Raw genomic sequence first — 72,089 nt, 5'->3', positions numbered from 1 at the left:
TTCAGGAACGACATCATCTCTATAGAATTTTTCTGTCCCACGTCTAACTCCCGATCCAGTCGGCCGCATGCCTAACTCGGGGTTGTCTTCCTGCCCGCTCCAAATCCTCAGATGCGGCCCCTTAGTATCTTTACAACGCAGGCTCCGTGCTGGGGTGAACAAAGGGGACTGACAAAGCATGTGTACTAAAATGCTATATTTCTTACATTTGCAAATAATACACATTGGGCCGGCTACCTACAAAGCATCAACGAGATCATTAATCGCAAGAAAAACGCGTTTGCATCTTCTCGGAGGAAAAATATTGCAATGTCAGCCACCGCCATTATTGAGAAATTCACGTGCAGTAATGTTGATACTTGCGATACTTGCTGGTGCACGCGTTTTCGTCAGGTGTTATGAACTTATGAATACACGTAAGCATTCTGTAGCATTATGCGCAGTGTTTCGTCATAACTGTCTTTTCAACACTTGCAATGACTACAACCAAATGTTGCACCAATAAGTGATAGTCCCATCACGTGGATGGGATTAATATACCCCGTAAGCTCTGCTTGCCAGCTTGATATGACACACATCAGTAATAGCAAAAGCAGTTGGTTCTTGTTCTATAATTGTTCGACGGATCGAACACTCGCCAATGAACGCGGCCATCTCCTACAACCTCATTTTGCTCCTTACATCTTTCCCTCTTTCCATAGTACGACCTCTCCAGATCTGAGCTCGTTTCACCACTCGTCCCATGAATGTGGGTGGCGCCGACAGGGGGCACCTGCGTAATTGTTGACTGCGTCGTCCTGCCCGAGCCCCACAGGCCACACACGCTCGTCGCCCGGTCATACCTATAAATTAATTTATGCCCGAGACCACCTGCGTGGTACCCCAACCTGGTCGGAGCGGAGGTTGCAACACGCACACTGCAAACATGCCCGCGGGCTTGAAAAACACGCAAGTGCATGCCGTGTTAAGGCCGCTGTCTACACGGGCGCTGCGTCATCCGGAGATGGGTAGACACGCCACACACAGCTCGCGGTGTTCAAGACCAAATGCGAAGAGAGCGCGATGACTCACACAGCTGCCGCGTTGCTGATATGTAACCCCACATACGTGTTCAGGGTGCACGGTCTGTTCATCCATCGCCAGTTATGGGCGCTGCATACATATGCCGATAGCTGTGTACACTCAAACTCGACACGGTTTTACGAATCCAACTATTTTATCAGTACGGCATGTACCATTCTCGTAAGGCATATACCACTTCACATATCTGCTCCTCTACACAACATCATCACAAGTTACTTATAACACACACACACACACACACACACACACACACACACACACACACACACACACACACACACACACACACACACACACACACACACACACACACACACACACACACACACACACACACACACACACACACACACGCGCGCGCGCGCGCGCGCGCGCACAGACCCCCCCGCACACACACAGGCACGCACGCACGCACTCGCTCGCGCGCGACAACATACTACACAGGGAATGGACGATAACACACGAGGCCAAATTCGGGAATGTCCAAATAAAATCCCAGTCCAAGTCTAAGTCCGGGGAGGCCGTTCGATGCTCACGAAGTTATACCGTTCCGCAGCAATGGCCGCCCACCCCAGTGCCCAGTTTCACGCAGTGCTCCCACCACTCCGCGTAGAAGGTGATGAGCACGTAGCGCGCGTTTTTGACCACCTGGTCGAAGTTGGACGGGTTGGCGATGACCTCCAAGTCCGCAATTTCTATTTCGGTCAGCATGAACACTGTGTCTGGTTCAAACTTTGGCTCCTTGGGCTCGTCCTCATCTTCCTTTTCCCTCTTCTTGCTCGACGAGGAGTCATCACCATCAGTCTCGACCTTCACAGACTCATCTCCCCGATCACCGTCGCCACTGCTGGTCCCCGTAGCCTTGGTCTCGTTCTTGGCATCTCCGTCGACGTCTCACGTTAGTGTGGGGTCATTTGGCTCAGGCACAAGCGTGAACTTGCGTACGTTCAGAGTTTGTTCTTTCTGCCTGGCATCTCCATCGGGTACCTGGTCTATGTCGTCGCATGAAACCTGCCCTGCAACCACAAGAGCAAAAACCAAAACCACTCTTCCAGCTTTCGAATTGAACGCCTAGACTTTTTCGACGCTTCACTCCACAGACACATGTTTGTCCAGCCAAATGTTAGTCTCGGTAAGCTGCTGCAGGCGCTCCACATATGCAGCGGAGAAACCACTGCTCTCCTGTGCGAGGTGGTCGCCCGTATCATGCTGCAGTTGTTGCTTCCTGAGCCATTCTCGCAACTCCCACTCATAGCACACCAGCCATTTCGAGTGGGCCAGACCACCATCCACCTTGACTGCAGGTAACAAACACTCCAGCAGCTCCCGCTCCTTCCGACCAAAAACCTCTTTCAGGCTCTGAATTTCTTTAGCATGCCTGGCTTTGAGCGTCTATAGCTCCGTACTCACCTCCTTGGCTTGGGCTTTGATTTTGCATTCGTAAGTCCCCATGGCCTCTACCAACTCGCAGTTCTTGACATGCTGGTCGCTGTTCTTGGTCCGCTGGTTGGTCCAGCTCGCGACGCAGCTCCTCCACAGCAGCCTCACGTGTGTAGGCAAACCGCTGTTCGCCTCCTCAGCTTCCACGTTCTTTCATGATATTTCGCTCCCCTCCCGGATGTGAGTCTAGAGTCTCTCGACGGGCGCGGACAGTCGGGCACGTAACTCCTCGGCCGGGTGGGCCTTCGGCTCGTAGCGCTGCTCCAGAACGTCCAGGTCGCGCCGGAGCTCCACCCGCTCCGCCTCCTGCACCTTTCTAAGTTCTTACACTTTGTCTTCGGAGGTAGCCAGTTCGTAGCCAGTTTTCGGGCCTCCTGGTCGAGCTGCTGCCGCAGTTGCACGCACACAGCCTCCAGGGTCTCGGCCTGCCCCTGAGCCAGGCGAGCCTCCGCCGCTCACGCTGCGGGGTCTCCCGGTGGGAGTATACTCCAGCTCCTCCTCTTGCGAGCGCACCAGTTCACGCACCGAGGCCCAGGCCCGCTGTAGCTCCACCTCCAACTCCTTTGGCTCATCATCAAGCCTCTGCTAGGCCTTGAACCTCTCCTCCTCTTGCTACAGTCCTTGCTCAGCTGCTCGTCCAAATCCTGCCTCAACTTCTTCACCTTGATGGCGTTCGAGAGGGTGCGCTGGCGCTCAGCCTACAGATCGCGATCCCACTCGGCCAGCTGCCTCCTAATGTGGGCCTCTTGCTCAGGGAGAGTAGGAGTGTGCCCAAAAGCACCTAACCTGCTATGTCCAGGTCGGTCGGCACTAGGCATCCAACGTCGTGCCGGGGAGAACTGCCACCGCCCCAGCGTAGGCAGTCAATCGGGCCTCCGAAGCGTCCATGCGCTGGGATATTAGCTCCAGGAGGCGCTGAGCACCAGCGTTCTGCTGCTGGGAAAGATCGAGCCCCTGCGAGTGCTTAGGCCTATAGCGGCACCGGCCTCCGCGCGTTCGGCCCCATCGGCTAGTGGTGAACGAACGCAGAACGTCTGCCCAGTCTGGAGCCTGGTTCTGGGAGCGGATGTGGGGCATCATTCCACTGCTGCCACCAAAATGTAGCGGTGTATAGGAAGACACTAAGGATACAGACACAGGCATACCACAGACTCCATTGTCCTTCTCTTTTTTCCTCTCTTCTCATATGCACTCGCTTGCCCCATGCTTCTATTCCGCGCTTAGCACGTGACTATATATATATATATATATATATATATATATATTGTCACGCCTAAGTTTCGAAATTCGCGAAAAGAAGGAAAAAGAAGTGGAAGAAAAAGAACCGTGGTGAGCCTTGATGGACTCTCGGTTTCCCCAACTCAGAATAAACGCCTTGTTACGTACTCAGTACGTAACTTTACATTCCACGCGTTACGTACTGTTACGTACTCAGTACGTAACAGTTTAACGGAGATGCTGCTGAGTTCATCCCGGTTTTATCATCTAGAAATCCGTGCGACGATTTTGACGCCGTAGTTGAACATACTTGTTATGGGGGTGTTAGGGGCCGAGCCCGAAGACGCCTATGCCCGGGTCACCAACGTGCCCTGAGAAGGGGGCGGGATGAGGCGCCACGAAAAGGAGACCGTACACATTGCTAGCGGGAGACAAACTGGCCCTCCTCGCTGTACGCGGGGAGAGCGTTTATTAACTCTTTCCCTTCCCGCTTCTTCCCCTACGCAGACCGGTTCGGCTACCGTAGAGAAGACGCTCTGGCGGGGACACATGGGAGGGATCGTCACACTACTATAATCACCTACTCAAAGAAAAGTGCCTTGGTTCCCCGCTGCATCGTTTCAGTGACGAGGCCACACCTTGCTGTGGACAGCATAGGTCGGCAAAACCACGTGTGCTCACTCAGGCAAACTCAGCAAATTTGGTCCATCTGCGGGCTTACTCTCAGACTCACAAGGCCCGGATTCACTCACACTCATGAACTCAAACTCATGCAAGCTGGCGACTCACTTGGGCTCACTCAGACTCATGAACTCAAACTCACGCATGATGACGACTCACTCGGGTTCCCTCAGACTCATAGCTAATCTGGGCTCACTCATTTTAACTCAGGACTTATCTGCACTCACTCACTTCGACTCACGACTCATCTGAGCTCAGACTCATCATGGACTCACTCTTCTCAACGAACGACTCATCTGAACTCACTCATCTCTACTCACTGATTTTTGACTCACGACTTATCTGCGCTCACTGATTTTAACTCACGACTCATCTGAACTCAGACTTATCTGGACTCACTCATTTCAACTCACGACCCATTTGAGCTCACTCATTTCGACCCATTGGGACTCACTCATCATGGACTCATTCATTTCCACTCTCGGCAAGCAACGAGTGACGGTCCTAAAGCTTGTATAGGTAGGCGAAAGGAAGTGCAGAAAAAAATGCGGGAAATAAATCGAAAAAAAAAAGTGTAACATTACATGACTAGCCTGTTTTCTTCAGTAATGAACAAGTTGAAAGATTACAGGAAAAGGAAAAAATATGGTTGGGATTATCTCTTTTAATCTGCTTATAGTACGAAAACACGGTCTCTTTAGCTATAGCACGGGCCAAATTTTGGAAATGGCTATTGCCGATTTGGTGGCTGCCGTCTTGTCGGGCACAGTCAATAATGGTTGGATACCAATTGTAAAGGTGAAACTTCGAAGGTGGCCTGGGCCAAATTCTGGAAATGGTCATGTCCAACTTTATAGCTACCCATAGGGTCGAGGATAGTCAATGCAATTAGGAACTGATCGCTTTTGATGTAAATAAGCCAGAATCAACATTTGAGGGTTGATAAGCCGTGTGTGACCCGAACCAAAATTTGGAGGTCACCATCGTGTTCGCCGTAAACGAATTATGTTGTATGTTCATTTTGGTCCGAAATCGGCCGAGGTCAACCTACCGGGGTGAGTGGACCAAGTTTGAGGGTGGACACGGTTAAATTTGGAGGTCACCATCTTGTTCGCCATGGGCATATTAAATTGGGCAGAGTTTTGCCTAAATCAGTTGAGGTCAAATTTCGGCGGTAGGTGGGCAAAATTTAAGGCGGCTCTGGAAGTCACCATTGTGGTTGCCGTAGGCGAACTATGTTGGACAGGTTTTGAACCAAATCGACCGAAGTAAAATTTCAGCTATACCAGAATGTGTTTAAATTACCCTCTTACGTAGCCACGTATTTGTGACCTCCTCAAACAGCCTACACAATAAGAGCAACGGCACACAAAAAGAAATATCGGACAAGATTCTTGGTCTGTGGTGTGAGCCTATGACTTCTTTCGCAATAAGAAAGAACGTTAAAAATTGTGGTTACACAATGGTCTCTTCGAACTTCATTAGCCTGATATTAGTAGCTGTGCATGGCTAGCCTGGCTCGTTCGCATCGCTGTGCACCAATGAGCAGCTAACCCGTGAAATCATTTGCAAGATATTCCAAAATAAGTAAACAACAAACGAAGAACTATATAGCCACCGCAATACAACACGCCAACGAGAACAAATGTTCAACCTTCATTAATCACCACAGTCAAAATATTTGCGTAACAAAAAACAACGCAATTTCTCTACATCATCAGCTCACCAAGAAGCTTATTCATTAGTATAATTACACAGGCAATTCGAGTCCGCTAGGATCTAATTAGCGACTTGTGCTCATTACTCACTCGATCACTTCAGATCATGCTTCTTCAACCTCTGAGCAAGAATTCATTTGATTTCATAGGAACTTTCTAGGTCGGACTCAGCACGACTCAGATCATATAATCTGAATGCAAGTCCGGACTCACTCACGACTCAGATCATGATCTAAATGTGAGTCCGGACTCACGACTCAGATCATGATCTGAGTGTTAGTCCAGACTTACTCACGGCTCATATCATGATCTGAGTGTGAGTCCAAACTCACGGCTCAGATCACGATCTGAGTGTGAGTCCGGGCTCACTCACGACTCAGATCATGATCTGAATGTGAGTCCGGCCTCACTCACGACTCAGATTCTGAGTGTAAGCCTGAGTGAGGCCGAGTGAGTCCGCCGACCTATGGTGGACAGTGAACTATACAGAAGATCTAGCCGTGTTGCTCGCCCATTTTGAGGAATGTTTGTCGATTTTTGTGGCTACACTACAGGTAGCGTGCTTATGAAGAGAAGGCACATCCCAGTGCAGAGTCTCGAGTTAAAGCTATGGTTAATCCGTCTCTGTCCATAACCGAGCGCCGAATATTAATTGATCTATATACTTTCCAATCAAGTATCCGTTTTCGATTTTTCCCGGGATCAGCCGCCAGCGATTCGAATTTCTCGTGTTCTCGTGTTTATCGTGCGACTGATATTCGATGCTCTCTGCAGACATTGCAGTTAGCTTGTGAGCGTTGCCGCTGATGCCGATATTTTTCCACCTTCTAAACCCCGCTCTGAGTAAAAAAAAAAAAAAAAAAAAAAAAAAAAAAAAAAAAAAAAAAAAAAAAAAAAAAAAAAAAAAAGAGGACGCTATAATCTATCAGTGCAGTATAAATTCAAATTCTTGTTAGTATCCCTTGAACATACAACAAAATCTCAGGACGCTCATCCCCTTTACAGCTTTTGCAGTTCGTTCCCACTGGTAGCCGAAACTAAGAAATCCCGTCGCGCGGTGCCGACACACCTGGGACTGACAAAAATGTGATAGCAAGGGCAGGTTTCGGTCCATACAGCGATGGGCAGGTCCTCCGGGAGCATAATCGCGTCTTCTCACGGGCAGAGCTTTTCTACAGAGACAGGGAATGGGCAGCTCGAGTAGAAGTGGCCTTGTACAGTGCACACACGGGCTGCGTGCTTCTCAGCGGGCGGCCATCCACGCAATCACCTGTTTCCTCCCTTCGTCCCGTCCACACGGTGACGTGTTGTGACGCACTGCACGCCCGCTGCGGACCGAGTGAACGATGGAACGAAAAGCGGCAACAAGATTGCCATGGAGCCAAGGAGCAGGGTGAGTGGCGAAGTCGCTCCTCGTTTCCTCGTTAGGCAAGGCTGACAGCTCGAGTCACGACCACGGCGCCTGGTGGTTCATTCGGGAGAGAGGAGAGAGGAGGGAGGGTGGGAACGCTATCCCCGGACCCCCCTCCCCTTCCCCCTCATCAGTGGAGGAGCAGCGCTCCGAGGAGCCAGAGCTTAGCCCGTTCGCAATCGGAAGACAGCACTCCCATGACGACGAGCAGAGCGCATGCCAACCTCTCTAGTACCTCCCTTTCCCATTCCTCTTACTTTCCACCCCCTGCGTTCCGACGTGTCAGCGTGCGCTAGAACTCTTGAAGGATGAGCTTTCGCCGATTATGACGCCTCTATATACAGTCTCACCCTTCTTCTGCCGCTGCCCTCACTCGCTGCCAGTCTCGTGTTGCCGTAAGCTGACTGGACTCCTCAGCATTCCACTGGTAGCTGTGTTTTACGTTCGTGCTTGTATGAGACTATGAGGGATGTATGACAATGACGTGATGGTTGGTATGGCGTTTTGACGCGAACGATTAAAGCCTTACTGGTATTCTCATCAGTTGCTCTGCTCGTAGCACGCAGTCTAGAGAAGAAAATGGTTTCAGTTAATGCTTCCTCAAAACGCCATTCCATTCTCTTCGGGTATCTGCTATTCCGCAACGTGTTCCCAGGCTATACAACGCTAGACCTAGTCAACATCCTCAGGTTATGCGTAGTTTGCGCTTCTTCCATGGCATCTGCATGCTTCCTTCCGGACCAACGCCCCATGTATCTTTGCTGGCCGCAGTTAAGGCAATTTTTTTTTTCCTGTCTTTTTCATGCACTTTGCACCGAAACTACTCTTTCCGAACGTCGTCGCCCCAGCCGGACCTCTGTTCTTATACGCACGCACCCAATGTCTGATGCACGTATACATGATGGACGAAAGGATGCCCGTGCATCTCGTGCTATCGCGGGGATGTTTATTCACGTGCACCACATTAATGATGCATGGTTAGGAGACGGGCGTGTATAAGTAATAAGTACGGGCAAGCTTGACGCACGCGCAATGTTCTCCGAACGCTGGGAGCATTCGCACGATGGCAAGAAAAAAAAGAAAAAGAACCAAAACGAAAACACTGCTGCGGGGTCATCACTCTACGAACTGGGGCCCGTAATCACTCGCAAATTGTTCTCATGGCGCTGCCATGAGGGAACGGGTGCATGCGCGCTCTCATCGCCTCATCTCATACCACAACAGACAGCTTGTTTCTTGCTTTTCGTCGAACGTTGCGTGGTCTCCTCTTTCAATTTGCTTTGTTTGTTCAACCCTTCATTTCTCTTCCATGACGACGGTAAAATGCGCCTTGCCCCCCTCACTAACCCTTGTCATTGCTCTTGCCCTACTCCATCCTGCAGCGCTTGCCCATCGTATACACCCCGTCCTCTCCTCGTTACAAGCGCAGTGAAGCTTTCATTTCATGTGGCCCGAAGTGCGTCATTTACGGCTCTCTGTCGTTTTCGCAACAAGAATATATACATACTATATACCTCCTGTCCACCGCCATGCGTTTCACGCGATCTGTGCCTGCAATTTTTGCGTGTTAGTTTAGTTAGCAATGTGCTCTCGGCAGTCCATTATAGGACAAACCATCTCTCCTTACAGTACCACTTCCCTCCCTCTTTATTGACACTAAAAGACGTCAACAGTGGCCGTTGTGTGCTGCTGCGCTACAGAGAAAAGAAGGCGACGGAACACTTTTATCTTTTTTTTTTCCTGCCTCTATTCTCGTTATATGTCCATCTAGCGTGAAAATAATAATAAAATAAGAAAATGAGACGAGACACAGCGTCGCCAGAGTGGTCATTTTCTTCGTTCGTCTCCACCCCGCAGTTGCCTGGGGCTTGTTTGCCGAAGTACCTCGGATGTAGGCAGAACAGGGAATGAGGAGGTAAAAGGCAGGGGTGAGAGGATTAGAAACACAGCGACTGAGTTTACGACGTGCTCACGGTGCAGGTCGAAGGCGCCCCCTCGCGCCGTGATTATAGGCGTTGAGCTGATCAGTTCGACACGGTGGTGGTCTTTCTTGTCACACCATACATGCCACCGTATTCGGTTATGAATATATTTTTTTTTCGCCTCTAAGCCATCTCTCCTGCTTAATTTTGTTGATCTTGGCATATATTGCTATATCTTTCTTGCCTCCTTTTTCTTTTTTTTTTTTTTTTCATAATTGCTACCGTTCTTCGCCTCCCCTCCTTTCAGCTCCTCGTTTGCTCCTATGAAGTGTCAACCCCATGACACGCCATTTATGAACATGCTGAGTATTCCGTGCGCTTTTCAGCGTTTGTGTCACGCTTCATGATCTTCTCAAGATGCTTCGCTATTTAGCTTTTTGTAATTCAACGGAGCTTCTGGGAAGACAGGCGAGGGGCCAAGTATAAATAAAGAGATACTAATAAAAAAAGACCCGAATGAGCCTCGTTTTGAGAGAGTCGAGCAACGAGAGATGTCTGAGCCTTCAGTGAGGCGGCGATGGAGCACAGAGAGAGGGGAAACGTGCATGAGGCGCTGCTCCTCCGTGAGGGAGGACCACCGTGGCTGCGTATTTTCCGGACGCGCACGAACTGATTGGCCGCACGCTGCTGCAACTCGTAAAATAACTCGGACCCGCCACGGCTACACCTCCCCCCTCCCCCCACCCGTCTGTCCGGGAACACACACACGCACCACCGTTTTTTTTTTTATTATTATTATTATATTCATCACGGGCTTGCACTTTGGTTTGGCCTTCGAGACTGCTGTATTTACTATTTTTATTTTGTGATGTTCGATGCCCTTCGGAGACCTCCGCCGAAGACTATTCGAGTTGGCGCCCAGGTTCCTCCTTGTTCGGCGAGCACGTGTGCCTACGTATCTGCATGTATTTGTGTGTAAGATGTCGCTATAAGATCCTGAAACGCCTTTTTTTTTTCTTTATTTTTTTTTTTTTTTTGCTCCCTCAAAAGGTAACTCGCACACGCATGGTGCAAGTATTCAGGAACCGAACGTTCCTTCGGTATTGTCGGAAGTTCATTCCGTCATGTGCGCCTTTCATCATACTGTGATGGTATTTTGGTTGTTTTTGGATTCATTGTATATCCAAACCAACAGTCACGTTCACGGCAGGTTACTACACTGCATGGATCTCGCTCACCACTAACAGATATGAATACACATTCCGTAATATACCCTGTGTTTGGCGCATGATAGCCGTAGTTGCTTATGCGCCCTAAAACCACATGTAACTACCATTCCGAAAATCCGTAATATGCCAAATAGCCTATACACCACGTGGTGTGGTGATGGAAGGGCCTGCATCGTACCATAACCACCAGAAACCTAACCGAAAGGCAGAGGGAGACCAAACTGTCAAACCCCGTACAACCAGCGTGCAGATCAGCTACAGAGCACCATAGTCATGGCAAAATGAACTCGGTAGATGGCACGGCTTCCTGGACTGAGGAGGATGCCCGTGCACTTCGGGCGAATATTTCACGCCTGCTCTGACTAAACGTTTACCTCTCACTCCATACGTTATCATGTTCCTTTCTTTTTCTAAGGATTTCGTTAATTTTGTGGCGCGACTGTTGACCTTCGTGACGGCTGTGCACGCCATTCTGTGTCATTTACTTATTGTCCACAGACGCGGCTACTGCGCGCCCTGGCGATGTTTGGGTTTGGGTTTATGGGTCCATGGGGTTTAACGTCCACCCAAGCTTTGTGATACCGTATAGCAGAGGGCTGCAGATAATTTCGACCACCGGGGTTTCTTTCAAGTGCACACATCGCACAGCTACGGGCTCCTTGTCATCGATGAACATGCAGTTTTAATGTATATGTGCAAGCTTTAGTTGCCTCATTAGTGGCGTTGGCAGGAAGTGTGAGCACGAGTGATACCAGAAATATCACGTGACTTGGTATTATCGAAATTGTGATGCCACTGTTCTTTTGTGCAGCGTGCACATGCATAGTGTCGTCATGACATTTCGCTTCCCAGTTAGCAATCAATTTCAAGTCAAGTTTTGGGCTAGTTTAGGACCGATATTCGAGCCAGTGACATAGCTTATGTAGTACCTCCAATTGTGACGTCACCTTTCATCGTACAATGGACTTTCTTATCTACACTGTGATGCAACCGTTCGCCGTAAAGCGTTCCTAGTGACGTCATACGATCTCGCGCTGGACGTAGCATACGTCTCTCTTCGTCACATTGCAGGCTAACTCGCGACAGGAATTCCAATCGGAGACATATGCACGTTTAATGCTGCAAAGAAGCGCTGCCCAATATTGACATTGTTTTGGCGGTGGCCGGCCCTACATAGGACCAATGCATTGTCAATACTCTTCAAAACTGCGCCGATTATTTTTTTTTCTGCCTTAGTATACCTTTCCTTTAATTTTGTTTAATACCCGCGACGCAACCATTAATCGCACAACGTCCTGGTAGTGTCATTCGATTTCGCGTTCATACAACATATGCTGTTTACAGCCATGCTTAGAGAGTGTATACAAAGGAATGGAACGGGAGCAGTTAGGCATCAGGGTAGATGGAGAATATCTCAGTAACCTGCGATTCGCTGAAGACATTGCTTTGTTGAGTAACTCAGGGCATGAACTGCAAATAAGGGTAAATGATCTAGGCAGGAGAATTAAGCAGAAAGGTAAGCCGAAAGATACAGAAGACTAAGGTAATGCTGAACATCCTGGCAAAGGAACAGCATGCAGTTTAAAATAGATGTAGCGAAGCGTTGGATGTGGTAGGCGAATATGTCTACTTAGGACAGGTGGTGACCTCAGATCCGGACCACGAAATGGAAATAATTAGGAGAATAAGATTGGGATGGGGCGCATTTGGAAGGTACTCAAACATTATATGACTAGCAGTTTACTGGTATCACTCAAGAGGAAAGTGTATAACAGTTGCATCGTGCCAGTAATGATATACATGGGCCTGAAACATGGAGGTTAACGAAAAGGGTTCTACTTAACTTGAGGACAACGCAGAGGGCTATGGAACGAAAAATGGTAGGTGTAACGTTAAGAGATAGGAGACGTGCAGAGTGGGTCAGAGACACAACTCATGTACTGACATTCTAGTAGAAACTAAGAACAATAAATGGGCATGGGCAGGAAATGTAGTTCGAAGAGAGGATAACCGATGGTCTCTAGGGTCTAAGACCATCTCTCGAAGAGAGAGATGGTCTCTAAGAGAATGGTTTTTAAGGGAAGGTAACCACCGTGCAGGAGACGGCTGAAAATTAGGTGGATGGATGAGAATGAGATTAGGAAATTCGCAGGGGTCAAGTGGATGCTGCTAGCACAGGGCCGGGTTAATTGGAGGAAAATGGGAGAGGATTTCACCGTGCAATGGGTATAGTCTGGCTGATGAGGATGATGATGATGATATCATACAGCTCCCAGACAAATTGGAGGCAAGCTCATGACAGGGATTCCGCAAGCTCACGACAGGGATTCCAAACGAAGATATGTGTTCAGGGCGTTCCAATGTGCGGAGTGCATGCATCCGTACTCGGCGTATAAAGTGACCAAAGCAATTATGGGAAGACATGCGCATGCACCTAATGTATATGTATGCGATTCTAAAATGGTCAAAACATTGTTAACAGTGCATGTGTCCGCACTCGGTACATTAAGTGGTCAAAGTTTTGTTCAGAGCGCACGTATCCACTCTTGGTGTGTAAAAAACAATCACAGTCAACTTTCGGTGTTTAAAAATGGTCAAGACAACATTCGGAATGTTTATATCCACTCTGTGTATAAAATGGCCAAGGCTATGTTCGGAGTGCATATGCGCCCGCAACCGGTGTATTACGCATGTGACCAAGGCAATGCTCAAATTGTGTATATCCGCACTTGGTGCATAAAATAGTGCGTATACGCAATGTTCGGAGTGTATGTATCAACACATGGCGTGCAAGAGATTTAAGATCATTCATTAAAATTATCGTTAAACACTGAATTAAGGGTTTAAATTACAATACTGAGTACTTTCATGGAGATTCCGAAACATTAATTAAGTTAAATATCAAAAACTGCTCCAGAAGCTAATGACAATGTATTGCAATTGCTTTCATAAAATATTCTCGTTAATTTTTAATTACTTTTTAATTTGCTGCATCGAAGGAACAGCTGAAGTTGAAAGCTGGCATTGAAATGTTCGCCCTGTTTTGAAGATCCAATGTCCTTCGCCCTGCTGAAAGCCGTTCTACACATCTATTTAAGGACAATCCTGTCTTGTGCATTTTCAGTTCAGCTACTGGTGGCGTTAGCCTTGCATTATTTCTTTTGGCAACATATTCACCCGACAGCGGAACTTAAATATCAGTTGTAAGAGGTTCGGCACCAATATTTGACCTCATGCATAAGCTGTACCTGCAAGAAACTACCGCAACTGTCATTATGATGAAACAAGTTTTTTGCTTTAGATGTACCAAAATAATCATATAAACCGCTTATCGGAATGCGCGCTCGTATGAAGCGACAAAAGATAGTTCTCCTTTTTATGTTCCAAGCTGGTGTAAAGCGTCGAGCACATTGCTCCTCGTCAGAGCGTGCACCTTCTCTGCACTGTTGGCCAATTGGCTTTCGAGTGTTTCTTTTTCTACGAGCCCGGGGATCACATCTTCGAATGCAAAAAGCGATTTGGTGCCTTCTTAAAATAAAGGTAACTTCGACTTATTAAATGATTAACAACCATAATTATTACCTTCATTCCCTAATTAGTATGTGAAGAAACTCATTATATTATTAATTGCCCCCACCAGTGATATTGTTCACAACAATGCAAATCACCAAGAAAAGAAACTGAAGTGCTATACTGTGTTACGCTAATTTAACTGCAGCCATATATGCTATCTACGTTATAGATTTGGAGTGTATAAAGGTTATAAAAGTGTATAAAAGTTTACAAAGGTTGTTTGGGCAATGTTCGAAGTGTGCATGCCACAGGACGTCTAAGGAGGCACAGACTGCGACAGGAGGTACCCAAATTTTAGGGGAGCCTAAGGAAGATTTAGAATAAAGGGAGCCTATCGCTTACAGGGACAGGGGCCGGAGAAGCGGGCCACGAGTGCGCACGCCCAGAATGAAAAGCTCACTCTTCGCCCGGTCAGTGCAGCATTTTGTGCGTGCGCACTCGCGACCCACTATTGCCCTGTCATCCTCACTCATAAGGTCCCCCTATTCTAAAGCTCGCTATAAGCTCGACAACTCCCGTTCCTCGGTTCCCTTATTGCAGATCCTCGTTCGTGTAGCTATAAGTGAATCCCTAATCCCTTATCTGTGTGTCTGTTATCGCTCTCGTATATTAATTATCATACAGGCAACCACATACCACATTACGCGAAATACCAGTTGACGTAGACATAACTCCCAAGTCTTATGAACGGGCCTGCATGGCCTATAAGAGCAGCGAATACCCCTGTCACATTGCACTTTTCCAAGGTCTTTAGTGCAAAGTGTTTTGCTCTAAATGACCAAAACCATAAAGAGCAACGGCGCAGCTGAACGCCAACTACAAAGGTGCTAGATGACGATTATTCAGGCAAACTCCGTGAACGCCATCTGTCGACCGGCAAAAATCACATCAAATATATAAAGCACTTCAACGAAAGCGTGGCAATACGAAATAAGCAGTGAATTAGCGAGCAACACTGGCAAGCCAAAAATGCGCGCACAACAAGACGGCAGCAAAGAACACCGCACAAAGAACAAAGCGAGCAAAGCAAAGCATGTATATGTCGATGCGGCTACTAAGCATTCGAAGTCTTCTCTCAACACTCCAAACTTTTAAAGTCCACTGCAGAAAAATTAACCCTAAACAGAAATAAATTGGCCTAACTATAATGTTAAAGATGATATTCGCATCAACGTTCTTTTTTATTTTTTGAGCTCACTCGCTTGCGGTCATCCTTGGGCTGCTTCTTTAGGCAGCTTGAAGGCCGCTGGCGACCGCTTTTCCCATCCCATGGGCCTTTTTCCCAAAAATCACGAGTCCGTGCAGCTGCGCGTCAACAGCCTTTGGAGCAAAGAACCTTGATTCCCAAGGCCTTAAAGTGCCCGTGTGACAAGGGTATAAGTCGAGATCCAAGGGTCCTGAATCCAAGGGTCCCAGGTATCTTTAAGGATCCGAATGTCATGGTTCCGAGGATCCTGCAGCAAGGGTCCAATGGTCCAACATTGGTCTCAGGATCCTGCAAGGGTCCGAGGGTAATGCAATTGTTCCAGGATCCTGCAAGGGCCCAAGGGTCATCAATGGTACCAGGATCCTGCAATGGCACAAGGATTCTGCAATGCCAAGCTTAAGTTGGCAGCGTCTGACAACTTTGCCATGTAATGTGGTAGCATGACGTCACACAACCTGACGACCGGCCAGTGCACATCCATGCCTAAGATTTTTGCTCTGACAGAGCGAATCGACGCTGGACTTTCTGGAGAATGGGGCCTTTGACAACGTTCTCTCGCTAGGTGTTTACGCGATGCGTGTGGTCGCGAATAAATTCATCGAGAGCGGTCTTACAACCCATTTGCCTGCTTTTAATATACCAATTAGTGGAGCGTATGCATATCTCCTTCATACGACAACATTTGTTGTCAAACTTTCTCGACAACTTGTATTCTTATAGCGCACAAGCAACACACTCTTAATCTGTTCCACATAAGTTCCGGTCATAAGTGGAAATTTGAAAAATGTTCCACTTATAAGCGGAACTTTTTAAAAGTTCCACTTATAACTGGAACCTATATGGAACCAGATTAAAGTGTACAAATTATTCAGGATGCACACAGTACAATGAGAATAATGTTCAAATTGGCAAAAAAAAAAAAATAAGAGCAAGATCTGTAACTCATGCCATACTGCGACAACAAGGAAGCCGACATGGTGTATACATGCAGCACAGAAGTTCGAGAGTCGAGACCGCCGTGGTCGAGACTGCATAGATGCACCGAGGTTCGCAGAACACGTATGCTCCATCACGTTGGGAGACGAGCAACGTGTTACTGTATTACTCCCGCATCTCGTACGAGTGCAGAAGGAAAGGGCTGCTCGCTGACATCATAGAAATGGCGTCACGCCGTTGACAAAGCGGAGTTTCAACTTCGACAAACAGATCGATCTTTAACGGTGACACAAATACGTATACGCGTAGACGTGCTGTGGTGTGGAGGGAACGAACACGTTTACTTTCGCATTCAAGCACGTGTTGCGAGGAAGCACAAGTTCAGGAAAAAACAAAACAAAAGTTGGTTCGTCTGCAGACCCATACATTAAATATTAGTTTTAATCTCTGTTCAGTTAGGTACTCGATTCCAAGCAGTAAAAGGAGGCATTAACTTATCGTGTGCGTTGACTTAACCGAACGTAAACAACGAAGCTTGCGCTTATATAGTACAGGTATACATCCGCTTTTGGCAAGCTGGTATAAAATGAAGATACAAAGGGCATTGAGCTCGCGACCGCTCGAACCTGAAGCGGCAGCGGTATAAAAGCGGAGTTTAATTAGCAATATGAGCAAACTGTCTCTTGTTTTTTCTTCCTCTCTTCTTATACCGTTTTCGGGCCTTCTGCGAGGGCATTCAGACTTTTGACAAGAGCCATTTGGTTATAGCGCTGTCGCTATTGCGGCCGGCGCCTCTTTGGTTGTGCACGGCATATTCGAGAGCCGTGTGGCGGGCCATTCTGCCGGTCCACCGCGAATACGTTATCGTGACTTACTCTTTGCCTACGTCGTTTCGAAGATTAACACGAAACGGCACTAGTGTGTACGCGAGCCTAACGCCTGCGTGCATGACGCAACCCGTTTCGAGGACACATGGCTACCGGAAGCCGTATATATCCAGCGTGCGCAGGAACGCGCCGCTGATGTCGTCGCTTTCTTTCCTATATCTAAAGAGGCAGGAAGCCGTTTAGTTAAGAAGCAATCCGGTGGAACGGTCTTGCAGGCGACCGGCCGTCGCCTTCCCAATTACGGTGGGAATGTATTAGCCGTGCTTATAATCAGGCGATATGCATGCGCAAGACGCTGCTACGCCAGCAGGTACCGGAGCCACACCGATAAGCCCTTGTGTATATAGGAAAGGGGGGGGGGCATCAAGTACACCTGAGGCATCTGAGTCCTATAACTTGCCGAAGATAACTCTATAGACAGAAGATAACTTTATACAAACAGGTCGCCGCTTTGTCGGATCGCCGTTTTGGCGCATGGTTCTGGAGCGCGGGTAGCGGGAGCGGAAGGACATTTTGATTTCGGAGTAAAAAATATTGCCGATGTCATCTGAGCATGATACGCAGCTGGTGCTCGTGTTACTCCGCAGGATTAAATTAGCCCGTGTTTCTATAATCAGATTACTCGATGACGTGAAAACTAGCTGCCAGCTGAACGGCTCAATTCATTCACCCGATATAGGCGCACATGAAGATAAGCACTTCTAGTTCGCCTGCCTTCCAACATAGAGTAAATCGATCCAGTACAAACACCAATATCTCAATGACCGTACCTTGGATTCTCAGCTCTGAACATGGCCAAAAAACGTCGCTGCAGTCCGATTTTTGTTTTCTCGGTGCGCAGAAGCATTTCAGACATGAACTGGCCAGATAGGACCGGGAGTAATCTTGAGAGCTTTTCGCATAGTCAGCAAAAAATAATAATAATAAAAATACAACTCAGCCGGTGAATAGTAGCCGGTTTCTCACGAACCATTCCTAGACAAAGTCATTCCTAAGAAGCTGTCTTTCTGATGCATGCCTCAGCCAAGCTGAGGCTTTCTAGCTGCCTTCCCAGAGAGGCCTCTTTTGTCCGCGGGCGCTGGACGACTCGGATACACTGATAGCGACACCCGGCCTGTCGCGTGGAAGTGGCAACAGTCACACATCACCCGGGAGTAGCCAGGACTCTCACTCCACTGGCACAAACGACGATGAGGACAGCGAGGCGGATGCGTAGATGTACCGACCACATCATATAGCGTCCCCCCCCCCCCCCACGAAAGAGCGCCTCGGTATCTCAGCGAAACTGTGTATATGTATACTTTAACAGGAGAAGGTCCTTAAACACCTCGCGTTCCGTGACGGCGTTCGCAGGTCAGGGTCGCAAACTTTTTTCTTCGATGGACGATGCAACGAGTCGTGTTGTTTTTACACGTCCATAAACACACTGAGACCCGTAAGTTCTTGCACAAAGTAAACAAAGTAACTCTGGAAAAAAGAAGAAAAAACGGAAAAGAAAGGAAAGGTAAACGACTCAAGGGCAGAGCCGCTCGGGCGGGGATAAAAAACGCGTTCCTCGGAGTTTTTAGCGCCGTCGGTCCACGAGATGAGATAAACGGCACAAAGCGTGGAGGAGATACGCAAGCGAGAGAACAAAAGAAGAAAAAAAAAAGAAAACAGAGAACAAAGAGAGAGGCAATAATTGTGGTGAGCACAGGGCCCCGCTGTGCTCGTATCTCGCAGGGTGCGTTCTCGAGTCGTTGTTCTCCGTCAAGAGAGCATGGCCGCTCGAGCTCGCCAGCGAGCAGAGCAAAAAAGATTGGCGTCTCCCCGCGCTTGTTATGTCGCTCGCCAGACAGTGCGAGGAACGATTGAAACCGACGATAAGTGGGGAACTCGCCGGGAGAGCGACAAGGAACGCACCGGCAAGCCGGATCGCCACCGATGCATCCGCAAGACGTTTCACAAGCAAATAAAGCAAGCTGCAGAGAGGCTCCTCCTCGTGCTGCCGTTCCTCCGAGAACTCGCGGAACACTGAACGAGCCTGCGTCTCTCTGCCGTTCTCTGTCCTTTCTCTCAACTATTACTTATTTTTTATTACTATCTCATCGCCGTGCGTGACGCTGACCCTCAAAAGCGTGGACGAGGAGAGAGAGGCAAACAAAACAAGTCTCCTGTCTCCTTGTCCCTGTATCTGCTCCACTGTTACTCACTGAAGTTTCTGACCGAGAGTGTGCCGCACAAAAGGTGGAAAACGTGAAGTCTCGTAAAACGGCTGAAGCCTCCAACGACAGTTTATTTATTTATTTGCTCTTTTTTCAGTACTCATTTTCGGCAAGGCACGAGCACGCCGCACTTCGCACGCTGGAAGAACTGAGCCAGCCGTCGAACTGAGAATGAAACGGGCCAGCCGGGTGGCAAAAGGTGGTGGAGGAGGTGAAGGAAGGGAAGAGGGAATGGAGGCTATCCGTGTCTTCGGAAAGACACAGACGGAACATGAGATTACCGAGAGAGATAGACAAGGCACGGAGGAGAAAAGGAAAAAAAAAAAACAATGAAAGACGGACGGGAAGGGGCGAAGGGCAGGTAAAGAAAGAGGGCTAGCCACCGCAAGAAGCGGAGACCACAGATTAACAACGAGAGGATAGGTTATAATTCGCTGCCCCCTGCCTTCCATCGCCGCCACCTCCGACGACCTACACCGACTTCTTCCGGAGCTGAAACACGGCGGAGGATGACGCGTGAGCGAACGATGAGACGCTTCTTTACCTTCTCCTCCTCATCATCTAGCTCCCTTTGAGGCTGAAGAATGGGCAAGAGGGTTAGGAGGGAGCTAGAGAGGGGGGAACGACACGCCGCGTCGGAGCCTGCCCCCCGGAGCGCCGGTCCCGGCCAGGTATATACACATGAACACGCGCGCGGAGGCCAGACGTCTTGGCAGCACGAGACACAAGTGCAAACAGGCTTGAAAAATGAGCGGCCGGCCTGGCGCCTGGATGACGCCGTGAAGACGGCGGCGGGCGAGGGGGTCGCGCCGTAGCTGCCGCGAGCTCACTGCGGTCGGGCTCCCGTAAATACAATATGGACATGGACCACGCTGGTGCTTCTGCTTGCTGCCGGTCCTAGCTGCTGCACCGGAATAGCCACCGTGGTGCGCGCATTGCAGCGCCGTTTAGTATGCCTGAAAGGAAAGGAGGTCAGCGCATACGGAGTGGCGATATAGACTTGGTGGTGAAAATGTTAGATTCACACGTTCGGAGATAGATTGATGCGGACCGGGGTCCCTAGTTCGTTTGAGGGTTTCAACCTCCTGCCGCGTGCTCCTTGATTATTGAAAAAGCATTTGAACTTGGTTACAGCCAGGGCTCAAAGTCTAGGGGGTCTCGGGGAGTATATGAGAACCCCCATCAGCATGAGGGGTCTGAGAACCCTCCGCAGTCGGATACTGTATAAGGACTGCATGGATACTAAGCAGGCTGCCATCTTTTATTCTCATCAGTGCTGGTCAGGATTCTCCTCTATTGTTTCGGCAATTTTACAGTTATTCTAAAATCCTAGAATCAGAAAAATAATTCCTGCCCTTTGTATAAAACGATGTGCGAAGCAGGCCACCCGCCGATTTCTCTCTCTCTTTCTATTTTCCTTTCCACCTGTGCTCGAATCACTAGAGACTCCCCTCCGATGGAGTCAGTGTTCACGCACTGCATGGTTACAACTAACCACATACTGCCCAGTGCCCAGTAACTATAGCCCAATTGGCCCAAGAGCATTTACAAGCATTAAGTTACGTCCGCTTACGACGTAACTTAAGGCGGATCTGCGAGCATAAGAGTCCCTTTCCCTTCTATCCCTCATCTGACACATCCGAATTTCTAAGACCAGCCATGCACGAGGCACATCGAGTTGCCCTCCGCGTACAGGACCTCCCGTGTAAGTCATGATCGTATATCATTGCACGCGTTAGCACCCCCCCCCTCTCTCTCTCTCTCTCTTCTCTCTCTCCCAAGCACTGAACTGCTTCTCAAATGGACGCAATGGCTGTATATGAAATGTTGTCCAATAACATCGTCCCCCCCTCTCTCTCTCTCTCTTCTCTCTCTCCCAAGCACTGAACTGCTTCTCAAATGGACGCAATGGCTGTATATGAAATGTTGTCCAATAACATCGTATCAGTCATTCCGTGCAGGAGGAATCACACGGTAAATTTTCATAATAGCAATTCTTTTTGTCTATGCACACTTCAACCTTTTGAACTGGTTGTTAATACGGATATATGGCGATTGCACTGGGGACGAAATGAACAAAAAATTCGGTGGGGTCCAGGTGCCAGGAACTCCTCTGCTCAGTAGAAAGGCTGATGAAATCGCAAAGTCACACAATATGGCCGAGCGCCGGTTGTAAGCTGGGTGTGTTATGCGCCATGATGCCAACTGACTTGGCCTAGATTGAAGAAGCAGTAACTGGCTCTGCAGCAGCAGTGCATGGGGAATCAATATCATGAGATATATATAGTTTCTGCGACGGATCATAAATAACAGCCGTAAACACTTCCGAGGAATAGCAGTGGTTAAGCATAAAAAAAAAAAAATGTTATACAAGATGGTGGTTTTCACGAACCGCTCTTTGAATCAGTTCAATTGTTTGGACGCTATTTTAGTCAGGGGGACTAAATCGCTTCGCAGAGCAGGTCGACTTCGACACTGTGGGATTCGGTTCGCCACATAACTCACCACTGTAGGTTTTTCATGCCGGATCTCCTTCAACGACGCATTCTCGTTCCGTGCCCAAACTTTTATACCATTTCGTCAGTTTTCGGGTGCGCTCGTGCGGATGCTTCGACATTTCTGGTTTCCACGAGTCTAGTCTGGTTGGAACAAAGAACGAAGCGAGCGGGAGGTCAATTTTTGGAGACTAGTGCGGGAGAGAAGAATCGAGGGGTCAGTCGGGATCAAGGAATCTCTCATCTCGTGCCGTTCGGGTAGCACGCCCTCGACGCCACTGCACGGGCACCGAACAGTCGTTAACCTACAACTGCCACCTCGTAGTTGAAGCCTGTCTCACCAACGTGTCACGATGTATACACGACGCCGCCGCCACCACCGTGCGCTCTTTACCACTGCAGCCTATCCATTCGGGCCGGCGACTTGGGTTGCGACTGCGACTGCCGTCGATTTCGGACAGACTGTGCTGAAGGCATGGCGCGCGCGCTTTTGTTCCTCGTCGCAGGGCGCGAGCGACCTGTTTGACCGGCGTCGGCTCAAAGAGCGAGCGGCCTGTCATTGTACGGGTCAGCGAGCTTTCCGGTGCGCACCGCTGCCGCTAGGATTTATGCCAAACGTCGTTCATCCGAAGCGCCGCTTTCCATTCCACTGCATATTCACTTAGTACGACAAGGAGCATGTGTAGTAATATATAAAAAGCAGCCTTCGCAATGCGAAGGCTCGTATGCTGCGTGTTTGTTTACTTTCGCTTTCCTTAACTGTTTTCCTTCACAGCCCGTGAGCTTAACAACCTCTGTCACAGCCCTTAGACTATCCATTTTCTAGTGTTCAGTAAAATTTTTAAGGTACTTAAGGTAATATATAGGCGCTTTTTCAGCCCCAATATAGTAGGTGAAGGAGTTCAGAAAAGTCTCGTGTCCTTTAAGGACACCAAAAACTGTGATGTAGATGGTCTGCAAATTCTACGAATTAAGCGTGTATTTAAATATCGTAACCAGTGGCACGCATTACAAACAACGCATTGACTTCTGCTGTGTTACCTTCGGAACTCCAAGTTGCGAAAAACACTTTAGTGTTCGGAGGTGGGAAAAGTGACACGTTAACTCACTACCAGCCAATATCTATTCTGCCTGCCTTTTCCAAGTGGATAGAAAAATTTATCCATAAACCCGCGAAGCATGATAAGTGATATGTGCAAACAGCTTACATGAATACTACAGCCTTTTTTTTTTTTTTTTCCCGATTGCTGGCGTTGTCCGTGACTAATTCCATTACCTTATCACTTCTGAATCAGCTACTTTGCAAATCTCCTCAAGCAATTCACAAACCACAATATGACTATTCTTGCCATTTTTTTTACCGTCAATGGAAAAACGGTTCGCGTTACAGCCAAAACAGATTCATGACTGCCATGTAGGCCACGATATTAGTTCGCTACATCATTTTTGCCTTGCGTACAGTCAGGTCGCGTTCCTTTACCCCCGTTTCCAGCATCAGGATACATAAGGACGGTGTATTCTACAGAACGAAAAAAAAAATAACATTTCAATGCCTTCACGAATATACGGAGTGTTCTGCCCAAACGGCACCATATTCACAGCTTCATTGAAGTCATAGACGCCGATATATAGCCGTCCTAACGGAAACATGGCTAAACGAAGAGATAGAAGACTGCAAAGTGCTCCTCCCTTCAGACCTCCACTTCACCATTTACCGCAAGAATCGCATGCTAACCGAAAAGGTGAGGGAGTCCTATTGGCCATTCCTAATACTTTCACTTCCTCACACATCCGCCATGAAAATAATTTGGAAATTATCTGGGTATGCCTGCACAACGCCTCTGAGAAGCTAGTTAGTGTTTGGTGTATTCTATATACCTCCAGACACACATCAATCGTTCCCCGACTCCTTACGCCAAGAACTAACGAGTATAAGGAATGAGTATCCAAAAGCACCTATGTTTTTGTTTGGTGATTTTATTTACCCGCATGTTAACTGGTCTTCTCTCTCCATTCAAAGCTCATAACCGGCAAATGATCAGAAACATTTCTTAGACCTAACCCTTGACTTTAACCTTCAACAAATGATAACAAGTGGCCACCAGAGGAGACAACATTCTAGGCAGTGTGCTCACAACTCGCCCTGATGATGTAAAAACTATAACTATCCTTCCTGGCTTGAGCGACCACAACCTTATTCACACCTGCACGCCACATCCATTCAAAAAGAAATCGCCATCCAGAAAACTAATAAAAGACTATAAAAGGGCTGATTTTGAAGCTATTATTAACAATGATCTTGCAAAATTTTTGAAGAACTTTCGTTGCTCTTACCTAAACCGCACAGCGAATTTCAATTGGAATCTGTACAAACGTACCTTACTGGATTTAGAGAATAAGCATGTTCCAACAATACTTATAAAATCAGATTCTAGCAATCAATGGTTCAACAAACGCTTGAAGTCTCTCCTCGGTAAAAAGAAATGCCTGTATACTAGCAGCAAAGTTGCACAACAGTCACTCAAGATGGGAGAAATATCGCCTGTGTGCCCAACAGTACGCTACAGAACTTACAAACGCCAACGATAAGTTTTATTCGCAAGATTTATTATCCATCCTTCGATCTCACCCGAACAAATTTTGGCGCATGTTGGTTGTCTAGAAAATCAGAAACTCGCAATATACAACTCCTGGATTCTGACTGCGAAACAATCAAAAGCGACGAATTCGCAACTGCTCTCAACAATTACTTTACATCAGTTTTCTCTGCCACTAAGGTTACAGCTAATGAACAAATTTCGGAAGTCTCACCCCAACAAGTGTCTAAATTGAAATTAATCCTGAAGGTAACTCTAAGATTATTGCTTCACTATCAACCTCTGCGGTTGAACTAATTACACGTTACTAAAATTACCATTTTGTGTTCTAGCCAGATATTACATCTAATATTTACGAAATCCTTAGACACCGGTGTTGTCTCAGATAATTGGAAAAAAGCTCAAATTACAAACATATTTAAGGCAGGTGACCGTACGTGACCTATACCAACTATCGTCCAATCTCTCTCACTAGCATACCATAGAAATTACTTGAGCATATTATTTATTCCAATATAATGACCTACCTAGAATCAATTAACTTTCTGTCCGAACCAACATGACTTTCGGATGCAGCTATCAGGCGAGAGACCCAGCTCGCTGAATTCATCCATGACATATCACAGCACTTAGAAAGCCACGCCCAAATTGGCGCAGTCTTCCTAAACTTCTCAAAAGCGTTCGATCGTGCTCCTCATAACTATCTTCTTTTAAAATTGTCATCGCTCGGAGTTTCGCAGAATCTCCTGACCTGGCTAGAACATTACCTTCACGAACGCAAACAGTTCACCTATATAGAGAGTTTTAGTTTACCGTGATCCGCCACCGCGCGTTCCAGTGCGCATGCCCAGACCCCCTTGACGCCGATAGATGGCGCCACATACTGGATCTCGGCAGATAGACCTGCCGCGTCGGGACCAATCAGCTTGCATGCGCCCCGCCCACGCGCGGTAGAGGATCACGGTGGCGGGTCGCAGATCACGGTAAGCTAAATCTCTCGAATACGGCACCTCAGCTCGTAGCAACGTAAAATCCGGCGTACTGCAAGGAGCAGACTTGTCACCTCTTTTATTCCTCATTTACATCAATCACCTGCCAATTAACACAAAATCCATGCTACCTTTATTTTGCAGATGATTGCGTTATTTACAGCCCAATCCTCAGCGCTAACGACTGCACCACTCTGCAACAGGAGTTAACATCTGCCGCAACGTCGTGCGACAAATGGCACATGTCTCTTAATCTAAGTAAATGCCAATAAGATTTTCGCGCAAACGCACCGTCATTGACTGCACTTATAATACAAAATCAGTGGCCATTGCAACGTCATCTTACAACTACCTGGGAGTGCAATTACCTCATCGCTATCATGGACAACAGACATTCAATCCATCTGTTCAAAGGCATCACGCGCACTTGGTTTCCTTCGACGCAATCTAAAGTCTGCATCAGCCGAAGTACACAAGTTGGCATATACAACATTCGTACGCCCGAAGCTATAGAGTACGCGTCACCTGCCTGGCATCCTCCGCAAGTATACCACCTCAGACATCGAAGCCATTCAAAACCGCCCCCCCCCCCCCTTTTTCATCACATCACAATAATTAAAAAATACCAGCGTCACTTTACTAAAACGATCTCTCGACCTGCCGACACTTGCATCCCGCCGCGTAATCTCACGCCTATGCATTTTCCACTCTTTCTTCTATCGTTCGCCAAGACATCCTTTGCTGAAACCGCTCTCAAGAACATCATGCCATCAAACCACAGCCACCCCATCGCACGCATTATCACCCGCACCTCCGCCATGAGCAGTTAGTTTTTTTCCTGACGCCATAGTGCTTTGGAATGGCCTTCCTGATAACATAATCACATGCACTAACCGCAATTTATTCCGTGACAATCTGGCTAATCACTTTCCGTAACCTTGCGACATATTTTTCATCCCTACGCACTGCCATAATCCGAGGCATGTTAGAACCCTATTGGGATCTGAAGCTTAAATACTATACATGTTTTCTATTTTATTTTGCTGAAAACCTGCTTTTGCACAACTCTTCACTTTTGTTCTTAGGTTCCATATTATTGTGTTTCTTTTGTAGCTTGTGCACTTTCGTTTTGTTCCCCCACTACCACAAGCCTATATAGGTACTCCCCTCTCCATTGCATTACTCTTTACATTTTGTTCTAAGGTTGCGTATTATTGTGTTCCTTCTGTAACCTGTTCATTCTCGTTCTATTCCGCCACTACCCACAAACCTATATGTACGAACCCCCCCCCCCCCCCTCCCCCTTTATGTAATGCCTTCGGGCCTTTAAGGGACAGATAAATGAAATAAAATGAAATATATTAGCATTTTCAACAAAACCACCGCGGAATACGGCACCGGCAATTGAGGCACTTATTAAATTTTGCACGATGTTTAAGAATTCAAGCAGATGTAAGTTGTAAAAAAAGCATGCCACTTTGTTTTTTTTTTCTTTGCTTTTTTTTTTTTCAACTAGATTTTAAGCAAATGACGTAATCAAAGAATAAAAGTTAGGCTGCTCCTCTCAACATCAAAGGTGTGCGGAGAAGCTAAAAAGTGATGTCGCGGACGGTAATATTTCCCCTGCCTTCATCGACAAACTGTGGTGCGTCATCAGATGCCGACAAACAAGATCTCGGGGGTTTTGTTTTCGGTGGCGTCGTTTTTCTTCCTTGGACGCAATTACGCTGGAAATGGACCGTTACTGCACATGACGTCATCACGAGCCCCCACCTCGAGCTGTGCCCTGCGGAGAAGCCTTAAAGCCATTGAGGGTTTATTTAGCGGTTGCATCATTATTTCAAAAGCTAGCCCCAAAAATAGTTTGCAAGCTTTGTCCACACGGTGCACATACGAGACCCATTAGGGCTCGCCGAATTATGAAACATCTACAGTTGCCCTTTAAGCTTAATGCTGCCCCGAAAAAAAAATGGACGCTTACAGTTCAGCGTCCTTAAATAGAACACTGTCGGGAAACTGGTAATCATTCTTTTCCTCAACAACCGCCAAGCAGCTTGCTGATATCGCCGTATCTGAGTTGTTGAGTACTTCTTCGTGAGAGATAGCCAGTCTAATAAAGAGCTTACTTTGAAGCATTTTTCTGTCCACCACCGCGCGACACTATATTATTGTGAAATTTGAGGCTATAAGGCTGGATTGTGGCCTTAAAGTGTGTCTAGATCATAAGAAATAGTTCGCTGATTATACATTGAAACTCTTGTACCGATTATTCTGTGTCTTGTAGCGGAATTATATCGGACATCTCGAAATTAATTTCAATGGGCTCGGAGTTTCATGCTCTATACACGCGCGTTATAGTGTGTCCTCAGATAAATGAAGGTTCGGCCTTTTGGCTTTTGGTGTTTGAAGTCCCTAAGCAACTCAGGCTATGAGAGGCCGTAGTTGAGGGCTTCGGAAATTTCGACCAATGCTGCCGCCACGGTCGGCATTCGATACCGCACCCTTAAACACAGAAGTCGAGTGCCAAACACCTGCATCACCACGGCGAGGCTCAAGATGGTTGAAGTAAATAGGTATATTGTATTTGAAGGAAACCATTGAATTCTTGCTACAGGATCGAGACATTTACGTTTATTGACAGATGATAAATTCGATTTAACAATAATATATAATCAAAACGGTGAAGACCTTCTTTTAATACGGCAGGCGTGAGAATGTTTTTATTTATATTTATGTCCCACTGACCACACCAGTGAGAAGCCTAGTTAAGGTCACACCGTAAAGGATCACAGTAACCAGGATCGACACTAGTTCGGTATAGAACACAGTCATCGGTGGAGAGCGACATTGAAGAGCTTGTAATAGAGTCATTCCACGCCTTAAGTACATTTTGCGCTCGAGTCGTGGCGCAGTTGGTTAAAGCTCTCGGCTGGGGATCCAAGGGATGGTGGTTCCATTTGCGGTAGAGTCATGATTTTATTTGCTCATACTGTCGGCGTTTGTTCGTCCAGTCACACTATAGCTGTCAATAAATGACGTCATCTTGACGGCATTTGTATATTATATATATTGCACTCAATGTATACTGTGTACACACTTACACGTACATGCTTATACAGTGTGTGTGTGTGTGTGTGTGTGTGCGTGCGTGTGTGCGTGTGTGTGTGTGTGTGTGTGTGTGTGTGTGTGTGTGTGTGTGTGTGTGTGTGTGTGTGTGTGTGTGTGTGTGTGTGTGTGTGTGTGTGTGTGTGTGTGTGTGTGTGTGTGTGTGTGTGTGTGTGTGTGTGTGTGTGTGTGTGTGTGTGTGTGTGTGTGTGTGTGTGTGTGTGTGTGTGTGTGTGTGTGTGTGTGTGTGTGTGTGTGTGTGTGTGTGTGTGTGTGTGTGTGTGTGTGTGTGTGTGTGTGTGTGTGTGTGTGTGTGTGTGTGTGTGTGTGTGTGTGTGTGTGTGTGTGTGTGTGTGTGTGTGTGTGTGTGTGTGTGTGTGTGTGTGTGTGTGTGTGTGTGTGTGTGTGTGTGTGTGTGTGTGTGTGTGTGTGTGTGTGTGTGTGTGTGTGTGTGTGTGTGTGTGTGTGTGTGTGTGTGTGTGTGTGTGTGTGTGTGTGTGTGTGTGTGTGTGTGTGTGTGTGTGTGTGTGTGTGTGTGTGTGTGTGTGTGTGTGTGTGTGTGTGTGTGTGTGTGTGTGTGTGTGTGTGTGTGTGTGTGTGTGTGTGTGTGTGTGTGTGTGTGTGTGTGTGTGTGTGTGTGTGTGTGTGTGTGTGTGTGTGTGTGTGTGTGTGTGTGTGTGTGTGTGTGTGTGTGTGTGTGTGTCAGATTCACTATACGCTCACTCGCGGGAAGCGCTGCCTCGACGCCCGCTTCTCATGCTTCCACTATAGACTATATACTACTAAATTGTAGAGTTGCTAAAGCCCATATAGTGACTCCCGCTTTCTGCTGTGACGCGCGCGATCACGTGAGCGGCATCGTAACGCCATCTATACTCTGTCTACTTCTCTGATTGCACCCGCTACTGTAAGTCGCGTACATTTGTAGCGCCTGAAATAAAATCAATTTACCAGTCGAAAAAAATACCTACAGAAAATTTTATGTTGTCAAATTTAAATTTCAGTTCGGTTTTTGACCGTGAACCGGTTGTGACAACAGAAATGTTTTTAGTAACATTAGACTTTTCTGTAGTTATTACAGGACGGTAATGCAGAACTGCAGAGCACGGAAAAGTACTAGGGAAAGGGTGCAAAACTACAAAAGTGTACTACAGAACTAAAGAAATATTTTACCTATACGACAGAACAAGAACATTTTTGTCGCATCTGACACCGTTCTGCTGTTAATTTTTTTCTTTCTTGGCTTGTAGTACAAAGTAAAATCGAAAACGAAAATGTTAGTAATAGGCGGCTATGCGAAAATGTCCTGAAGTACAGGCTATCGTGACAATAAAAAGTTACACTTTGATAAAGCGGAGAGTGACATCACGCACACACTGTCCATGCAAACTCTCGAAAGTAAATACTAAAAAAAAAAAAAGAAGGAAAAGGTTGTTATGGATTAAAGATTCGATAAGGTCACATTAAGGATTTCCTGATGCTTGCCCCTCTGCTATATTTCCCAAGAACGAGAATGAATAATTGTTAAGAATCTTCGTGATTTTCTATATGCTTACGTTTTGTTCTCCTCGATTTATTTGAATTCGCGTGAATACCTAACGTAATTTTTGTTTCCTTGCAAGACCATAATTAAACAAAGTTTGTAGATGTTATGTCTTGCGCCTTAGTTCTGGCGTTGTGTGGTCAGATCACGTTTAAAGAGCAGTGACGAAAAAAGCCCTACTGTGTACATTGCGCTGCAAAGGAATCGAGAGCTTTCGTCCGCTCGCATTCTGTTTAAATTGTAGATATGTAAATGTGTAAAAACGAGCAGATTTGAGCGATGGCCTAACGAGTGTCATGGAGGCAGCAAGTTTACTCGTGCTACAAAACAAACCACGATGATTGATGGAAAAGTGAAAAGTTCACGATGTTAAAGCGTATCCGAACGGTGGCATCGTTTTCTTCAAAGGACAAGATCAACATAAACAGGGGTGATGAACTTGTGTGTTGAGAGAAGATGAGAGATTCTTGAGTTCTTCACGTCTGTTTGATCTCCGAATTAGTAAGCGAGAAAACAATTGCTTGGAATTACTTCAGCCACGCAGATAATGAAGAAGGGAAAATTACGAAAGTGTGCTGTACATGTCATTCAGTAAACGATGGCAGCGCGGTGCATGCTTTCAGTAATATACATGCAGTGCCGTGTCCAAAAGCTAATTTTGAATTAGGTAGGTGTCCATGCGGTGAAGTCAACTGCAAGGTTCTTCAGCTCATCCCAACTGCATATAAGCGCGAGCAACAGCGTACCCGGCATGTCTAGAAAGGTGACTGGTCGGAGCACACCAGATGGGAAGGAGCGATAAAAGACGCATGGTCCAGCGGTTCGGCAGGCCTTTCCTGTGCTGCCAATCATACAAAATCATTGCCACAGATCTAAGGTGGCCTACATTGTCTCGTTTCAGAATTTGTCAATGTTAAAAACGACAAAGTTCCCAAGTGACTCTTGCATTCCCTTACCTCGCCATAAAAGATTACGTCATACGCAGCGCCTGAAGGAATGCGGGGATACCAACTTCAGTCTTCAATAATAATAATAAAAAAAGATGCAATGAAAAACGACGGTTAACATACATATCTTGTTGGTTGGTTTTATGGGATTCAACGTCCCGAAGCGACTCAGGCTGTAAGAGACGCCGTTGTGGAAGGCACCGGAAGTTTCGACCAGTGTTCTTTAACGTGCATGTGACATCGCAAGGCACACTGACGTTTTGCCTTTCGCTTCCATCGAAAAGCGATTACTGTTGCCGGTATCCGACCCTGCAACGAGTACAGAAGCCGAATGTCCTAACTTCTGCACCACCGTGGCGGGCTAAGGTACTTCTATAGGCGAGTCAGAAGTATAAATACACCATGCCAGTATACGCTTAAACTGCACTGGGGAACACACAATGAAAAACCGTGGAGGCCTATACACATAACGTATGCGCACAGCCTGATAGGCTAGAATACGCAATACCCTCGAACCGAGACCGGATGATACGTACTCTCAAACTCTATCAATAAACTCAGACAACAAGCGCCATCTATCTCTGGGGTGCCAAAATGCTTCCGTGTGCCTTCGACTATGCAGAGTGAATGCATAAACACGTCGGTGTCGAACTTTTGCAAGTCAAAGAAGTAATCTGGGCACCATGCAGAGTGTTGCCTACCGATGCAGTAACCAGAGGAAAATAAGCGGCTGGATTACTGAGCGCTCTGAGCGATGTGCTCGGTGTGGGTCGAGAGCTCTGGCGCTGCAGTGAAGCGTTCAAGCTTCATTGAATTAGTGAGCTTTAGCGTTATATAGAACATCCGCGATCTTTTGCCGTGATCCACCAGCGCGCATTCTACTGCGCATGCCGATATCACCTCGACGGCGCTAGATGGCGCCACCTACTGGAAGTCAGTAAGTTGCTATGAAGGCTTTAGAAGTCGGCACACACACGTGCCGTGTCGGGACAAGCGTGCACACATGCACTGTAGCACACGTCCATGGTGACGGATCGCCGACCGCGCTATGCTAAAACTCGCAAGAGTCAGAAATTACAACCAGCGTCGAGAAAAAGATGTCTGTAGTGCACCACTGAAAAAATGCACACAGCGAAGTGCGAAGGCACAAGTGAGTCATGCGTTTGAAGCGGTCTTCGCAGTCACGGTGTTTATCATTTATTATACGTGTTGTGCGACCTGTAGACATGCTCGCCGCATTTTCTTGACCATGCACATATACTCACCAAGCAAATGCCTGTATTAGTTTTACTTAGTGTACACACACACAACAAAAGTGCAGCGCGCATCTGTATCTTTGCTTCTGTGTGTTTACACGTTAGCGCGGCATCAATCTGTGGGGTATCTGGCATCGAAAAAACAAGCTTGATCGAATGGGCTGATCCACCATGGGCCCATTTCGGTCGCTGGACCATACCTTGCTGCCATTTGTATAACTCTACAGTGAGCAAGTCTTGCGAGTGGATACTCTCTGTCATGGCTCCCGAAATTATTGCATACCCCAAATTTCGCGGAGCCTCGCGGCCAGGCACGTTGGTGCGGGACTCTCAACAGGTGCCAGGCTTTACACGGGTTTAAAATGATGATTCCACGAAACCAGAACTGTCCTGCTCATACAGACACTACCGCATTACAGCGCAAAGGACCTGCAGGCGTGCAGTTGAAAGGTTTCAACTTGCGGGCTGCATTAATGAAGCCCACCGGCATCGTTTCGCTGACTTAATTGTGCAGTCACAGGATATGTCGTTCACTGCAAATTATGGCGTTAAATAACTGAGCATCACGCAGCTTTTACAAAGGGCCGGCCGACAATTTCTCCTGTGTGAACAATGTGACCTGCTGCCGTTACAGTCCAGAAGTTGTGATTTCCACGACGTCAAACAGATGGCGCTAAGGCACTTTCAATACTGAAAATTATTATTATTGATTTCTCCTGCATGAGCTCTGTGACCTGCTGCCGTTACAGTCTAAAAGTTGCGATTTCCACCACGTCAAACAGATCGCGCTAATGCACTTTCAATACTGAAAATGCACGGAATAAGAGTCTGCCACCGCTATACAGCAAGAGAGAAACACATGCATGCCGTACACCAGCCGTCCTGATTCCCGCGGCAAGGTGTCCAACGAGCGACGAGTTCGTAGATATACATCAATACTCAAACAGCATTTAACGTCAAATTAAAATCACGACCACGTGCAAAAAGACCAATGGCATCCAAATCTTTAGCAAAACCCCCAACCACGCGCTTTATTCTTGCGCGATTCAAGAATTTGCAGTGCTATGCAATGAATTTCACGCCTATGAAGGCAGCTGAATTTACCTCTTGCTATTGTGTACGCACTTACGTAGCAACTCACATTTGAAAGATCATAGATATTGCCACACCGCTGCCCATCTTCTAGCGCCACCAAGTGGCCGAACGTCTTGGCGCGTGGCTGAGCGTCGTCCTCGTCTGTCTCGAGCTTCGCTTGATTAAAAAAAGGGCAGCTCGGTTGTTCTGTTTGCTACGTGTGTTGGTGACAATATAGACATACTCCGGTGCCCGCAAAGAGCACGGCCACCGTAAGTAAGCACGACTGACTCCTCAACGCGATTCGCGCACTGCCTGCCATGTTTAGACAGAAATGTAGCCTGTATCGATGTCGACTTCGACGAAGCAGTCTTCTTGAACGGCTTCGGGAGAATTGAAATGCGTCCCAAGATGGCGGCTGTCCGGCTAGCCGTATAAGTAGACATCGACAGAGAGTATTGGAACTCGCCCTGACGAAGCGCTGACGGAATGGTGATGGTGTGCTGATCAGCAAAGAAGGGCTGGTGAGAATATCGCGCCTCTCTGGACAGTGCGTAATTACATTTATTTTTAATTGTCATTTTTCTATTTATTTTATTGTCGTTGTTATCGCCTTTTTTCCTCATTTTTATCTAAACCGCTAATATATGTATCTCGCATCCGCCCGTTACAAAGTAAATAGCCCCAACGCATCATCATCATCATCATCATCCGCTAAATCGGGGTGCCTTAGAACACGCAGCTACAAAAAGATATTCAACTAAGAGGATGAAACAAGTGCAATGTGCGGTAAATCAAAAGAAAACTGAACAGTTTATAAATATATTCTAGTATTAAATGTGATCCATCCGGACGTCGATGTCACTCTCCCTGAGGTCCTTGGTTTTAGAGATAATTTGACGTATAAATAAATAAATAAATAAATAAATAAATAAATAAATAAATAAATAAATAAATAAATAAATAAATAAATAAATAAATAAATAAATAAATAAATAAATAAATAAATAAATAACAGTATACTCAGGTGAATGATGAAACTGCTGACTCATTTATAACAACACTAAAGAAACGTAATAAAAGAAAAGTCGTGCATGATGGCAAATGCCGGCTGACAGTTGCCATAATGTGAAGGCAGCGTGAAGGCCGCGAAAAGCATCTATATATAATATATATAGACATATACCTATCGGGTCATGGACTCACGATATGAAATATGCAACAGCACACAACCAGGAACTTCGGCATCAAGAGGGAATCATTAATCAGAGATTCCGTTATCATCAGCTTATGTCAATGTTTTTGCCTCGTCCCAATGCGATTCATTGTCAGCACGACCGATTCGGTGCAAGGACTTATAGGTCATGTCGAGTTATGTATATAAGCTTGGATCACCCCGTACGGATTATCAAAGCATATGCACATCTATAGCACTGAGTACCTCCATTCCCAGTGTATCTGAGCTTTTAAGAGCATCGTATTAGCATTTAGAACAATGTTCGCGCCGCAGACTGAACTTTCCGGGCCGTGCTATTTACAATGAACGCTTTATCCGACCGAACAATCGAGTGCAAACTCTTCGTCTATGAATTTTCTGCAGCACGTATATCATGCACTGAACGCGCAGTATACAAACCATATAGCGGTTTGCTTTTGGCATTGCTGATTGGGAGAGTCGCAATTGATTAGTTATATATAGATGACAAGATTAGGAACAGTCGACCATGAAACAGTATAGATTTTCGCGCTGCAAATGTGCTGTCAGCGTCAAATGAAATGTAAAACAAGAAACTGCAACAGAAACAAGGGCAGAAATATGTGAGGATTTCAACCGATGAAAATAACTCTCGATCTCACTCTATTTCCAAGTCCAGAGCGTGAATACCCCTGCGTAGAAGTGTTGGACATGCATGCTGATATTTGATCTGGAGAAGTTGGTACCTTTTCTTTCGTATATGTATGGTCGTTGACCTTTTTGCGTCTGATTTAACCTGTGGTAACGTTTCTTTCCCGTTGAAATTGCAGGGCAGGATAGGAAAATTCAATTACCGCGCCAACAGTGATAAGCTGATCAATCTTGTACTTTGTAGATGCTCACTGTGAAGTAAACTTCGGTACATTGCTTTAAAGCGCGAAAACGAGGCCTGCAGTGAACACCTTTGCTTTTGTCATAAGTATACAGTAGAAGCAGCGAAAAAAAAAAAAACAGTGACAGAAGAGGAACACAAACGACAGGACTGGCGCTGACTAACGACTGACATTTCATTGAATACGGCAGGGCTTTAAATACAGACAGGGTATCACATGACCTATAGTATAGATAATGCATTGGCACTAGAATATTCGTCTTAACCCAAACAGAATTCTGTCCCTGTTTTTTGTGTTGCTTCTACTTTACGTATGATGAACCACCGATAGCCCCCACCAATACTTTGATCGTTTGTTTTTATCCCCGCTTACATAATTATAGACATCTAACTCGGCGACAATCTACTCACTATACAACCTTGTCATCTTTTTTTTCGAGATATTCATTATTTTTCTCGATACATTCCAAATATACACAACTGAAAGTGACATCCTCGAGAAGCAGGTAAGCATTCGCTTCTTTCTCGCGTCCAATAACCTGACGCGCGCGGGTCGCTCCACTCGTTGTCGCATAATAAGAGCATCGCCGCTCGCCGGAGTCCATTCATTTTGCACCCGCGGAGAAGGCGCCTCCGAGGCGTCCGACGGCACACGCGCGCCGCATAGTGTCATCGACCTCGTCGACACGGCGGCGCCTGCGCCGCAAGTTATTCGCCTGAGTATACGCGTGCGCTGACCGACCGCAGTTCCGTGCAGCGTGACTCCACAGAGTGCTATGCAGGCCTCCCCTTACAACACCACGAAGTACAGACTCGATGAAAATATTGCGGTAAGCCTTGGAAGTTTGTGGAGAAGGGCATCCGACACCAGACCAGACCAGGACACAGGTTGATATGACTGAACGACACGTTAAATAACCGGGTACGTTCTCTTCCGGCTTTGTTCGGGGTGTGACCGAGTGCGATGCACCTCAATATGACGCTGTTCGTAAGTAAGAACACCCGTCGCGTCGATGCGCCGTCTTTTGATCGACTCGATACCCAGAGAGACCATTTGCTCTCAGCGATGTTCTTGCAGCACACAACTGTGCCGACTTTACAACTTTCGTGGTAGCCGCGCGGCAACAGCATTAAGAGGCAGTGTACACCGGAGAGGCGGCGGCTTCATGAATCGGACTGCAAGACGACGTCCGGCAGCGGTCACTCCACTACACCTTCTCGCCTCCGTTTCTGCTGCTTCCCGAGACCTATAGAGAAAGCTAGGGAGGAGAAGGAAGAACGGATAACAGCTCCAGGGCCGCCAGCGACGCCGGATCGCCATTCTTCTGCTTCGTTCCAGGATGCTGCAACGCGGCGAGGGCGGCATGGCGTGGTGGCGTTTACTTCGGTGGGCTCTTCACGGTTGGCTCCACCTCCGGCCGTCTTGGCTGCGAGCGCGATTGGCGCCCCAACCGGTTCGCCACACGTCGCGGGCCAAGCCTACCTCCCCTTCCCCCCTACAACGCTCTGCCCGCGTCATGCCAAGTGCTCGGCCAGACGCCTTCAGTCGATACCCCCCTCCAAGACGAAGGGAGACGCAACGCAAGCTCCACCCAACCGCCCGCGCTCAAGATCCTGCCGCCTCTCGTGCCACCCTTCGCATAACCCGAGAGAGGGGGTGTGTACGTATGCTTTCCCTGCACACCTCCGACTCCCGTTGCATATCATATACACTTACTCGTCGATCCGTTCTCATGTAGAAGAGCCCGGGCGCCTGCGCGACCAGTCGCCGCGGTGGTCCCCTCAGGGACGCAGGCTAGGGCGAGGGGGAGCCACTCACTAGCCCCGTTCAAGTAGCAGCACTGGAATGGGCATCAAAGCTACGCATGCACGTAACATAACGTCTCGGCACCCGAGAGGTAAACCGTGTTCTGATTGGTTACGACCGCGATTTTTAGTCACAAGAAGCCAGCCGGTTCATGTTTGGACAAACGCAATACCTGAAGAGCAGCCCTGCAATCGTAGATAACAGAAGGTCCTATAGGCTTTTACATCGGTAGCGGTTCGCGCTTCCTTGTGGCGAACTTTCCAAGCACATAAAAAAAGAAGAAAAAAAGAAACTACAAGAAGACACCAGGGTACAAAATGAGAAAAAAGAAATTGCAGGTTATACTCTGCATGAGCAAGGTTTGAATGATGTATCAAGCAGTTGTCCACACTAGGGCGACAGTATGCAGCCTTGCCTCACCCCTTTCTCAATCGGAAACCAATCAGCCCCCCTTCAAAGCAGGGGAAATTCACAGAAATCTGAACTATTCGAGAGAGCCGTGGTCAGTGCTCTTCTTCGCACGTGTGAAAACCAGAAAGGAAGCGAACAGCGATGAGATTAATTTTCGAAAGCAGTTGTAATGCAATACCACTTTTTGTTTTTGTGGGCAATCTATACTATGTCACGCCACGCTTTCCGGTCTCTCACTATCTTCTTAACATCACATAGCTTCATCTGCAATGCCTCGAGAATGCCATCTAACCATCGCGTTCGCTGCCTACCCCTTCTCCGGCGACCCTCAACCTTTCCCAACATCAAATCTTTCTCCAGCGACTCCTCTCTTCTCATCAGATGACCAAAGTAGCTGAGCTTTAACTTTAGAATTTGACCCTCCAATGAGCAGTCAGGGTTTATGGTCGACAATATCGACTGATTTGATCTTCTGGCAGTCCAAGGAACTCTTAAGAGTCTTCGCCAGCACCACAATTCAAACGCGTCAATTCTGCCTTTTTCACAGTCCAACTCTCGCATCCATACATCACAACTGGAAAGACCATAGCACGGGTTATACGGATCTTGGTTGGCAGACTAATGTCTCTGCTCTTTACTAGGCGGTCAAGGCTAACCATTGCTCTCTTTCCCAGAAGCAGGCGTCTCCTAATTTCATGGCTGCAGTCTCCTTCCGAGGTAATCTTGGCGCCCAAGAACAGAAAATCTGTCACAGCTTCCACTTCTTGTCCATTGATGCTCCAGGACTTGATAGGGCAAGACGCCATGATCTTCGTCTTTTTAATGTTCAGTTTAAGCCCAAACTTCTCACTCTCTTCTTGTACGCGCATCAGAAGTCTCTTGAGATCCAGTTCACTTTCTGCCATTAAAGTGGTATCATCCGCATATCTAAGGTTGTTGATGCGTTTTCCAGCGATCTTCACTCCAGCTGAAGACTCGTCCAGACCGGCCTTCCTCATGATGCACTCTGCATATAGGTTAAATAGGCAGGGCGACAGTATGCTGCCTTGCCTCACCCCTTTCTCAATCGGAAACCAATCAGCCCCCCTTCAAAGCAGGGGAAATTCACAGAAATCTGAACTACTCGAGAGAGCCGTGGTCAGTGCTCTTCTTCGCACGTGTGAAAACCAGAAAGGAAGCGAAAAGCGATGAGATTAATTTTCGAAAGCAGTTGTAATGCAATACCACTTTTTGTTTTTGTGGGCAATCTATAGTTTAGAGAAACCGAGCACTGAACATTATATGTGCCCGAATGTATTTCGATGAAGTGGAAGCATAGCAATAACATTGGAGTTGCATAAGTAAGACTGAGAGATGCAAAAAGTAAGCGAACAAATGGGAAGGTATTTGCATACAGCTGGGTCAACAAGGGCTGTATAAAAGTATTTTATCATTCAGTCCAATATCTTTTCTGCAGCAGTTATCACTGATATATTTGAAGCTTCAGCAGCCAAAACCCGTCTCTTTACAGCCTCTTGACTATGGAGGCAATGACGGTTTGGCATACTCCAACAGCCTGAAAATGTACACTTCCAAGTTTTAAATGATAATGTAAGCTAACATAATGGCAAAGATACACTACGTATATGGGGTATAGAACTGAAGCACGAATGGATAAGGAGCCAGCTTATAATCATGAAATAGGTATGTTCAGTAATTCCTGTGCTATCGAGTGTAAGGGAATACATGTTAGTCTAATGATGTCAAGATCTGTATTATTGAATGCTAGAGAGGCTGGCATGAATTTTGGGAATGATATCTAACATTAATTCAATCCGTTCAAGTATATATACTATAAATAATGGTAAAGAAACAGACAGCAAATTCATATTGTTTTGAAGATTTCAGCTGAGACCCTAATCATTAACTACTGCAGAAATTTTAAAAGTTCTTTAAAATCCTCAACAAATTATTTCGATTTGCGCCTTGCTGCACGTAAGCAATTCTTTCGCTCAAGAATCATGACTAAAAAGAAAAACAAAAAACAAAAACTGTGGCCTTAAATGTATTTAAATTGTGCATTTCCGAGGGTCGTTGAAGGATGCTATTTATAGGACTTGTAGATAACAGGTAAGTTTGGAGAACTGTCTTTATGTGTATTACAAAAAACAAAGTTTAATATCGCAGTTATTCAGTTATCATTATAATTCTCTCTGAAGTAAAAGGACATAACCAGCAACCTTAAGTGGATTCTGCAACAGATCTATTAATTACCAATGCCCGCTAGTCTCTGTCGTAAACAGATTTTTTTTTTTTCTCATGCGGGACAGTCTAAGAGCTGTCCACATGTTCCGTCCGATAAATGCATGCATACAATACATCTATAATCGATTACGCAGCCCTTATCTATATAATTCCTTTATACAAACTAATACAAGAAAGCTCTAGGCTGGTTGGGAAAAAGCTGGCTCGGTTAACTTGAAAAACCTTTCTCGCACCTCAGCCTCATGACGGCAAAAACGAACCATCTTGTCGGAACTAACACAGAGTAATCGTATTTCCCAACTAAAATTAGTGGATCAGTTTTTAAATGAATTCTGCAATGTTAACCACTCTGAGATAATTAGATTTTCTTATGGATATGCCACCTAACAGTGACACCGTTCCCCAAGAAAAGCAATTGACTGAAATATTCCTTTAAAGCATTGCGAGTTTCTGACTGTATAGTCCCGTAAAGAGCTCGTGGTTAGCTTCGTTCGTTTTCGACGGCTACAACTTTACTCTTAATTTATTTACTAACTTTAATTTTTAGCCATGCTTTTTCCTTATTAATTTGTTATCTCTTTTATAACTTTTGATTCATTTATTTTTATCTTCCTTTTTTACTGTTTCCTTTCCTTTTCTATTTATTTTCTTTTTATCGCCTTTTTTACATAGTGCCACTGTTGGCCTTTCCCGATCATCCCCCCCAGGAGTTTTCTCTAACGTAATATGAGCTACAACCTCTGTAAAGTATACGTAGGTACCTCTCGGGAATTTTACCGTGATACGGAGCCCTACTGACAAACACAGGTTCAAGAAACAAAGGAAAAAGTTTATAAATGGAAAACCGTGCATCTGTGTTTGCCACAGCAAGTCTGTAACCCTTATTTTTTTCTTTTTTTTTTTATTATATAAGTGAGCTCTAGAACGTGCTGTAAGTGCTACACTGCTCGCGGAAAAATGTGCGCAAGCTCTATCGCGTTTTTGCAGTCTTTATTTGGGCCTCCACAAGGTAAAAGTCCAGTCGGACGAACTTGTTCAGGCACGTCAGACAAGGAGGGTGGGGGGCTTATTCTTGCGGCAGATGATAAATAGGTTTATGTTTCTCCGTAACGTTAAAGACCCTTTTATTGCGTACCGTGTGCCAAGTCAGGCTTGGGCGTGCCTTAACCGATCTTGTTATTGGAACGGTATACATATGGCCGGAGGCATTGACGGTTTATTGAAACAAGTGGTTTCCAGTGTAACATTTCTGACTGCCAGATTTTCAATGAAATCAATGTTAAGCGACAAACATTGTACAAGACTTATTCGACACTGTTCCCGGAGAGTCTTACTCTGGAGGCCCAGGCAGTAATGTCTTGAACAGGGTTAAGCACTTATGCAGGTCCCGCCGGCACAAAAGATTTCTTTTTAAACTGCACACTGGAACTTTGTGAAGTTTATCCAAGAAAAGAAAAAAAGGCTTTTTTCGTATACCATGGGTATCCAACTGCCTCATCCGCAAACAACCCAAAACAATCGATCACGTATTTTTGCACTGTTGGGAAGGGGTTTATTTCTGGGATGTGCTACAGAAGACTATCAAAAAGAAATTACCGCTCACCTCGTATGAGATTAGATTTTTGCCCACATGCGCGGCCTGTAAGCGTGCACTTTGGCGAAAGTATTCACAAGTTTATTGAGGTACTGAAATCTTAAATATGTTCCCCCGGACGAGTTACCAAGTTTAAAGCCCTTGATTGCACCTACAGAATTTTATAATTTGACAGAGCCATACGTAAGAGTTGAGGACTTTTACTTTTTTTTTCTGCAATGTATTTGATGTCTGTCAAAGCCTGGCAGTAAAAAAGAAATTCGGTGTAAGAGTAGTGGTCAGCGCGTTCGGCATGCGGCACGGAAGGATGGTTCATGGTTCGAGCCTTGGCGTGGGCACGATTCACTCGTTTTTGTTCTTTTCTTCTTATCATCATTACGTAAACACCTCGTCGTCACACATCCCGTCCACGTCGCCTGTGAGCCGAAAAGATAATCTCTCATTAAAACTTTAAGTGAATAAAATAAAAAGTAATAAACACTACTCAGCCTTCCTTGACATTATTTGCTTTCAGACTCAGTTAACTGTGTTAAATTCTCAAGGAGCACCTTTTTTGCCTTCTTGAAATGCGATATTCTGAACACTGAGTTTGCGCGCTGTCATTATAAGGTGTACTCTATCTTCGCCTTGTTCTGTTATAATGTTTCATAGTATATTATATTTACACTCTGCTAAAATCCCTTGTGTGCATTTCGGTACCTGCAATCAAAATGAAATATTTAATATATTTTATCACCTTCAATTTCCATAGAATAAGTTTCAAAAATGCCACAAAGCATGCAGGACACTTATTTTGTGTAAGATTTGCGCCACATGTGCGGGTGACACCATACATAATTCACAATTATTGCTGATCAGTGTCTGAATTGCATATGCAGAAGCAATATTTCTGTGCATTAATAGACCTTAATATAGTGATAGGATGCAATCATATACAAGCCGCTTCTATTAGCCAGTAAAAACTGAGTTCTTTATAAGCAGCAGAGCATTACAGAAATCTCTCCATCCCCGTACATAGCCTTCGAACGCTAAAATCACCCGGAAGTAATCATATATGTATACATGATGAGCACATGTAGGCTGATATGTTGCACAAGATATATTATGGTCTTAAGCTTACTTCGTAATCTGGAATAAAAGCAAAATCATTAGATATCAACTGCCATGATTTACCTGTCCGCTAAGATGAGGACAATATTTGCTCATTATTTACAACCATTGTATATAGTCGCTGGAAAACTGCTTAATCGACCATATATTTTCAAAATGTTATTTGCAAATGTCCATTGCTGCACATGATGCCTGTGATAGGTCTGTAGAAGCATTAAACGCCCTAATAATATTGTATGTGCAACGCATGTATAGATATATGCTAAGACTTGCGAACATTGCCCATAAAGGGAATAGAACGTTGTTTTTCATAAGTTGGATGCGCGGTGCGATCTCATCACCTGAACTTACATCCCTTAATGTATTAATTTACAGTACTTTTACCTGTTTGATGGTTTTATAGACGTGCTGATCTATATACATGTCGTCACGTTTCAATAGGTAGCTATGCATGCTCATGGATTATCTGTGTTGCTGAAAATATGTCAGGATTATAACGCATTCAAACCGAATAGGACGAGCTAAATATTTTGCGCTGAAATGGTAGTTCTTCACAACAACGTGCAATGCACATGAGCGAAAGTGTGTTTTTATCGCCGAATCCGATCACTTGCTACAAAATCATTCGCTATTATTGACAGTTCATAGCATATTTAACAGATTTTAAAGTTTAAAATCAAGCGATGCGTGGCAAGGACTTTTGCTCGAAGCAAACTTACCACGCTCTTGCTGCGTACACATACACATGGTGTCAACCAGTTCGGTGACTCCTCACTTTTGCTTCCGCTACTCAGTGGCTTGGGTAATGTTTCCTAGTTATTTTATGATATCATCGCTGCAACAGCACAGTGCTGTTTACGCCGCCTCGTCGTTACATTGCTGCTGGCACATGGACTGGAAGGTTATTCGTGGAATTACGCCTTTATATACTATATATAAGGGATCGATATAGCTCTATGCACCTATATCGCAAAATACTGTTTAAAAATTATGTTTAGGTATGTTTATAAACCTTCCCGAAATATAGTGGCCTTGGGACATCAGTAGTACAGTTAAAGGGCAACTCCGGTGGTTTTTTCATCATTTTGTGTTTTTAATTGAATTACATTTCTCGGCACGTCCTGACTCCAACACAAAAAACCGTTTTCCAAAATTCCAATTAGAAGTATTTTTAAAAAAGAAAACAGCAAATCGAAACCGAAACTGATTTCACGGCCAGAAACGACGCCACATTTGCCGAACTGGTGACGTCACACTCAGTATTAGAAAAACACTGGTACGTGCGTTGGATGGTGAAAATAAAGTATGGAAATCATGACGCACTGCATAAAATGTCTGAGGTAGTTCAATATAAACCTCACAATTTCATAATCACGCGGGAAGTAGACATTAACGCCTGTATACTGTTTGTGACGTCAGAAACTCAGTGTTGCCCGCAGAAATACTCTCAACTTAACCCATGAAAACGGTATATTTTAAAGCCGTATTGCGCGTGAACGGATTATCGTACGGCACCCAAATTTTGTAGAATGCGTCAGGACGGAGAGAAGAACCTGTGGTAAAAGTTTCACTACAATATTCGAATGTCAAAAAACCACCGGAGTTGCCGTTTAATATGGGGGTAACCTATTTTAGTGTGTGCTTGCGCACTCACGAAAAGACGGTTTCTATAGTTAACATCCGAAATCGACTCACGCTATGATGGACGACGCGTAGTGGAGAGCCCCGGAACTTTCGGCCACCTGAGGTGCTTTAGGGTTCACTGGACGCGCTAAGGTTTCCCGCAGGAAGCGTTTTGTGAAATGACATTCATGCAAATTCATGCCGACTATATATGCATAGTCCAGCAGGACCAGCACAAACAACAGCGGGCATACTTGAGGGTGTTCTTCCCTCTATATATTTGGATACAGGCCAAGACAAAAACGGCAAACAGCCCTCATAGGACCCCCCTCCAGCCAGCTGCATCGCTCTAAATGTGTGACGTCGCGGCACACACGGGAAAAGAAAAAAATAAACGGGAAAACGTGTTCTTTCGCGCTCACGGTCTCGCGGACTTTTGGTGTCGCGCAGCGATGATTACCTTGTGGGCGCCTCCATGGCGGAAAAAAAGATGCAGTCGGAAGCGCAGAACAACGAAGCGATTTTGTGAAAACTCGACAATGCTGAAATTCACCATCAGAATGCATCGTTTTACCTGTTGTATACTCTCATGAGCAACCTACTATGGATGGAATTGAGTAAAAATATGTATTTTTGCTGTAACTCACGAAGCCTTTAGGAACTATTTGCCAGCACGGACGCACTCGAAAAAACCACGTTCCAAGCGCTGCTCGTATAGGTAGTGCAAGGCGGTCGTTGACGTCATTTTATAGCTCGACAGCTATTGGTTGGAGGGGGGTCCTTTGATAGCTGGATGCCGTTGTTTTTTTGACCTGTAGCTGACTACAGAATCCTTCGTACACACGTGGCGAACATCTGCCCACGCAAGAAGTCTCAACGAGCACCTGGAAAGTGCGTCGTTATATCAGTTCTAGCGAAAAAAAAACAGCATTTGTGGCCTGCTATATATAAGGCCCTATTTTGAATTAAAAAATATATTCTACTGCCTTTAGACTATGCAAGGGAGGTTATGCAAACGTTAAAACTGTATATCCCCCTTTCTTATCTTGGGAGAATAGCCGTTATCTCAGGAGCTCTGAGATATAAGGAGCGCGCAGATGCCGAAAAGTGACTACAAATAAGCGACGCCGGCTGGATCGAATCCACATTTGTCAGCTTCCGCTTATAGCCGCCTCTCAGAGCCCATCTGTTCTCCACTTCCATTCAACAGCCAGGCACGACTGTAAAAAACAAGTAAAGGAAAGAATGCATTCTATTCAAGGCCTCTTACACAACTCTGCGTGTCGCTCGAGCTTTAAAAATGCTGCCTATGATAGCCTATCAACGCGTAAAGCGACATCGATATGTATTCCTCTGACACTACGCACGCGTTGGAGGAAAGTGACGAAGGGTGCATAAAATCTTTTCGCCAAACCGAGCCTACGCGCCAGAGATGGGTGCGATAACGATTCCACAATTTGTTGAGCCCCCTGCGGCAACATGCATGCTCTATAGCATACATATAGTCTGCAAGTTCTACCGCTTTTTTTTTTTTTTTTTTTGTGCTCTCGGAAATATAACCTGAATACTGCATTTACTCGATTCTAATCCCCCCCCCCACCCCCCTTTTTTCTTTCTTTCACTATCGCGGTTACCACTGTGAGGGCGGACGGAGTAAAGGAGGAGAGAGAGAGAGAGAGAGAGAGAGAGAGAGAGGGGGGGGGGGGGGGTTGCAAGTGGTATATGTGATTTGGGCAAACCCGCGTCACAGCATATAGTATATCAGTGTATTAACAGGTTGTGCCCTCCTTGCTAATCCGGGCTTGTTCGGATTGCCTGATGCAGAGTACCGCTGGTACCGCCTTGCTCGACGACTATTCGAAGTAAGTGAATAAAGGGCGCATATAAGTTCCGTTGCGAATGGCTCCAAAGAGACCAACGAAGAACGCCGCCGACGAATTGACACAAGGAACGCACGAGCCCATGGGAAGCGCTCCAGAGTGCTCTGCACGATATTCCATGTTTAGCTATACGCTAGATAGTTTGCCAGTTCTTATAACCTATTTATTCCTTCATTATTTCCTTTATTCTATTTTTCTTCATTCCGTCCTTGCAAATCCTCTGCGCACTCAGCCCTGCGCAACGCAACTAGACTAGGTTGTTAATTTAAACAGCGCGAACACGAAGACAAAGGACAAGATAAAAGAAAGCCACAGCGCTTGTACTGTGGCTTCTTTCATCTTGTCCTTTGTCTTCGTGTTCGCGCTGTTTAAATTAATAATGAATATGTACCAACTCGCCCAACAAAGTATCTTGATAGACTAGGTTGGCCATGCCAGAGTCGGGCTCCTCTTACTCGATGAGCCCGGAACACATCGCGACATCGGTGCCGATGAACGGGAAAGCCGCTCGATGAGAGCCGGCGAATGAAATGCGAATCGCAATTGGTGCGGCCACAGACGTCTGTCGCCCCATCTGTCGCACGCATACGCCCCTTTCGTAAATGGAGCAGAGAACCGGAAGGGCGAGTCTGCACTAATGGACGTGATTACATGCAGCTCATGCAGCGAGGGATGGGAGCACAATAGGAGCACAACGTGTTATAGAATTCAGAATATATCCACATATAAGCGATCTTCATGTAAGCCAATAAAAGAAAAACGAAATTTATAACTCTTACGCCCCGGTTGTTGTTTATATACAACGCTGAAAATTGGGCAGGTAAGTACTTCAGTTTTTCTTATATTTCATTCAAGTTCTGCTTTTTGGACTGAATGTTATGGTCACAGCTGGACTTTATCTTATCCCAAGCCTCTCTAAAGGGATCAGGCAAAAGTTCTGAGGTATAGCTTATGGACTTTGCATTCTCAGGTCATTTAGTCGAAGTTTTCTCGTGTGAGTGTAAACCTGTAAGGTATTCTCGAACTTAATTCCTGAGAAAATTCAGTGCGGCTACACCGGAAAGCTACAGAGTTTTTTGTTGTTGTTTTTTTTTTTTTCATCAAGAAACTTCATATTTGGATAACAATGTGTCTGTTCTGCCGGGGCTCGAACCCGGATCACTACCCGTCCGGGGCAGTAGCTCTATCAATTGAGCTAACCAGGACGGCCAGCACTCAGGTGGTATAGGCGAGACAGAACTAATCAACAACGCGAAATAATAATGGTGTCGGTCGAATATTTAGCAGAACCCACCAAGGTAAGGTAGACTTGTCATAAGAGAGCAATTACCCCTGAGCACTCACTCAAGCGCAAGATACGGAAGGCTATACAGTTTCCAGAAAGAGAGAGAGAGAGAGAGAGAGAGAGAGAGAGAGAGAGAGAGAGAGGTGGAGTAGACTCGTAATAAGGGAGCAACTAAGGATTCATTGTTTAGCTGCCCACCCCAAAGCAGCTGAACAATGTGCGCCAGCCGCACCTAGCCGCAACAAAAACGATGCTTACGGTGCACAACAGCCATAGATATGTGTAATTGCTCACAGAAGCTCATCAGGCAGATTTGATTGGCTTATTTGAGATTTTTTTCTTTTCTTTTTTTTTTTTAGAATAATTCGGTTCTGTTATTTTTGTGCCTGCTGCTTGCTGTGTCTACGCAGAGTAAAATTGAAGTTTCATTGCAGCATCGTGTTTGCAAAATGTTTCATAGCCATATATTGCATTCTTTGTAAAACAATTCTGAACAAAGAAAGCAGCAACGCAACACAGTACAAAGAAAAACAAAAGAAAAAGAAGTGCTTAGTCGGAATCTTTTTATCACAGCGATTCGCTCTCGTATGATTCCGAATCAAAGGTATACTGATTTATACGCAGTAAAAACGAGCACGACTGCTACAAACTATTTCAGAGCTGTTTGAAAGCAAGTCCAGTAGCGGACGGACAGGGGTTGTCCGCTGGACATGCAGGTTTGGACATCCGCTTTCGTACGTATTAACTCCGGCGGATTGTTCGGATCTTGGGCGTACGTATATTGCCACCTGGAAGTCAGCTTTTAATAGCGGCTAACCCATTCGTTTCTTAAGGCTGACTGGATAAAAATGGTCAGTGCCTGCAACTGCAACATCAGCAGCCGACCTGGCCTGCACGAGTATAGACTAGAGCACGCAGGGAGGGTAAATTGAACGCCGCCATTTTAAGAGCTCTGTAGCGCCTCTGTCGGCGGCGAAGCGAAACGACGGCTCTGAATTGCCAAAGCGAGGCGGTCTCACATATACGCCGCTCACGGGCTTTACGTTTCTTTGAAGGTTTTCGCGACTCGGTGCTCGTAATATTGTATAATGTTCATTTCAGCCCTCACGGTAGACTGTCTCGCACATCTTTAGTGCACGGGCAGATTCATATTATTTTGTGTTATTTTTGGTGGCCTCATCATACTACATCTCTTGCACATATCGCGATGGCGGGGGCATGCAAAACGTCCGAAGTGGAGCGGATATCCGTGGCCACCTCGTTTGGCAGTCCAGAGCCATCGTTTCACTGCGGCGCCTATAAGTGGCGCTGCAGTAATTTACCCTCCGTGCCCTGGTGCGTGAGTCAGTCTTGCTCAAATCTTGTTCAAATTTATAACCACACGACAAAGCCCTTAAGGCAAGGGTGCAGTCTTTTACAGGTACGGACACAATCAATCAATCAATCACACAAAGAAACAATCCGCCCAAGACCTTTATTTGTATGACGTTCGATAAAAAGAGCCTCTACCAAATAGTACACCCCCTTGAGAGTTACAGCGAAAGTATTAATTTGCACTGAGTAAGTATCCATCACTGTTCAATCTCATGCTGTCTGAGAATATCGATATGATACTCTTTTCTGCACAGTGCTGTTCGTTCGACAACAACAACAAAAAAGTCATTTTTTTTTTTTTAATGGGAGTCAAAAAAGAAATCCCGCTGATCGAACCACCACGACGTATACAGTCGTGAGCAAAAGTGGTATACTCAACGCGCTGAGAGAAAACTGCCCACCAGATTTTGCTGACAGAGAAACAGTTATTTCTAAGATACGCATTACGTATCCTCCTTGATATATTTGCCATCTTATCCAAGCAATTTTGTGTGGCACATTTTTTTATAGTGAAAAAAAAAATGCAGTCGTTGCGGTTTGCGTGGAGATGGCATTCTCGAGGCATTGCAGATGAAGCTATGTGATGTTAAGAAGATAGTGAGAGACCGGAAAGCGTGGCGTGACATGGTCCATAGGGTCACGAAGAGTCGGACACGACTGAGCGCCTGAACTGACTGAACTGATACCACTTTTGCTCACGGGTGTACATGGACAGAGTAGCACTGATGTGATCCCCGTTATATTGAAAGCAATAGCGGTGTATATAGCTGCGCCTCTGAGATCCGCGCAATCGATGTCGACCGGCCATATCTTTCTCACTAATTTGGCACAATATGTCATATCAGCACCAGCAAATTTTAATTTCTCTTCTGCCTCTTTTTAAATATGCATCCTCTGTTCGTGGTTCACAAACAAAGTCTCCAGATTATACATATAATCCAAAGTCTCCAGATTATATACATTTCCCATAAACGAGACCATATCCGTAAAACACGCGAAATTGCCTGTCGGACATTTGTATTTAAATCAGCTTTTTTCCCACGTACAATAAGTGAATGGAACAGCCTCCCAAATGCAATAGTTTCATTAGATGACAACAGGCTCCCAGCAGCTCTTAAAACACATTTACGGGGACTAACTGATGCATCACTGTGCCATGCACCATAAACTATTGACTGCTCTTCTTATCAACAGAGAGATTTTGCATGCTACTTTTCCGCTATATATGTATTTTAACTCTTTTATGACTTGCAGAGCATTTCCCAAGTGTGTTATACTGTTCTTAGCTGAATTGTTGCTAGGTCTTTTTTTTTTTTTATGAATGTACTGTACATCTATTTCCAGTGCTTTTGCCTCTCCATTTGCGTACCCCCGTACTCTAATATGCCCAGTGAGGCGATTTGTACGTACTCAAATAAATAAGTAAAAAGTTCGAAAAAAAAAAAAAAAGATGCTGCTGTCCTACGGAACATGAGTGAGCACATTCGTTGCTCCTGCAAGGTCTAACAAAAAAAAAATGGAAACAAGTTGTGGAAGCATGTCCAGAAGAGAAGCAAGATGCATTTACCCACCGCAAGCTGTCATGCATGCTTCTGAAAAGTATAAGGCGCAGAACTGCGTGCTGCTACCGTGTAGACCGCGACCTACGCGCTTCACTTGTATATAAAATGCTTCCATACAATCCGCGAAGGAGTTTGCATTTCTCAGCCGCGGCTCCTTATCCCGCGTTTAAAAGGGCGGTCGATAGCTTGCGCCGGAGAGCGTTCCGGCGCCGGACTGCTCGATAAAGCGCGGTGAGTTATAGGGGGCAATCCGGGCGCGTCGCGACACACGGGACGCCCTCGAGCAGAGATATAAGGTCACCCTCCTCTATAGCTGCGATTGTGGCGTATTCGAAGACGCCGACGGCTACAGAGAGAGCTCCACAGTGCCGGCCCACTCAATACCTTCCTTTCGGGTCTATCGCTGCTCTGCCCATCTCAGTTTGTGAGGCTCTCTCGCTGACTGCAGCCGGAGTAAAAAGGGCGGAGTATGAGTGGGAGGGGGGGGGGGGGTGGGGGGGAGTTATATTGGAGTTCAAATTTGCCAGATAGCAGCACTCGGCAGTTTGTCGCCAACGCCAATTTATAGCGGCGCGACCTCGGCAACCCTCCAGTCAGTGTCCTTTCGGGATCCTATACAGCTGAGTCTACGCATATCGTGAACGAGGTTCATTTAAGAGGCTCTATAATCGCCAGGAAGCTTTTAGAGTGAGACAATGAACCGGCACTCGGAGCTACACATGCGGCGAAGGAACCCACAAAGCGGAAAGGGAGAAGCCGCGGATATCACGGGCGGGGATAGCACAAAGCGGCGACCGCTGATTACCTATCGATTTCGCAGGCCCCCTTATGCCAAAAAGAGAGAAAAAAAAAATACAAGGAGGAGTAGAGCCAGGTGGTCAAAGGAACTGAGCCATAGGCGGTTGCCGCTTTGTGGAGATTCGTTCATGGCATGAGGCTGAATATAACATTATTAGATAACATTATTAGACAGCGAAATATGGCGGGTTATGAATAGTGAGAAGTGGACGGATGATGAATGAGATGTCAGAGAAAATATTGCCGATCCGGGCAGTGTATCTTAAATGGTGACCACTGGGGGTAGTTGGCGCGAATCGAACATATTGAACCGGCGAAAGACGCAAAAACAAAACAAAAGCAGTACACGGAACCAGCGCTGTCCCATGTACTTCTTTTCTTTTGTTTTTGTGTCTCTACAACATGTTCTGTTTCGAAGTTTGTAATCATTCACAGGCAACCTCAAACTCGAACGATCCAACGTTGTTCCCTCGTGATAAGCATGCGCCCACGAGGAGGTGTTGCTAAAACGTATACCTGAAAATTGTCAGTAAACCTGTGTCTTCTTATTTTATTTCGCCACTGTTTACACGGGCTTTGTAACTGCACATGCATAAATACAAGCATCAGTTCAAAGTATTTACCTCAATATACGGCAAAAAAAAAAAAAAGAAAGCTTAAAATGGCTGCTAAAGTTTCGTATGAGAGAGTATATAGTAATCGTCCTTAGAATTTCCTAGTATTTTTTTTTCTTCCGAGCCGATAACAGATCATTTTCGATGAGGGTGGTCTATTTGTAAATAGGACGCGATTGACTACACATAGCAGCCATTTTCCCTCATTTTCCATATGCAGACATGCCGTGCACCGAGTCTTATATATATACATGTGTGTGTGTGTGTGTGTGTGTGTGTGTGTGTGTGTGTGTGTGTGTGTGTGTGTGTGTGTGTGTGTGTGTGTGTGTGTGTGTGTGTGTGTGTGTGTGTGTGTGTGTGTGTGTGTGTGTGTGTGTGTGTGTGTGTGTGTGTGTGTGTGTGTGTGTGTGTGTGCGCGTGCGTGCGTGCGTGCGTGCGTGCGTGCGTGCGTGCGTGTGTGTGTGTGTGTGTGTGTGTGTGTGTGTGTGTGTGTGTGTGTGTGTGTGTGTGTGTGTGTGTGTGTGTGTGTGTGTGTGTGTGTGTGTGTGTGTGTGTGTGTGTGTACGCAGCTAGCCGTAAAGGTGTTTCCAGCCCACTATGACTTACGCCGCCCTATTTATAGGTTTTCAGAAATGTTGTCACGTGCCCAGCTGTTAGTTTAAATCATTCGCCAAGTTCGTACAATCAGTTTCATCGTAGAGAGCACGGCACAGAAAAGCGAATTTCGTTATTTCGGACGCGTCTCAGTGCTTTAATGTGGCGCCAAAGTCACCAGGAAGTTTCTTTTTTTCTTTTTATTGTGCCATATGTGACGAACAATTACTACCCAGAAATGTAACTTTTTCTTAGAGTGTAGTTCTTGTTGCCCCCAACGACGTATGATGGGCTGGCGTCGCTGATTGTTGAGGCATGAAGGTATCAAAATTGTCAACACTATACCGAAGGAGAACGCAATTGGGGCGCAAGCGGGTGGTACGTGCCCTCTCCCAGTCGTGCGGCCGGCTTTCTCTGAACATTAGGTAAAATCATTAAGGGCACAAGCTGAAGCGCCTGTCACATGCTTCGTGCCGCCATTTTTATTGGCCGAAAAAGATGCAGGTGCCACAGCACGTGATATCGTAGATACATCGCATTCTGATGGAGTTGTGTGCTCAAAGACCCGCGGACTGACGCTGTCGACCTCTCAAAAACCGAATTAGATGTCATCGTGTTGCTACCCAAAGAACCAATAAAAATGTATAAACACAACCTCTTGAATTAACTCATGGACCTCTTGTGGATCTTCCCCAATCGGTTTTGAAGCCCGCACCTCGAAGCCTTTTTATATTCTCAATTGTTAGCTCATAAGTTTGGAAAAGAAGGCGGTCATCTACATCACTGTAAACCAAAATATGCTCTTAAGGGTGGATATCGGCGTCTATACCCAACACCCTTAACCCTTCAAAAAAGGGTAAGCTGGCTCGAGAGCACTGCACCTGAAGAACTGGCCGCACCACGCCCATACTAACTGTGCAAGGAAGCCCGCTTGACGACTGTGTAGATCATCGGGATCCTATCATGAAATGATATTATCATTGTTCCTCGAATTCATACTAGAGTTTTCGGACGAGTTGCGCGTTTTTAAATCGTCAACATTGCGCAACGTAAGTACTGCTCTTTCTCTGTATATTTCGCACCACTTAATTTGTAAGTTGTCATATGCCTGCTGACCCTCACTCACCCTGTCTGCAAAGAAACGAATTCACCCATCTAACTGAGTGTTCGCTGAATTCCGTATCAGCGCATGGCGCATCCAAGCAGAAATAATTGCCCCGAAATTAAAAGCAGCATCAAATATGACTGAGTAACTGAAACTAGCATCGTTTTTCTTTAGACGCTCGAGTGAACAGCGAAACTGTCGAGAACTATAGAGGAGCAGACCGCGAAACCAAGCAACAAAAATGAAGTGATCTACTGAATAAAAACTGCGGGGGAGGAATTCCATTCGCACGCACACAAATGGAGTAGCGTAGAAATGTGTCACTACGCGAGTTCTCTTTCTTTCACTCCTGCGACAATAACAAACAGTGCAAAAGAGAGAGAGAGAGAGAGAGAACAGGCGAAAAAGAACACTTGGGGCCCGTATGGGCTCTTTATACGTGCCATCTTAAGTGCTGCTCATATCGCTTGTGAACGACATTAGCCCTCACGGCGTCAAGTCACGTGGTCGAAGCGACGCCGTGCGGCGGATATAAGACCCTAATTTGAAATGGCGGAAGGCGGGAGAGAAGGAAAGGGAGCTGGAAATGGAAAGAAGCGCGGTCTTTCAGCACAAATGCCTTCGCCAACGAACGCGCACACACAAAAAAGAACCCCAAAAACCCACACTTAATATAAACTCGTACAAGCTGCGGTTGGCCCTTTATGACTCTTTATCGACAGCCAAGAGCCCGCTTATGCCGCGTCGTTCGTGCTTTATATTCCGATAGAGTACACAGCCGTTCGAACAGGCCAACAACGCAGCTCGTCCCTGGACGGCGCGCGCGCCTCAGAGAGGAGTTGTAGATGCCTCGAAGAAAAAGAAAGAAAAAAAAAAAAGCGGAATAAAGGAGAAAAAAGCAAAGCGAAGGGGAAACCGAACAGCGCGCGCTGTTATCGGCTCACCTGGGCGAGTCGAAGACAGCGGTCCATCGACTTCGGCAGCTTGACCGAACAACGTCACCCCCTCCCCCTCACTTCCCGCCTCTCCCCCTTTCCTCCCTCCCGCCTGGATCCTTCTGGCCGAACACGAATCTTGCCGCCGAGAACCGCCACGAACGCGGCAGACGCACGTACAGACAGCCCGAACCCAAGTCGTTGCCGACTGGAAGGCACTTATCCGATGAGGCGCCTGTGGTCATTTGGCGGCGGCCGGCATTGGCAGTGGTTGTGGTGCTGGTAGTATATAGTGCCGGTGCTGGCGTGGGTCACATGCTTCGAGCGTTGCTGGATGTGCGCCGCCGATGCCACCGATGCATGCATCGGCAGGTCTTCCTCCGTCGTTTCATACAACGCCCCCCCCCCCCCCCCCCCCCCAAAAAAAAAAAAAAAGAAAAAAGAAAAAAAAAAAAAACAGAGGAGACACAGACAACCAGCGTGCTGCACCGTCCACTGATAGGAGACGATCGGGGAGGATATGCCACTTGCTTTCGGTTTTGTGCGAGCGTTTTATAGTGCCGCGTTGTTTCTGCTGCCGTCCTGTTTTTGATGATGGTGGTATTTGTGCGAGGCTTTTGGTGGTGCGTTGCCGCCGCCGCTTTTGCCGGACCTGCGCGGCAGTTATACGAGCTTCATATACCTGACGCCGCCGTTCGACGCACACGACGTCGCGAGATGGATGTGGAATTTGGAAGTGGAAAAGGCGGTGCGAAGGACGTGAAAAGGCAAACAAATTTGGGTTCTTATTTTTCTTCACTGGCCCGGATCAGCGCGGAACTATACGATAAGACAGCCGACGGAAAGCGAAGCGGCGACGTTTAGCTATAGGCGAAACCAGAGTGGCGGGTCAGGAGAATTAAGAAAAAAGAGAAAGAAATTCGGGAACTTAAAATCACGAAATAAGGCGCGCATATAAACAAAATGAGAAAGGGAAATAAGCCTCGCGTTAGAAGTGACGCCGAGGCGATAAGTTGGGAAAAAGCATTTGGGGCTCCCCGAGAGGTGGCGCTCTATGGAGGCTGATGTATGGAGGGTGAAATAAGGGGACAAGGTTGCAGGACTGCGAAGCACTACGTCGACGATGATGCAGCCACTTTGGGGGCTCGATAACGCTTGCTCCGTCTCAAGTAGTATAAGTGATATCACACCTGATAAAGGTGCACCTTCCCTTATCTACCGTCCGTCCTTTCAACGTTTTTTCTTTATTTTTTTTTTTTTCAAATTTTGTGGCTTCCCCGTGCGGCTGTTTACTTCTACGTGTCCTTACGCGGTACCGCCCTCAATTCCCGTTTGCCTGCCAAGAATCCTACGCACCTCTCGCGCACACTGTTTTAGTTATTGCTCACCTGCATCTGTAGGCGAAGAAGAAAAAAAATGACGAAGATGTGCGTGGAGCTTATCGGGGCGTGTGCTACCGAAGACGCCTGATCGTCGCTGAGACGCCCCCGTGCGACCTGGCGCGCACAAAGTTTTCGAAAGCGTTGCACGGCGAAATTGATCTGACAGCGAGACCATAAATACCGCGGCCGTGAGTCGCATATGTCCAACGTCCCATGACGGATTCTGCTGGGAAGATCCACGTAGCTGTGTTCTACTGTTATATAACTCGTAGCAACCCTATACCGACTGTATAGAAAGCCTCTAAATATAACACAATGAGGGAATTTTTAATCCTGCAGGTATCCACAGCTTCATTGATAATTTAGCTGAGCAATCTACGCTAACAGGCGGGAAAGCGAACCGCGTGTTAGGGGAAATGATGGCCTTAGTTTGGTCAATTAGTATGAATATTAGCGGGAGAAATGAATGTGGTATCGAGCAACTCTCGGTGCAGGCCCTAGCTATCTATATAGGCGCCAGAGCAGTGTGCTGCGGAACAGATAAATTTAATGTATTGGCTGTGCTAGTCTGTGGTCACTGGTATGCGGTGCAGTTGTCAGGGCGAATATAGTATACGCCTACGCCCTTTCGGTAAAGCGCCGTAGCCTAATTCCTTCCACCACCAACTACCTGCTCAAAAATTACGATTTGATGGCGAGACAGTGCGGTGTTTGAGCGCTATATGTAGGCACAGAGAGTGATGGCGACTTGATACAAGGGAAGCCTCATTGCTTCGCACTCGCTTAATTCGAATTCTATGTTTATTCGAAGTAATGCTTATGTTTCGTGCGGATCAGAAGTGTATACCTGTATAACGCATATATTCAAATCGAATTCGATGGTTTCGTTAAGAGCACGAAATGCCAAACTGTGGTCGACTTATGTTCAAAGGTTTATAAATAAATTCATGATACTCGACGGCAACCTACTGCAACTGTAAAATAGTTTACCGTGATCCGCCACCGTATGTTCCACTTTTCATGCCCACAACCCCTTAATGGCGACAGATGGCGCCACATACTGGTTGTCGGCACATAGACATGCTGCGTCGGGACCAATCAGCTTGTGCGCCCCGCCCACGCGCGGTAGAGGGTAACGGTGGGGGATCGCAGATCACGGTAAGCTAAATCTCGCTATTATAGTAGTAGTACTCCGTGGCTGATGGAAGTATTCGGGAGGATTGGTGTAAAATCACGCAGCAACAACTTCCCCTGTGATCAGCCCTGGTCCTTTCCAATGGAGATATTTCATACGAGAATGTTAAAATCCGTATTTTTAACAAAAATAAATCCAATAAATGCATGGTTAAAAATAGGGCAGCCCCCCACCCCTCCCCATTCCCAGCCCACCCACCCAAACACTGCCGTTTCCAAGAACGACTTATAAACACATCATTGCCTGTGGACTCCTGGACCAACTGGGGACCGCCCTAGAACTTTACTATACTTTTTTTATCGAATAAAGTTGATTCCATCCATCCTGCAATAGGTTTCTTATAAACACATCATTGCCTGTGGACTCCTGGACCAACTGGGGACCGCCCTAGAACTTTACTATACTTTTTTTTTATCGAATAAAGTTTATTCCATCCATCCTGCAATAGGTTTCTTATAAACACATCATTGCCTGTGGACTCCTGGACCAACTGGGGACCGCCCTAGAACTTTACTATACTTTTTTTTATCGAATAAAGTTGATTCCATTCATCCTGCAATACGTTTAGAGACGTTTGTTTTCAAGTAAAACCCGATTTTACCCGGTTTTAATTTTGCACCCCGAATGTATTCCTAAAGAATCGCAGGTAAAACCAGATTTTTTTCGATTGCTGCACCAGCTGTACCTATACAGAACTGCGGAGCGCTTGTTGTCGTCATAGAAATCTGTAGCTCATTAACAAATTTTGCTGAAAGCTCGTATGAAAGTACCAAAGCAGAAGGCATTCAAGAGATACTTTCTAAAAAAACAAAAATATTTATGCGAAGGCATTCTTAAAGAAGAATGCAACTGAACCGCTTTTAGATGTCCAGAAAGCGGACATTATCTGATGCCAAGCTTCGATCACCTCGTAAACGTCAAGCTACAGCAGACTGTCAATGAGCTTTCCACGATGATCGGTAAAAGCGATCGGGTAAAAAGGGCTCTGTTTATATTACCTATGGGCAGTTCCACATTAGTAAAAACTTGTGAGAGTTTTGCGCGATCAATCTCGACAAAATGGTACATCACTCTGAAACGGAACGTCTTAGACGAAAAAATAAATAAAGACCAGTTAACAATGTGAAAACTGGGTGCCTTACTCGATCCATTCCAGAAACGGCTGCTGACAGCTAATGGCAGCTGTGACGTTATGCGAACGCTCTCTCAAGGTACAGCTATAGAATCAATATGAAAGGGAACACGGGAGCGCGTGGATTTTGCACTTTGCAAAGCGGTGCCACCAACACAAGACGAGAATGGGGGGCACCAAGGGTATCCTCGAGAAGAGCAGCCGACCAAGCTTACTTTGGATAAGTCTTTACCACTGATTCTTATCACCTGTCAGTGACAGCACATTTGAAAGCGTGGAGGCCACGGGCTCCCGTGTTCCCTTTCATATTGCTTCCAGCTGTATACCTACAAAGACCAGACAAGTCTCGGATGGAAACCAAAATGTTGCGCATGCAGGACGTGTAGAACATCGACGACCATCTCACGTGAATAAAATGTTTCTTGTCCAAAAAATGACCGTTGCACATCACTACGAGTTATAATTGCGACACGCCGAATTATGAAATGCGTTTTTGAAAGCAGCCCAACATATAACTCTATTTGTTTTCCGCCGATTTGGGCAAATCAAACAAACGATAAGGTTGTAAATTTAGCCCGATAAAACCAAAATTTCGGAGTGTTTCCAAGAAAAACTCGATTTCTCCCCTATTATCAAGTCGAAAAATAACGCCCGATTTTTACCTCCCGAATTTCAAAAAAATATAAAACCTGAAAACGAATAACGCTAAATATGTCCATCCTACAACATTTTCTACTGAGTTTCAGTTCCTCACCTCATTGCCGTCTGGAAGAAAGCGCACCGTGGAAAAACAACGGGCGCGCGAGTCCATCGAAGTAAATCTAGCCGCTGACAGGTGGCTCGCGCCATCTGTGAGCTGCATTGGAAGATGCGTGCACGTTCTGCCCAGCGGTTCACAAAAATTGCATTCATCCAGAATCTGGCGAGGCCGTTTTCTTTGTGCGAGCTCATATCTCTGGCTATTAGAATACTAGAGGAAGCTTGATATGAAGCTTCCATTGTCATATAATCCTGCCCAGAATTAATTCAACGTGTCAACTAAATCTTGATAAAACTTCGGCGAATCAAGACCAGCCGAAAAGTTATGAAATGCACCTTACCGCTTATATATATTTTTCAATCCCCTTCTTTTATTTATTTTTTATTATTTGGTCGTTGTGGAGAAAATAGCACATTCCATTTAGCTTCATGCCTGCAGCCTCAGCGCACAAACTTGACGCAGCGTCCTGGACATCTAAGGAAATAAAAGAATAAAGAAGTCCGGCTTAAATCGCAGGCGAAATATCTTATTGCGTTGTTTTCGTTTCTTTAAAGTGAAATCCGGAATTAAAGTTGGTTGATTTGGTTGGTTTGTGGGGTTTAACGTCGCAAAGTGACTCGGGCTATGAGAGACGCCGTAGTGGAGGGCTCCGGAAATTTCGACCACCTGGGGTTCTTTAATATGCAGTGACATCGCACTGAACACGGGCGCCTGTGTCTGTGCGTATGTGTAGAAGTGAACACGAGTGAGAGAGGTTACAACATAAATAACCACCGTGTTTCTTACTACCAGCTTCCGCTCATTTGAAATGCAGGCTTAACTATTAACCACCACAGCTATTGCCGTTGCAGAACTTTAGTTAGATCCTCTACGCAACACGCGAGAAAAAGAAAGATGAAGAGAGAGAGAGAGAGAGAACAAACGAAAGAATGGGTAAGCACCGCAGAATGTGCCCCTTTTGCATTCCGACCATCGCTTCGAAAAAAAAAAAAGAAAAAAAAAAAGCTCCTCATATTGAATTTTCTCTAATGCGGACCGAGACCGTAAAATGAAGCAGCGGCGTCCAGCACAGCGCCGCGGCACTTGTCTTCATGCAAATGAAACCAGAATGCGCGCGAGAAACTGAGTCCTGCAAGAAAGAAAAGAAGGAAGAGAGAAGGAAAGGGGACGACGGCAGCATGTATATAAGCTTCTTGATTTCCTTCGCGAAAAGGGCGCCGTGTCAGACCGCGTACAGAGGGACTTTTCTTCCGACTCTCGCGTACTTTGCAGTTATTCTCCTTCTTTTTTGCTCTCTTTCAGTACTAGGAAGCGCCATCCATCACTTTGTTAGCCACGGTGTGCATCGAAGAGTCAAACGTGCGTGGTATAGAGACCGCGGTTTAAATTCGCAGCTAGGGCGAATGCATAAGCGAGCGGTGCGCAGAAGTTGGCCCGGGCCAAGTTGCGTCGGAGCCAACTAGCTGCATGTAGTTTAGGGTCGCGAAGCCAGTGCCGAGAACTTGTCACCGGCCTCGCATACCAATGTTGGGGAGAGAAGCGCATAGAAAAAGAGGAAGGTGCGGTGCGTAGAGAAATGCTGTTTTGGCGTATAGATGGTGAAACGGACGTAGGGATTCGTTTCCGAGTATTGTGATGCGCATTCGGAATAGTATACGATACATTATAGAAAAGTCGGGTGTGCGGAATTAGCGCTGGGGGGGGGGGGGGGGGGGGGGGGGGGGTCTATATGCGGTTCGTGTGTCGTTTCACGAATAGGAGACGTTGGTTCAAGCGACACCATGCAAATGGCAAGTGAAACCCGTGCCTTGCTACGGACATAAGAAAACAGGGCAATAATGTTAACTTGTAAGTTCGTTAACTAATTTGTGAATTAACCTTTAACTACTACAGTTATGTGTCTGTAGTTTCAATGAAGAATTTGTAGTTATCCGTTATTAATAACCATATCGCCAGTGGTCATCACGTTCTTGAAATTGTAGAAGTTGATATGGCTATTAATAATATCCAGCTGCAAATCCCTCATTGCAAATAGACACCTAATTGTAATATATAAAAAGTTAATTATATAAATTATTAAGCATTATTCCCCTATCTTTTTCTATTCTGCGCCAACACTGGCTTAGCCTTGCCGCAAAAGCGCATTTCATTCTCAAAAAGACTATTATTAAAAAATTGGGGTCGGCTTCATTGAAACACCTGATATGTTTCAGCGAAATCTTTTAAAACTTCCTAACACTGACTCAAAATTGACAAAAAAAAAAAAATAATAATAATAATTGTGGGAATGAACTGCCTGCCACAGCGGACACAATATGCAGCAAAATTCCTATACAGCCATAACCGCTAATTAACTTTTTAATTATCGTTTATCGTAGTTGGGCGGTTAGTCCTAAAAGGGCGTTCGATTCCATGAACAAGACGATACCATATCAGTTTTTGAAAGGAAGACAAACTCACACTCATGTATACATGGCGCTAGAGCGACGTCCCCTGGTGACGTGTCGCTTTCAATGCAGCGCCCAATGAAGTTCCCTGGATTCGGCGCTTTATATATATATATATATATATATATATATATATATATATATATATATATATATATATATATATATATATATATATATATATATATATATATATATATATATATATATATATATATATATATTGCAGTGTTGATGGTGGCCACGTTCTCATTATTTTTCTTAAAGACAGCATTTATTTATTATTGATAGAGGTTTTGTGCGGCCGGACAGTTTGGGTTTAAGGATATGTTTGTGTACAAGATGGTGTTAAGGTCTGCTATGCATGGATTAGCCGCAGAAATGCATAGCGCGCTAGTTTTGTCTTATTTTGTGTGTATAGAGACTGTAGAGCGACCTGCGTGTACTAATCGGAAAGTTATCTGTAACGCATCGCGATTTCAACAGTGCGACTAACTTTAATCGCTATGACTCACAGTGAAAGAAGCGATATGAAATAATCTGGAACACTGTATGACAACACCGTGCTGATAGGCAGTGCTGTCGATTCCTTATGAAAGCTCGGCTCCCATTTTTGTTTCGTGTGAGTGACATTCTTGTTGGGGTGCCTAATCATTTCGCTGCCATACATTTCCGCACTGCAACTTTGGTTTGGTTCCCGCTGAAACGACAATCCTTGAGAACACGTTTGGGGGAAAATTTTGCGTAGGCCTTGTGAATTTTTGCAGTGACTTCTGTACACAGGAGTAAATGATATCGCATGCGATTCACTTCGAAATACCGAAGTTCACGGCAATATTGCGAAACCTTATGCAGTTGTTAACGGCATGACGGGAGAAGACGCTTATCTATTTTTTTTTTTTACGTAGACAAAAATCACCTGTCATTATACGAATGTTCCTAACTTTCGTTCCTTGTCAATGCCAAGTAGTTTTCGCTTGGTAGCTTAACCGGAATCGATATTGAACCGCGCGTCTAATCGTTCTCAGATCGCGCTCTGCTAAGAGCAGAGTCTTGGAAGACAATGAACGACTAAGATACAAAGCTAGACAAATGCAACGTGTGCGTGTGCAGAGACGAAGGGTGGTCGATGACTTTTTGTGGAGTCGCGTGCCAAGCCCCCATTGAACCGTGAGCTCGGTCTCTCCAGCCGCATGAGAAGCGTGTATACCGGTATGCCTGCAGACAGGGCATACGCGCATACAGGGCCCGTAAAGTACCTTTTGGCTCGCAACCTTACTAAAGCCCACTGCACTGAGATCCCTTTTGGGTTGCTTCGAGAAGGAGTCTCCTTCACCTCACAGGCATGCGTCTGCAGGTGATTTAACGGATTTTTACATTTGAAATCGGGAAATTTCAGATTTCAGCATCTTGTGCTATTCACTGTTTAATTCGGTAGTATTGACTCACCCTAACCGTCCCCCGAGATGAAAATAAGAGAGAGATTATGCTTACACGCCCTTTGCAAGTTTTCGAAATCTGTATTTTACAAAAATCTCGAGCGGACTAATGTTAACAAAGCAGACACCCAGAAATGCAGGTTCTGAATGCACATCCTTAGTGTGAACGCTTGCCCTCATCGCCTTGTTCAGTTATCGAAATTCGAGGCGTTCAGAAAGCGAATATACGTTGACGTAAGCGATTACTTGTTTCGAAGGTTCAAACATATATATATATATATATATATATATATATATATATATATATATATATATATATATATATATATATATATATATATATATATATATATATATAGCGAAGACCAGTCCCAGTGCATTAAACGACTTGAGGGACTACTTGCCATCAACCTATAGATTTAGACGTTCGCTGTTAGTTCAATCATTCCTTCATGCCTTCATTCATATTGCTGTTCTGGTAACATGCTGAGTGGTCCCTGTTTTGGAACCAGTTCGGAGAGCAGAGAGATAAGGCGACGTACTTTTTCTCATTTGGTAGCAAAGAAAGTCTAATCAGTCACTCATTCGACAAATTTATCGCTTAAGAAAACACTTCAAGGGACATTCAGGAGCAAACAGAGCTTTATTAAACCTTCTTTAAATTATTACAGACATATTTTTCAGGCTCTCCATCTAATCTGGGGATCTGAAGACCGAAACGCGCTCCGCGACCCTTGTTCGGAAGATGAAGCGCTGTATCCTTTAGCCTTCGGAACCGGCGCGCGAAATTGCATGTCTTAACATGCAATTGCCTCTCAAAATTGTCAATAATAGCGACGTCTGTATTAAGACGAAAGCAAAGGCTTTCTTCTTAATACAGGGTCATGGCCGCTAGTATGAGCCATTCTTTAGCGGTCATGACCCTGTCTGTCCGGCCGCGAGAAGTGTCACACTTTTCCGCGAGATTCCGCGGGATACCACGATAGTTAAAAATAAATCCTATCTCCATTGGGAATCGAACCTCCATACCTTCGATCTGCAGCCGAGCGCTTTAACCCTGCAACTGCCCCATGTACGCCAGGGATAGTGAAAATGCACATCATAAATCTCCTTGTATACCGTGAGTATGATAGTAGCGATGACAATGACGCTTTAAGTAGTGTTGATGACAATGAAATTAGCAATGATAATGACGCTGCATTTATTTGATAATAATAACAGGAGCAAACGCGATGTACCGTGTGCACCATCTACGCCTATGCTTTCGCGTTACTGCAGTGTACATTCGAAAGTGCTCTTGGAAATTTTGTTTTTTAATTTTATGTCGTTCGGTATATAGGCTATGCAAGCTTCGTTGTCGGATAAAGAAGAATCGTTTGTCACTACAACGCGGCGACCTGTTGACACGTATCACAAATTGTCGTAAACCTTCTTTAAATGAGGTTTTTGGCAGCATTGGATTTATCATGCGCTGAGCATACAAACAAATGAAAATAAAAAAAGGCTGTTTTGCCAGGTATGAAACAAGCTTTAGCGATTTTAACGAGACATTCGGGTGCTGTTTTATTCCGAATATATGCAAGTGGATCGCAGGAAATGCTTGGATTCCCAATGAACCTTGCATGCATCTCCCAGAACAAGACACAAGGCATATATACTACCGGCGTTTCAAGGAAGCCGCGGCCCCATATTTTAATATTAGACTTTTTGAGAATGGAAAAGGCTTCTGCGGCGCAGCAGTGCCAGTGTTGGCAGACATGGAAGAAGACAGGGGAACAGTGTTAACTAAGTTTTCGGATGTTTCAGCGAAGATTTTCGAAAATTTTTGAAGCTATTGGGTTCAAAAAAACAACAACAAATATTTGCAGAAATAACATTTGTGACCCGGCGGCGATATTATGCCGCAAAACTCTTCTAATTATTCATGTACTACAACAAGAGACTACTAATTAACTTTTTAATTGTCATAGCTGAGTGATCAGCTTTTGACGCCGTGAACTAGACAATGACATATCAGTTTTTGAAATGAAGAAAGACTAATTTTCTAGAGCCTTGCAGCGCGAAGGAAATCAGACGCCAAGGGTTAAAAAATAAAACTTTTCAGATAAACCAGGGAAACCTCTTGTATAGAGATGCCAGTCATGTGGCGAAGGCAATTTTTTATTTTGTAATTACATAATCAGTAATTAAGATAATTTCTATAATTTACTAAGTGTTGCCTTTAGACAGTAAATGTGATTCGCAAAGTTGGAGAACGTGCACCTTCTGAAGCCCCATTCAATTTATTTCTCATAAAGAAAACTTCACGTGTATCGTTTCTCCACCCTCTAAAAAAGCCCGCGAAATAAAAAAATATGTATATCACGCGACTGACGTATTCGAGCGCCACGGTTGTGGTTATCTCAGTCGTGGTTGATTGAACGAAATTAGCTGCGGTCGTGAGTCGCCATCCTAGTCCCAAATGCAGGCAGTTATTTTGGCGATGGTTGCACGGCCAGTACGCTGAGCTCGCTGCGACTACCATCACGTGCGCCGACTGTCACAAGTAAACGAAGAAACCACGCCAGACATATCGGCCTGCCGCTGCAGTGGGGTTGTGGAGCCAAGACCGCAGCTGATTTAGTTCACTGGAACCCAGGTTGAGAGCAGCACAATAGTGTCGCACGAACTTCACGTGATTTTTTATTTTTTTTTGTAATTCGCTGTCTTTCATTAGAGCTTGTAAAAACGATACACGTGAGGCTTTCTTTATCAGAAATAAATGGAATGAGGGTTCTAGTAGGTGGTTTCCAACTTTGCAAATCAATTTATTGTCTAAATGCAATAGTAAATTAGAAAAATTATTTTAATTACTAATTAGTTAATTGTAAAATAAGGAAAATTTCCAGTGATGCGTTAGACGGCTGGCAGCTTTATACTAGTGGTTTCTTTCTTTTTAAACCCTTGGCTAAAGGCAGCTTGGACACCCGGTAATAGTATATATATTATATGGTAGTGTTCAGGTAAGAACGCTAATCGAGGTCCCAATACCATTTTGTATTTTCAATTAAATTTCTATATGTGGTGAGGAAATGTCTCTACACAAAGGAATGAATCTTGTTTTTTTTTTTGTTTTTTTTTTTTTGCAAGATATACGAAAAACAAATCGTATATCACTAGAGGTCGAAAACGACGTTATTGCGATTTCAAAACAGTGGTAAGATGGAGCCCTGTCGCTCGCGAACTAAACTTTTGTCCTGCATAATTCTTTCCTCAATATATCTATACAACTTTTACTATAAGAAGATCTGTTATTGACTTTATCGATAAAGCGACCAAATTGCTCCAAGAGAGACGCGCTGCAAAAAGCAAGTTTTAATCTATACTTTCTGGCTCGGAGCCTAAGGTTGTTTTTAAAACATTCCTCTTTATCATGCAGGTTAAATTCATAATTTCAGGCGAGTTTTGTAGCTCTAGACCGTTAGTGTTTACCTCCATATCGCATCAAAATCTACCAAAATTTGAAGCAGGTGAAAAATGAAAAAAATTTGATTCCAATTTAAAAAAAAATCGTCTTGGATTTTTATTTAAATCCCTCTCAACAACTACGTCAGAAATAGGAGGGACTAAAAAGTGTTGCATTATGTTGTTTAAACTTTAAGAATGAAATAAATATAAAACTGAACGGTTGAACCTAATATTGTCAGTATTCAGCCCTACATTTAATTTGGCACGATGCAATAAAGTCTTGTAATGGAAATGTTTTCTCTGCATTATTCAGGCCCTTTTCTTTTTTGTTCATTCCGGAAAGTATTTGCAGCTCTAGACCTAATGTTATTCCTCCTCCTCCTCTAGAATTGTCCATTCTTCTCCACATTAGCCCGAATTAGACGTAAATTCAAAAGTTAAGTATTGAAAATGGGCAAATCTAATTTGAATTCCAAAATTAACAGCTTTTTCGAATTGCACTAAAGTCATTTAAAAGTAATTATTTGTCCTTGATAAATATCACCCCCTAAGACATATTGGATTATTTTAAAGAACAATATAAAATAAAATAATATAAAACAGAGCATTTTTTTTTTATTATTCTGGAGAATTGCTTAGAGATTCCCTTTAAGGAGTAGGCTAGAGGAATTCGATGTAGTACTTGCTGAATTTATCTACCTATATTATCGTCAGCAGTGGTTATAATATGTCATTTTCTGCTTGTTGGCAGGGTAGATGGTAGACTAGAATGAAATAAATTCTTTATTAATTTCTAGCCATTTCATGGGAAAACGCAAGTGACAGTTTAACTTTTTCTCTGTCCTGTAATTTGTTGTCCTTATATAGTGCACGGGTATTCAATCTAATTCTTAATCATAATTTTTCATTTCTCGGTTATAACTAAAATTAACAATAATATATTTTTGAAGATGAGTTTCCAAATGTGCACATACCTACTCATAAGCAAAGCGCTTTCAGCATCATAGCTTTTGCGAGTCATATATTTCTTTATGGCAGCGGCAAGATTAAGCTGAGATAGCGAGTATTCCTTTCAATAGAAATATCTAGCCCAGAGAAAACGCGACGCATCACAAAGCGAACCCGCCTTCACATAACCTGTAAAGCCGCAAGCAAAATGCGAGACTCGAGGTTTGTCAGCGTCCTCTGCAGGCGGCCGTGGAGGCTTACCAAGTGGGCGTTATTTAGAGGTCGATTCAGCCTTGACTCAACCCCAGCCTCGTGATTTGCCCTCCGAATTGCGGCAGCAGTCCGTACAAGACACCCTCACAAGATGCCCCCCCCCCCCCCCCCCCTCCTTGTTTAAAGGGGTCCACCACCACTTCCATGCATAAGGGGTACCCTACACACCCATCGCTGATAATCACTGCTCGGGGCCTAACATGCGCTCACTTTTATATTTATTACTATATTTTTAGTCCATATAATGCAATACATTCAGTGCCTGATCTTTATGAAGAACTAGTTATTGTCTTTAGGAGATTTTGATAAAAATCGAAGATGCTGTTATTTTTTAAGTTCGAATCAAAGTTATTCACTTCTTGACATTTTTGAACTTTTTTCGATTTCGAGGTATAATGTGGAGGAACAACAAACATCTCTATAGAATTACAAACCATTGCCCGAAACAAAGAACAAGCCCTGTATAATACAGAGAAAAAAGATCTAGTATCAACAGCTTATTGCATTGCGTAGGACTGAATATTGAAAAGTTTCACTACAAGCGCTCAGGTTTATAATATTTTTCCGATTTTAAACAAAACAATGGAACGCATTTCACTCCCTAATATTTCTGATATTCTGATGGTTATTGAGGGAGATTTTATTAAGAGTCAATGATGGTGCTTTTCTTTTTTAATTGCAATCAAAGTTGTCCCTTTCTTGCTGTTCTTAATTTCGGCAGGGTTTGATGCACTGAGGAGAAAACATCTAACGGTCTAGAGCTCCAAAGTTTGCCTCAAAATTAAGAAGACAACCTGCATAATAAAGAGAAGAAGTGTTAGCGACAATAAGTTAATGTTTCGTGCCAGAATGTAGGATTAAAAATGCACATTTTCTTGCTGCGCGCCGCTCTTGCAGCAATGTTTCCGACTTTTTGCTATACAACTGCGACAACCGAAAATATTTTAATAGTTTTATGAAATGTAAAATTTGCACGAACTGACTGTATAAAAAGTATACACGACAAAATTTTAGTGCGCGAGCAGGCTCTAAACTTCTTTTCTAAACTTGCAAAAGCGGCGGTTTCAACCATATATAGTGATAACGATTTTTTCCCCAGGAAAACTATGGCGTATCTTAAAGAACTAAGCTACATTCCTTCATGTCCAAACATTTGGCCACCACATATAAAATTTTCATTGAAATCGAAAATTGTTATGGAACCTCGATTTTCGGCCTTCCGTATACTTTCTCTTCCATTTCTCTCCTCTTGTCTAACATGCATGGAAAGAGAGGGCACACAGATGAACAGTGCGTACGAAAATATGCTCAAATTGAATTAGTGACAGCAATCTGCATAGTGACACAGTCACTGTCAAGTAATTGCAGATATGATTAACCCCAAGTGAAGCCGATAGTATAGATAATGGTTAGAAGGGAGAGGCATGAGGGGAATACAAAACTTACTCCAAGAAACCTAAGGATCCCTTGGAAGTCAGATTAGGTTCATTAGCCTTGGAGAACACGGAGTCTTGAAGAACGGATGCAACTTTACAAGCTCAAATGCGTGTTCTCGGCTATATTGCAAGTAACCGGTTTGCTCTGTGTCTGCGTGAGCAGCGTTTGCTGTACGCTGTATGGCTTCACCGCATTCTGTGATCTAAGCAATAACAAAGCGCTATGATCTGAACCAGTTGAAATATTCTTTTGTGAGACATATGTGAAAAATGTTCAAACGCAGTTCACATAATTCCTATAGCTACTAATTATTCAGCTCGAATGATACGGCCATCAGAGTCCCTTGCGCTCCTTCTAGTAACATATTACCTCCGAAATCGAAAACAACATGAGTTCAAACGGCCATATTGTACCTACGACATTATACAAGCATGTGTAAAATATTCCTGGGGGAAATATATATCAATCCATTTCTATTACAACATGTACATAAATGGCATTCTTATTTACGAAGGAGAATCATTCGAAGCATGAATCGATTCAGGATATATACATGTGATGCTATAGTGATGCTTATCTCAACATCGCACATAGGAATCATAAGTGCCCAAACGAATTTCTAATTCCTCTAATTAGAGCCAGGGCAGCTTATTAACAGTTCTCATATTCTAGCAGGAAGCAAAGGGATGTCGATATTGCCGGTATCGTAAAGGTGCCAAAACTTTGTGCTTCCCCTCTGAAAATAACGTAACATCCTAGTGGATGATCGAAAATCAAGAGACACAGGTGACTGCAATCTCGAAATATAAAATATGAGCCATTTCAGCTTATTTCCCCACGTAGGACTTTAACAAGCGCTTAGCACGAACGCGGAGTCTCTAACGTTGAACAATGCTGCCCCGATCCCTGTTGAGAGCCATATCTGCAGATATGTAAAGCGAATGCGGCATCCTGTATCACCATTAAGCATCCATTTTTCATTTACTCTCGTGAGACGGTCGCAGGGCCTCCCTCTTACAGGAACCAAAGGAACGCCAGGTGAACCACTTCCGCAGAAGTCATAAATGTCAAAGCTCTACTCCTAGTTTCAATTTACATGCAGGAATCCGGGCTTTCAACTCAAAGTACCCGCTGTAACACTCTCTCTCTGTCTCTGTAATTGGCGCAGGAAAAGCAGCTGTCATCACAGACACATGGGGTATCCGTTGCACCATGCAGGCAACCGTCGTTTTTCTGTCAAGCACCATGTTGAAACACGTCACGCATGCAACGACAATGCATGAATCCAATGGAGGGGTAATTCTGTGTAACAGACACCCCCTCCTCTCCCCTTATTGCATGACACAAGATCAGAGGCTCTGAAAACCCCCTGCTTCTGCCCACCTGTTTTACCTCTCTTATATGCACGCCACAGAGATCGCCCAACGTGCGCATGCGTGCATGATGCTTACCGAGTGTCTGCAAGGAAAGAGGCGGGGAGGGGGGGGGGGGGGGGGGGGCGGTAGTTGGCAAAGTGAATTTGTGTGTGTAAGGTCTTTTGCTGGCTTTAACTAATCCTTTTCTCCTCGACTCTTTCTCGCGTTCCTCCTTCCTTCGCCGGCAAAAAGCACTGCGCAGTAATGTAGCCCTCACTTTTTCACTTCTGTCACTGGGAATATAGTGTATACAAACGGAGAAGGTTTCATGTCAAATTCTCATTTCCTGCGTCGATCTCCCCTCAGTTCTCGACGAGGTTCGGCCCCCTATAGCTTCTGTAGCTATAGCACTTTAAGAGTTCGTATACTCTTACGGCGGAAAGGGAAGGGAACTGTGACAATGGAGGAAAATCGTGCTCAGTGTGAGAAAAAAAAAAAAGCGCGAACAAATGAAGTCACAGTAATAAAAAGTGGATACGCTCGCGACAGATGAAAAAGGAACCATGGGCCCTGTGAGAATAAAAGGCAAGCAGAGTTTGCGTGTCAGGCGCCCGTATACGTGTAGTCTATACAGAAGTGCGTGGACAGGCCACCAGAGGGGGCCCTGCCATGGCGTTTATGCCGGGAAAGCGCGCCCCTTGGTTGATGGATGGTGTCCAATTCAATTTGCGACTCCTGAAGCGTGGCTGTCGCCCGTTTGCAGCGTTGCCGAGTGACGTCATGAGAGGAGAATGGCCGCTGTTCGGGGCTGTTCTCATTTTTCGCCAGCACTGACGCTCTGGAGATGTAAATCACATATAAATACATTCCTCCAAGAAGTGTGAATGCATAAGAGATTCATGCTATGATGAGAGAAGCGGAGACTGCATGCATATATCGTGTACATCTGTTTGAATTGATTGCTTGCTAAGGCTCGCTAATCACTGAGAGTGATAATAACCTAAACAGCCTACCTAGAGTATAGATGCGATTTCCAGCGGTCTGTGGTCATTCTGTTGGGATAAAAGGTTATTGAATTGCAAAATTCTAGCAGTCATCTTAAATGAACACCAATAATGGAGGGATTATGCAACAGCAACAGAAAGCTACGTGTCAGAAACAGCTTAACTGTAGTTTACTGAAGTTCATTAAATTTCAACGCACATGCGGCTATACCAACGACTACGTGACCTCCAGAGGTGCAGCCATTAATCTAATCTATTATTATCGCATACACTCTTCAAGACGGTAATATACTCTGCACACTGATGGTAAAATAAATAAATACAGAGCGTGTACCTGCCTATATCATGAGAATTAAATCTACAAATGGCAGCAGAGAGAAACATGAAGTGAATTTCATCAGCATCATAGTTTGAATTCGTACTGATGGCTTTAGTGCAAAACGAATTAGCAGCTGTCGGGCTGGTCCGCTCACAATAGCAGCAATAAAAGACGCTTATGTTATCCCATAGCCCGAAATTATGCGTGTGTAAAATAGCCCGCCGTTGGAAATGCGCTGCCATTGTGCACATTAAGACATGCATGTGAAACAATAATTTCACACGAAAATGAGGATATGAGAGAGGGGTGGGGGCACATGATTTGGCACACAAAAAAATATATATACTGAGGTTCCAACCACATCAGCATAACTGCATGGAAATAATGAGCAAGTTCAGGTTTAAAGAGAAGAG

The sequence above is a fragment of the Amblyomma maculatum genome, chromosome 3 (genome assembly GCF_055883805.1).
Source record: "Amblyomma maculatum isolate TAMU_Amacu chromosome 3, ASM5588380v1, whole genome shotgun sequence".
Taxonomy (NCBI): Eukaryota; Metazoa; Arthropoda; class Arachnida; order Ixodida; family Ixodidae; genus Amblyomma; species Amblyomma maculatum.
The sequence above is the reverse complement of the archived record's forward strand: the minus strand, read 5'-3'. Positions refer to the sequence as shown.